General features: G+C 36.4%; 2 protein-coding genes and 1 long non-coding RNA gene across 3 annotated transcripts; all 3 read left to right on the top strand.

The window, feature by feature from the left end:
* Nucleotides 1-13,835: 13,835 nt before the first annotated feature.
* LOC113342736 lies at nt 13,836-17,730 on the top strand. The gene is made up of 4 exons (XM_026587182.1): nt 13,836-15,044; nt 15,622-16,032; nt 16,205-16,428; nt 17,166-17,730. Exons 1-4 carry the CDS (start codon nt 14,630-14,632, stop codon nt 17,409-17,411), a joined length of 1,296 nt encoding a protein of 431 aa, XP_026442967.1. The 5' UTR covers nt 13,836-14,629; the 3' UTR covers nt 17,412-17,730.
* Nucleotides 17,731-33,513: 15,783 nt separating this feature from the next.
* On the top strand, nt 33,514-60,361 carry LOC113342758 (gamma-glutamyl hydrolase 2-like). Its single transcript, XM_026587196.1, has 2 exons — nt 33,514-33,900; nt 59,330-60,361. Exons 1-2 carry the CDS (start codon nt 33,514-33,516, stop codon nt 60,359-60,361), a joined length of 1,419 nt encoding a protein of 472 aa, XP_026442981.1.
* Nucleotides 60,362-62,142: 1,781 nt separating this feature from the next.
* Nucleotides 62,143-66,622, top strand: LOC113342773. The gene is made up of 3 exons (XR_003356829.1): nt 62,143-62,207; nt 62,319-62,448; nt 66,514-66,622. It is a non-coding gene; the product is annotated as an uncharacterized LOC113342773 (long non-coding RNA).
* The last annotated feature ends 5,467 nt before the right edge of the window (nt 66,623-72,089 follow it).

The raw sequence follows: 72,089 nt of genomic DNA, 5'->3' as shown, positions 1-72,089 counted from the left end.
GTTTGTCAAGTTTAGGTGTCAACTATAAGTCTTGATTTCTAGTCTACTTATAGCTATGTCTCGAATTAGGATAGAATGTGTAGTTGAGCTTTAGACTTCACGACATTCATCGATTGAAGACAAATATCTACTAAGGGGAGCTTGGAGGAACTTCATCAACAAAAGGTATGTGGAGAATTGAACTCATCTATCACTCAGAAGTCTGTTCTATTCTATATCCTATTGAGACTAAGTCGTATATCTATATAGACTTTTACATTATACACATTTGATATTTCGAGCTGAGTTTAACTCCCTTATATCTTTCTCTAAATATGTGTAGGAAAGCTTTTTGCTTTAACTACATTCATCATTATTCTTGACGAGTTTAGTTGGAAACAATTTATTTGTTGGAAACTAAATAATGAGTCAAAAGATGATCATGTGAAAATCTCCTTGTAGCATCTTACATGATTTGTGCGAGACAGTCATTTGATGTAGACTCAGAATGTTTCGTATTGATCATTCGATCACTTGAACATTGCTTATAAGCTAATAGTTTGTGTGAGACATCTATTGTCGTCTTCTAAGAATGTTTCAACGGTTAAAATGGGAGTTTATAACAATTAATCATTGTGTGGATATAGCACAGTGTGCATACCAGTATGGAAACTGTTATAAGTATGATGAAGGTCTGGGAACCAAGTATGCATACCCGTATACAAACGGTTTTAACTGTAAATATCCGGGAACTAAGTTTGCATACTCTTTTGCAAACCGTTTCACATGAATTCAGTCTGGAACGACAATATGCGTACCCATTTGCGAACTGTCGGGAAATATCAAAGTCCGAAACTTAAGTTTGCGTACCCGTTTGCAAACTTATGTGGTAAAATCGGTTAAGTATGATTTCATACTCATGAAAAAATACATTTAAAAAATTAAGGAATGCAATCTTTGCAAACCGTGGCTAAAATGTTCATGAACTGATTCTTTTGAATCAATCCGATTTTGCTTCAATTGTGTCTTGTATACTTATTTGAGAATATAAACAATTGAAAAACTCTATGAGTAACACAATTAGATTCATTTGATTATCATTTGATCTAGAAGTGTTAAGATGAATCTGGTTAATACAAAAGTATTCATATGGCTAACTTCGGTTAACTGTTATTGAGCCAACTCAATATACACGTTTAGGTACGGTTACCCATATCTAAATGAAGGTATATTTTATTTTTGTGTAACAAGCTAAGTCCATCTAGCGTTGGAGAGATATTTCGTTGGTTTTAAGCAAACTTAGCTTGAATCTTAAATCAGGTTTTCATCCAACGGAGAATATTGATTTCTTTGTTTCAAGGTTATCAAACCCTGATTTGAGGATTATATAATGGAGAACTCTAGCAACTGGGAAACCTAATCCCCACACCTAATGTATGATATTAGTTGCGACTAGAGTCGATTCTTTAACCTAGGTTTTTTCTAAAACCATTATAGGTTAACGACTTAAAGACTTCATTGGGATTCTGAAGCCAGACCCAACTATTTTCTTTGTAGTTGCGAGTTATGATCTTACTTGTTCTATCGTATTGAGTACTATATTCTCTAAGATTTGCTCGATATTTATCTCAGATAGGTAAGATATAAAAAGTAATCACAAAGATGTCCGTCTCTTTCTTTGTGATTCCACAAGAACTTGTTCAACTACCATATAGTTAAGTTATTGTGAGGTGATTGATATTTCTAGGTTGTTCTTCGGGAATATAATACCGGGTTACCAATTGGTTCTTGTTAACCTTTATTTATCAAAAGACGGAACAAAAACTTCGTAGGTATTTCTGTGGGAGACAAATTTGTTTATCGAGTCTTCGAATTTGGGTCGTGGAAACTCTTAGTTGTGGATGAGATCAGCTAAGGGAATCAAGTGCATGGAGTCCTATTGGGATTCAGAGGCGTAAGGAACGCGACCATACCTTAATCAGTGTGAGATTGGTTAGGGCTCTACTACATTCCAGTCCGAAGTTAACTTGTAGTAGGATAAAGTCTGTAGCGGCTTAATACAGTGTGGTGTTCAAATCTGGACTAGGTCCCGGGGTTTTTCTGCATTTGCGGTTTTCCTCGTTAACAAAACTTCTGGTGTCTGTGTCATTTCTTTTCCGCATTATATTTGTTTATATAATTGAAATACCACAGGTTGTGCGTAGTTCAATCAATTGGTAAATCCAATATTTGGTTGTTGATTGAAATTGATTGACACTTGAACATTGCTTTTTGGTACCGTTCAAGTTGTTTCTCATAATAATCAGGCTCGCGGATTCCTAACTGTTTGATTTGTTGATTACATTGAGAAACAGAGATATAACTCTTGGATATATTTCCTTGATTACGTCTGACTGTCTAGTTGATTATCTTGGAATTATATTGGAGTTAGTCCATACAGATTGCCTACCGAAATATTGGGTGTGGTTGCTAGACCCCCGTTTTTTCATTTGGCATAACCGCCCAACATACTCTCCTACCCGAGCACAAACGACAAGTCCATAGTTGTATCCCAACTATCACCGGTATTGTTCTCACTTAGCCACTTTGATTATCCAGCAATGTGAGATTTTTGACGATATTGATGCAGTCATCTATCAACAGCTTCCCGAGTGGTCATTCATCCTGTGAACACTCTGTCTTAGCACGCTTAACTGAGAAGTTTTTCTCACAACTCAATTAAATATACCCATCAGGTCTTGGTGTTAGGATTCAGGAACCCTATCTGCTGAATTCCATTACCTATATTCCATTCGACGAACCCTATCTGCCGAATCAGGGTATTACAAATCGTAAGGTTAAACCCAAAAATTGCAACATATATCTTTTAATTGCGCAAAAATGAGCTGACAACCGTTGTACATCACGATTTACGGGATCTGTTGTTTCTTCTGCAAATTCCTGAAATATATTTCTCATAAGGAGTCTTGTCGTTGTGCATCACTGATAGCATCTTGTGTAGAATAAACACAATTCCTGCAAATGCATTCATCTTGGTCCCGGACTCTGTTACTTTCTCCAGATCGATGTTGATACTGAAAATCCATATTATAGAAAACTAGACAATAATGAATTGTAGTGAAGATGAGAGTAAAAATGGTGATTTTTTTTAGATTATAATAAATGTGAATGAAAAGTTGAGAAGTGTAGAAAATGTGTGAGTTGAAATGAGGTTGAAATTGAGTATTTATACGGTGATGGATTTGTAGCCGTCAGATGAAGTATCACCGGGCGATGTAGACTATACCGAGCGATCAAGTCCAGGCTCCTGGCGGCATAAACTTGACAGCACGGTGTAGTTTCTACTGAGTGGTCAAGACTCTATCGCTCGTTTGCTGGCTTGTTTGGCTTACCCAAAGAACCGACCTCAATATATCAAAAGCAAAAAGAGTTACTCAAACGTGAAGCAAAAATTTCTTATTTTACGTATGCGTATTTGGATACGATAAACAAAAACCAATCCCAAAAGTAAAAGTAAATCTTTTTTTCCTGTTTTCTAAAAGTCGTTTTGAAATTGTCTGTCCAAGTTAAATTCTTGCTTTTTGATTTCTAAAAGTCAAATAATTACTTTTATATGCGGGCCGAAACCCACTGTTATTTTAAGAAAAAAAGGTAATTTTTTTTCTATTTTTAACTTTTGAAATTGATTTTTACCATGGGAAAAGGCACAAAATTCAAGACTTTATTTGTCCAAACACACCCTTGTGCATGATGGAGTGAAGGTTCGAGCTACTTTAAGGAGAAATTAGTAAACCCACAAACAAAAGCATCAAAAGAAAAAACAATAATAATTCATGTTTTGAGTAGTTGGGCCTTGTGAATTCAATAAAAATGAATGAAAAGTTGAGAAGTGTAGAAAAGTGTTAGAACATAGCTCGCTCGACCTCGCATGCGTTGCTATATCAAGCATGTTTGTCAATGTTAATGATCAAAACTATGAGTCTTGATTTCTAGTCTATTATAGCTAAGTCTCAGACTAGGATAGAAAAGTGTAGTTGAGCTCAAGGACTTCATGGCGATTCATCATACAACGACGAAGATCTAATCAAGGAACCGTGGAACTTCATCAACAAAAAGGTATGTGGAGACTTGAACTTATCTATCACTCAAAAGCTTATCTATTCTATCTCTTACTCCTTATGAGACAAAAAGTCGTATGTTATATAGACTGGATCATACACATTTGACATTTCGAGCTGAGCATTCACTACTTATCTTTTTCTCGAAATCGTGTGTTGGTAAAGCGTTTCGCTTTGATCAAGTTTATCTTCACCTAGTGACGAAAGTCATGAAAAGTTTCAATCACTTTGAGAATTGGTCTGACGTGCTCTGTGAATAATGGTTATATAGCGTCCTCTGAGAATGTCTCAATGATTGGAATGAGAGTTTAGATTACATAACCATGTATTCCTTAATCCGAAGTTTTCGAACTTTGTCGGAAGTTCTTGTACCGAGAATTTCTACTGGGATTCCAAATTCGTTCGTGAAGTTCAAGTCCGCAAACTGGCGGAAGTCTCCTTGCCGAGATTTTCTGCTGAGTTTGGAAAACTCTGCCGGTTGCCTTAAGTCCGCGAACTTGTTTGTGAGCTTAAGTGGTTATGATCTAAAGATGTGCTCTGAACATGAAACTTAAATTACTAAGGAATGCTTTACGCAAACCGTGGCTATAAAGTTCATGAGCCGATTCATCAAATCGAATCATCTTTGTTTCAATTGTGTCTTGTGTAGTTACATAAGATCTCATAGCAATTGAACAACTCTCTAACTAGTTCATTTGAGTCAATTGAACTAGTTATGGTGAAAAAGAACTAGGTTAATATGAAATGCTCATATGGTTAACCTTTTGGGTTACTATGTTGAACCAACATACACGTACACGTTTGGGCATGGTTTTCACAAACCCAGTAAACGTATACCCAAGTGTGTGTGACAAGATAAGTTTTCGATCTAACAGTTGATAAATATTAGCTTGAATCTAAATCAGGTTTTCATCTAACGGTGAATATGGATTGCTTTGTAACTAAGGAAAAATCCTGATTTGAAGGCTATATAAAGGAGACAACTAGCATTGTGCAAAACTAATCCCCACACGTCTGTGTGATACTAGTGCGCTCACTAGAGTCGATTCTCCTTTAACCTTTGGTTTTCTTCTCTAAAACCAGGTTAACGACTTAAAGACTTCATTGGGATTGTGAAGCCAGACCGATACTACTTCTATCGTAGTTGTGTGATTAGATCTTGCATCTTCTATCGTATGAGTACAATCTATTGATTGTCTTGAGATCGTGAGAGTTCTCCGATAGGCAAGATAAAGAAGTCACAAACATCTTCGTCTCACTTTTTATGATTCCTCGACAAACCGCTTGTGTAGTCAAGAAGGATTGTTGACAGGTGATTGATTAATCTAGGCTGTTCTTCGGGAATATAAGATCGGATTATCAATTGGTTCCTGTTCACCTTGATTTTATATCTTAAGACGGAACAAAACCTAGGGTTTTTCTGTGGGAGACAAATTTATCCTTTGATACACTTTTCTATTTGAGACAAATTTGTTTATTATCAAGTTTGTGATTTTGGGTTGCAGCAACTCTTAGTTGTGGGTGAGACATCTAAGGGAATCAAGTGCGCACTATCCTGTTAGGATCAGAGGTGTAGGAGTACAACTGTACCTTGAATTAGTGGGAGACTGATTGGCTTAATACAGTGTGTATTCAATCTGGACTAGGTCCCGGGGTTTTTCTGTATTTGCGGTTTCCTCGTTAACAAAACTTCTGGTGTCTGTGTTGTTTCTTTTCCGCATTATATTTTATATAATTGAAATAATACAGGTTGTGCGTTAAGATCATCAATTGGAAATCCAAATTTTGGTTGTTGATTGATATTGATTGATCCTTGGATATTGGTCTTTGGTGTCGTCCAAGTTATTCCTTGTGTTTGATTAAAGACTCGCTATTTTTTTAGCTTGGGTAAATCAAAACAAGTGAGAGATATTGACTCCTTGAGATACTTTAATCTAGATTGAGTTTGATTGTCTAGTTGATTCTCTAGCAAAGTATTTCGGAGTTAGTCCATACAGATTTCTAAGCAAAATATTGGGTGGTGTTGTTAGACCTCCGCCTTTTCAATTGGTATCAGAGCAGGAAAACACATTAAAGACCTCAAAAGTCTGTGTTTGTAGCGATTCGACTATATGGACTATAAAGTCTCAATAGACGCTTCACCAGGTTTAAAAAACAACAGCAAGAAAAAGTCTGACAAACTGGTGTCTCTTCTAAAAGGGTTGGATGAACAAATCTGGATCAATTATGGTCTTGTTGAAGAAATTGCAATTCTTAAGGATTTGATATCTGGAAATACTCCCTTTGAGAAGTTAAAAAATCTCAGTTGTTCCTCTTTCAAGAAAAGTCATAAATCAGATAGTAATCAACGACAAAATGTTGAGAAAATTGATATGACAAGGAACCAGTCAGACAATCTTCAAAGCATAGGCTCATGTTGTGATCCATCCGATCATATACATCAAGCTTGTATGTCCTTTCAAAAGAGTCTTAACGTTGCAAGTAATCTTTGTAAGAAATCTAAACAACTGTATGATTCTCTAAAAGTTCATACAACACTACTAGGAAACTCTAAATTGAGAAGTACTAGTAGTATGGGTGCCTTTGCTTTAAGATCCACATCTCCTTTTCAATGGTTTCTTGATAGTGGATACATTCGACATATGACAGGTGATCTCACTTGGTTTGTTTCGTCTGTTGACTATGAAGGAGGTCCTAAAACATTCGGAGATGGAAGTTGTTGCTACATTAGCAAAAAGGGAACGATCAAGCTACTCAGTGTTCCAGAAATCCATGATGTGGTATACGTTAAAGGTATGACTGCTAATCTTCTTTCTATTAGTCAAATTTGCGACAAGGGCTATCGAGTTGTCTTCAATGCGGATGGATGTGACATTGTTGACAAATCTAGGAAAGTGATTTTTCAAGGAACTCGTGGTAAAAATAACTGTTATCTTCTTGATACTCAGTTAAGTAACCGTTGCAATTTTACTAAGGTGGAATCTACACATCTTTGGCATGAGCGTTTTGGTCACATAAATTATCGCCTTCTAACTAAGATCATTAACAAAGAACTCATTAGAGGCATTCCCAAAATCAATGCAATATTGAAGGTGTATGTGGTGCTTGTCAAAAGGGTAAGCAAACGAAAGTTCACCACAAATCATCTCGAGATATTCTCACTACAGCTCCACTTGATTTAATTCATATGGACCTCTTCAGACCAATTCAACATCCCACTGTTGCGGGTAAGAAGTATGCTTTAGTTATGGTAGATGATTACACCAGATTTACTTGGATTGCATTCCTATCCCATAATAATGAAACCCTCAGTGAATTCAAGATTATTGTTAAAAGGATCCAGAACGAACAAGGTCGCAAACTAAAGAAAATTAGAAGTGATCGTGGCACTGAATTCAAAGACACCAAGGTATTTGAGTTCTGTGACAAACTGGGGATCATTCAACAATACTCACCACCAATTACTCCTCAAGCTAATGGAGTTGCTGAGAGAAAGAATAGGAACATCCAGGAAATGGCCAGGGTAATGCTCCACAACAAAAACTTACCTTTAAGATTTTGGGGGAGAAGGTGTCTTTACAACATGTTACTTGATCAACCGTGTGTATTTACGGTCTAAAACCCTTAACACTCCTTATGAGTAATGATATGGAAGAAAACCCAACCTACACTATCTCAGGGTGTTTGGAAGTAAGTGCTATATTCTGAAAGATCGAGAACAGAAAGGGAAATTCGACACCAAAAATGACGAAGGTATCTTTCTTGGCTATGCTTCTGATAGTCTTGGTTTTCGAGTTTTTAATCTCAGAAAAAAGTCATGATGGAATATGCTAATGTTATCATCGACGACATTAGTAATTTTCGTCAAGATAGTTCTCCTACTGAGTTGCCTCCAACTGAGACAATTGAGAAAGTCAAAGAAATTCCAGAATCAGTTGAAGTTATCCCAACTGTTACTGATCCTGACATTTATAGTGACGAGGAGAAGAGCACCGATCAAGCCATTCCTGATGAACAAGAACGTGTCCCTCCACGACATCTTTGGGTTCAAAGGAATCATGGCCCCAATATTATAATTGGGGGAAGGGATTATACAGCCAAAACAAGGGGTCAACTTCAAAATATATGCAATTTTGGTTGTTATCTTTCACAGGTGGAACCAAGGAATATTGATGAAGCTCTGAAAGATCCCTTTTTGGTAAATGCGATGCATGAAGAGTTAAATCAATTTGAAAGACAAGATGTCTGGGAACGTGTACCTTGTCCTCCAAATGTCTATATTGTTAGTACCAAATGGATATTCAAAAAAATGTCTGACGAATTTGGCACAATTGTCAAAATAAAGCTAGACTTGTCGCTCAAGGATATTCACAGATGGAAGGAATCGATTTTGAAGAAACATTTGCACCTATGGCACGTCTTGAATCCATTTGACTTTTATTGGCCCATGCCTGCTTTCTCAAGATTAAGTTGTTTCAGATGGACATAAAATCAGCGTTCCTGAATGGAAATTTAAAAGAGGAAGTCAATGTCGCTCAACCTAAGGGGTTCGAAAACCCTGATTTCCCAGATCATGTGCTAAAGATCAAAAAGGCGTTATATGGATTGAAGCAAGCACCAAGAGCCTGGTTTGAGAAACTTACTACTCTTATTAGAAAAGGTTTTTCAAGAGGAGGAGCTGATAAAACATTGTTTACCAAATGGAGTGGGAAAGATGTGGTCATTGCTCAAATCTATGTAGATGATATCATCTATGGATCAACTTCTGAAAAATTCGCAAAAGATTTCCAAGTCTCTCTTGCTAAAGAATTTGAAATGAGCAATGTTGGTGAATTGAATTTCTTCTTAGGATTACAGATTCAACAACATAAGGAGGGTATTCTTGTGTCAAGATTTGGTCTGGATAAGTCGTCTCCTAAGTTGACTTATATGCCTACTACTGGTAAATTGCACAGGGATGAGAAAGGAGCAAAAGTGGATCGAAAATTATATGGATCCATTATAGGTAGCCTTTTGTATCTTACAGCTACTAGACCTGACATTTCTTTCAGTGTTGGTTGTTGTGCCAGGTTTCAGGCGGATCCAAAAGAATCTCACCTTGCAGCTGTAAAGAGAATCATACGATATATAAATCACACTGTTGGGTATGGTCTCTCGTACACTTTTGATACTAATGCTGACCTTTCTGCTTATTCTGATGCTGATTGGGCATGATGTGTAGAAGACAGAAAAAGTACGTCATGGGGCTTCTACTATGTAGGTCTCAATCTTGTAGCATAGCATAGCAAGAAGCAAAACTCTCAATCACTGTCCACATGTGAAGCAGAATATATTGCTGCCGTATCATGTTGTACTCAACTCCTATGGATGAAACAGATGCTTGATAATTATGGAATTGATACTGGAATAATGAAGTTCTTTTGTGATAACTCCAGTGCGATTCGAATTACTGAGAATCCTGTTGAGCACTCAAGAACAAAGCACGTTGACATAAGGTACCATTTTATTCGTGATCTTTATGAAAATGGTATCATGAGTATGGAGTTTGTTTCTTCCGAACAACAATTGGCTGATATTCTCACCAAACCCTTAGACACTGCAACGTTTCAACACTTGCGGCAGTCTATTGGTGTTGTTTTGATTCATTAAAACGTTTCATTGACTCTTGCCCCTATGCTTATCCTTATCTTTTGGGCAATTGAGTCTGAAACTCCAGTAGGTACTTTTCAGTTCAGTTTCCGTAGGATTGTCGTTATTGTCTTTTTAGTATCTCTTTAGTGCTTCAAAGTCCTTCTTTTCCTTCGAAATTAAGGTCGCTCTTGTTGTTCTTTCGGGAATGACATCAAATAGGGGAGAGCTCTTTTGAACTTGTGCTTAATGGTAATATCTTGCGGGGTGTGCGGCTGTGGAATTTTATAGGGGTTATCTTGTATCTTAAAACTCCTTGATGAATTCTTTTAGCTTCGACTTTATGATTGCATCTAAATTAAGATGGTATGTATTTTTTGCTTTTAGTCTATGAAATATCTCTTGTGGAAATTTCATTATGATCCCGTTCTTTTACCTTTGCCAATTTTATTGACAAAAAGGGGGAGAAATAATGTAGTTCATACTACAAATACATATGGTTTTCGGATCATTGTGTAAGGGGGAGTGGTTTCCATGATCGAGATGGAGTATTGACTAAGGGGGAGTGATACATATCACCATAGTATTGTTGTTAAAGTCGTGATGCAATTGGACTTTGATGTTACATAATGATACTATGACACTGTATAATAATGATCGAGAATCTCGATTTCTCTCATTGTTATAGCTACGGATCTTCAACAACGATGGTGCTAAACTTAAAACCTTTGAGATCATTGGAGTACTTGGAAGGACGAAGATTTCAAGGAACGTTGAATATTTGACTATGGAATATGAGCAACTAAAGTTTATCTTTTTTGTATTCCATATGTATTAATAGTTTTGTCACTAAAATTGACAAAGGAGGAGATTGTTAGAGCATAGCTCGGTCGACCTCGCATGCGTTTCTATATCAAGCATGTTTGTCAATGTTAGTGATAGAAACTATGAGTCTTGATTTCTAGTCTATTATATCTAAGTCTCGAACAAGGATTGAAAAATGTAGTTGAGCTCAAGGACTTTATGACGATTCATCATACAACGAAGAAGATCTACTCAAGGAACCGTGGAACTTCATCAACAAAAAGTTATGTGGATAAACTTATCTATCACTCAAAAGTCTATTTGTTCTATCTCATACTCCTTATGAGACAAAAAGTCGTATGCTATATAGACTGGATCATACACATTTGACATTTCGAGCTGAGTATTCACTACTTATCTTTTTCTCGAAATCGTGTGTTGGTAAAGCGTTTCGCTTTGATCAAGTTTATCTTCACCTAGTGACGAAAGTCATGAAAAGTTTCAATTACTTTGAGAATTGCTCTAACGTGAAACGGTCTGTGAATAACGACTATCTAACGTCCTCTGAGAATGTCTCAATGATTGGAATGAGAGTTTAAATTACATAACCATGTATTCCTTAATCCGAAGTTTTCGAACTTTATTGATTAAGAGAAACCGGAGGAATTCGCTTTGCCAAGTCCGCGAACCCAGTTTGCGAAGTCAGTCCGCGAACTGTCGGAAGTTCTTGTACCGAGAATTTCTGATGGGATTCTAAATTCGTTCGTGAAGTTCAAGTCCGCGAACTCAGTCCGCGAACCTAGTTCGCGAACTGGCGGAAGTCTCATTGCCGAGATTTTCTGCTGTGTTTGGAAAACTCTGCCGGTTGCCTTAAGTCCGCGAACTTGTTTGTGAGCTTAAGTGGTTATGATCTAAAGATGTGCTCTGAACATGAAACTTAAATTACTAAGGAATGTTTTATGCAAACCGTTGGCTATAAAGTTCATGAGCCGATTCATCGAATCGAATCATCTTTGTTTCAATTGTGTCTTGTGTAGTTACATAAGATCTCATAGCAATTGAACAACTCTCTAACTAGTTTATTTGAGTCAATTGAACTAGTTATGGTGAAGAAGAACTAGGTTAATATGAAATGCTCATATGGTTAACCTTTTGGGTTACCATGTTGAACCAACATACACGTACACGTTTGGGCATGGTTTTCACAAATCTAGTAAACGTCTACCCAAGTGTGTGTGACAAGCTAAGTTTTCGATCTAACGGTTGAGAAATATTAGCTTGAATCTATATCAGGTTTTCATCTAACGGTGAATATGGATTGCTTTGTAACTAAGGCAAAACCCTGATTTGAAGGCTATATAAAGGAGACATCTAGCATTTTGCAAAACTAATCCCCACACGTCTGTGTGATACTAGTGCGCTCGCTAGAGTCGATTCTCCTTTAACCTATAAATCCAAGTTAACGACTTAAAGACTTCATTGGGATTGTGAAGCCAGACCGATACTACTTTTATTGTAGTTGTGTGATCTGATATTGCATCTTCTATCGTACGGGTATAATCTATTGATTGGTTTGAGATCGTGAGGGTTCTCCGATAGGCAAGATAAAGAAGTCAAAAACATCCTCGTCTCACTGTTTGTGATTCCTTGACAAACCGCTTGTGTAGTCAAGAAGGATTGTTGAGAGGTGATTGATTAATCTAGGCTGTTCTTCGGGAATATAAGACCGAGTTATCATTTGGTTCCTGTTCACCTTGATTTTATATCTTAAGACGGAACAAAACCTAAGGTTTTTCTGTGGAAGATAAATTTATCCTTTGATAGACTTTTCTGTGTGAGACAAATTTGTTTATTATCAAGTCTGTGATTTTGGGTTGCAACAACTCTTAGTTGTGGGTGAGATCAGTTAAGGGAATCAAGTGCGCAGTATCCTGCTGGGATCAGAGGGGTAGGAGTACAACTGTACCTTGAATTAGTGGGAGACTGATTGGGGTTCAACTATAGTCCATTCCGAAGTTGCTTGGAGTGGGCTAGTGTCTGTAGCGGCTTAATACAATGTGTATTCAATCTGGACTAGGTCCCGGGATTTTTCTGCATTTGCGGTTTCCTCGTTAACAAAACTTCTGGTGCCTGTGTTATTTCTTTTCCGCATTATATTTTATATAATTGAAATAATACAGGTTGTGCGTTAAGATCATCAATTGAAAATCCAACCTTTGGTTGTTGGTTGATATTGATTGATCCTTGGATATTGGTCTTTGGTACAGTCCAAGTTATTCCTTGTGTTTGATTAAAGACTCGCTATTGTTTTAGCTTGAGTAAATCAAAACAAGTGAGAGATATTGACTCCTTGAGATACTTTAATCTAGATTGAGTCTGACTGTCTAGTGGATTCTCTAGCAAAGTATTTCGGAGTTAGTCCATACAGATTGCTAAGCGAAATATTGGGTGGTGTTGTTAGACCTCCGCTTTTCAAAAAGGAACTGAGCATTTATATGGTGATGGATTTGTAGCCGCTAGATGAAGTATCACTGGGCGATGTGGACCATACCGAGCTATCAAGTCCAAGCCGCTGGCGGCGTAAATAGCAAACGGGCTTGTTTGCCTTACGCATAAGAACCTGCCTCAATATATCAAAAGCAAAAAAAATTACTCAAATGTGAAGCTAAACTTTTCTGCTTTTTTACTTTTGGGTTATTGGATACGATAAACAGAAACCAATCCCAGATGTTAGTTTTTATGTTATAACGTGTTTAGTAGTGTTTTCGAGATCGAAAAAGTTAAAAACCACTCTCAAAAGTAAAAGTTAGAAAAAGTTAAGTCCAAGCCGCTGGCGGCGTTAAAATTGTCTGCCCAAATTAAATTGTTACTTTTTAACTTCTAAAAGTCAATTAATTTTTTTTTACTTGCGGCTCGAAAGGCACTGTCAAATTAAGAAATGCAGTAATTTTTTTTTGGATTTTAACTTATGAAATTGATTTTTACCATGTGCAAAAGCAGAAAAGTCATACTTTATTTGCCCAAACACACCCTTGTGATGTGGTGAACTGGTGATAAATATGTCAACTTCGAGCTACTTTAAGGAGAAATTAGAGTAAACCCACAAACAAAAGCATCAAAGGAACAAAAAAACAAAAAGAGTTCCTGTTTTGAGTAGTTGGTTGGGCCGTGTGAATTCAACTCCCTCTGACAGGATTCCTCTCTTTCTCTCTGTTTCTGATGCTGAAAAGAAAGAAGACACACATGAGTCTGTACCCTCCTGCCTATATTTTCTAGGGTTTTGCATTTTGGAATCCAAAGCTACAAACATTAAAGTTTAACATTTAACATTTAAAATAAAAATGTTTTATCAAAAAATGGAAATTAATCAAGTACTCCTAGTACTCCTCCTACTCATACTCATTTTATGGCTTGTTTTGAGTATTTTTAATTTATTATCTCTCAGATTTCTAGGGTTTTCTCTGGAATATAAACCTAGCTTATGTGTTTTCTTGTTCTTCCCATCACATTGGTTTAAGTAGGTGTGTTGGGTTTTTCTGAGGGTGTTAAAAAAATGGTGAGTTTGAGTGAAAAGAAGAGCTAATCTTATGAAAGGGTTTCGACTTTTATGAAGATTTAGAGTCTGATTTTGGTTTTAAGGGAAGGGTTGTTGTTGATTTTGGAAATGAACTTCAGATTTTGAAGAAATTTTGGGGATTTTTCATGAAACTCTGGTTTTTAGGGGTTTTCAGGGATTTAATCACTGTGTGAGTGTAGGATTTGAACTTTCGTGAAGATTTGGGGTTTCATTTTAGATTAAAGCAAAGGGTTCTTGTTATTTATCTCCAACCAGTTTCAGATTTTGAAGAAATCTTGAGATTTTATAATCCTCTGTTTTCAGGGTTTTTCAGTGATTTTACCCACTCTTTTTAGGGTTTTAGAATCCATATTTGATTCTGTAAACAAGAAGTATCATCTGATCTTTAAGTGCAGTATCTTTAACTTTTAACAATCTTCAAAAGCACTGTTTTTAAATACCGAAAGTTTTCAACTTTAAGTAGTACACAAATCTAAGGGTTCCTCTTTAAATCTGTGTTCATCATCTCTTTAGAGCATTTTCAATGGATTTCTTCAAAGTGAAAGGCTTTAGAAAAGCTCGAAAACCCGTTGCAGAGAAAGATTTAGAGGATCAACCAGTTCCAGCACCAGAGGATATGAAAATGGAGAATGGGAATGGAAATGGGAATGAGAATCCTGTGAATGAAGAGGAAGAAGATGATGATGATGATTTCATATTGAATGAAGTGAAAAAGAGAATGAAAGAATTGAGGAGGAATAGTTTTATGAATTTGATACCTGAAGAATCAGTACCTGAAGAAGAGGATGATGAGACAACAAGTTCTAGTGGTGGGTTTAGAGAAATGGGGGATATTAATCAGCAGCTGCAATTTTGTAGTTTTGATTCCAGTTATGAGAAGTATTGCGAACTCATGTTGTTCTTTGATCGAATGATTGTTCAGCGATTGAATGATTCAGGTAATAACACAATTTCAACTCAGTTTTTGCAATGCTTTTATGTGCCTCTTGCTTTCGACTTTGGTTGCTATTGTGCTCATTTTATCGATTTTGTGATTTTAGTACTTCATCAGCATATTAGATCAGTGTTTGTGGATGTTCTGTTGTTTTAGGCAGAATTTGTCAACTAAAGACTGATGCTTTCTGATGGGATATGAATAAGAATGTCGTTTGTAGAGCTTTGTATATATAAAATGTGTTTAATCAAGGGGAGTTTGTTTTCTGAGTTCAGGCCATACCATTGTATTTATGTCGCCATATTTAAGTTATGGCAGTATGATCCACCATGCTCTAGATTCATCATGTGTGGGCATTTTTATGATTGTAGTGGAACCTTTTGTGTATGTTGAGGGGACGCATGTTTCTTGCATTTGCTTGTTGCTCTTCTATGTTGGGGCCTATAGGTTTTACCTAATTCTGACCACCATGGTTTGACTGCATATGATGGTTAACACCTGTCACCTTAAGTAATGATAGGTTTGTGACTAGTTGATATTATGATTTCTCAATTCATGGAAGCGTTTTGTCTGATATGCAGGCACGCAATTGCAGTCAAAATCTCCAAGATCTGCATCTCAGAAGCTCATATCTACTTTTCGAACCCTCTCTTTCAAGAAAAAAGAGGAGCATCCTCAAGAAAATGGTGAGGAAGAGTACCTGCAGCCTCAGCAAGATGATCCATACCAGGATCTTGAAACTGCATATGTAGCGCAAATTTGCTTAACCTGGGAGGCTCTTCATTGCCAGTATACACAACTAAGCCAGAAAATATCGTCCAATCCTGAAAACCCTACCTGTTACAGCCGTGTTGCTCAGCTATTTCAGCAATTCCAGGTCTTATTGCAAAGATTTGTTGAAAATGAGCCATTTGAGCAAGGTCTCCGTCCTGAAATTTATGCTCGAACAAGAAGTTCCTTTACCAAGATGCTTCAGGTTCCAAGCATTCAAGGTAATGCGGCTACATATATTAATGAACTCAGCCTTGATGTAGAAATCTTAACTTCCTTACCTTACTCGAAATAGTAAGGGTCATGTTTAACTGGTGCAGAGAACAAACTGTTTATTGCTACAGAATCGATATGTTTGAAGTGATTTGCTAATGCTTTTGTACTTTCTTTTAGTTGCTAAGAAGATAGTGAAGGAAGGAGAACAGGTGGATGAAGAAGAAGAGTCAGATGAGCCAGTCCTTGCCTCTGACCTTATTGAAATAATCAAGACTTCGATTTTGACCTTTCATGCATTCTTGAAGTTGGATAAGAAAAAGGAAAGTAAAATTCTTAGTTTATTTGGAGGTCAGAATCATATTGCAAGTCCTCTTCAACTTGTTCAATCTGCCCTTGATAAGGTAATCCAACCACAAATATCTAGCCTGATTATATACTTTACACTTCTGAGCTGTTAAATCAATCCACTATTCATCCTACTTTTTCATCATAAACCATCTTTTGCTGTCACCTCATTTTTCAAGAAATAGTTTCCAGCACTAGATGTACCTCATACCTTAGTTACCTGGTCACTGTTCTTTTAGTAAATGTATCCTAGGGTGGTATTTTATGCTTCAGCTTTTCCATAACTATTACCTCTATATCCCTTCAAAGGTGTTTATAAATACAATTAAATTGTGTTAGCTGTGGGTTTTTTTAGGTCCATTAACAACAGTCCTCTCCACTAAGAATGAAGAAAGTTGGCCAATTGCATATCTTTCTTTAGGAGTTAGTGTCAGTCCCCTATCCACTGTAAAAGACATGATACAACAACTTTCTTTCAGTAAGTTGACCTGATTTGTATTTCCAATGTTGAAGGTTTGACAAATGGTTTGTCTTGTTGCAGTATGTGGGTTAGAGAGCACTAGTCAATTGCTTTATAAAGTCACAACCAATAGTTTATTTTTAAATTGCTTTTTGAATTACATTTTATTTTCTTCTCCAGTGATTTGTTCCAACGGCCTCAAGAAAATTGATGCACAAGCTCATTTATTTCCTCCCAATTAATTGCCATTCTTGTATTGAGTGATATGTTTGTTGTGTATACTAGTCAGTTATTACATTTTACTCAATTTAGTTCTTTTGCAACTCATCTCAGAAAATGTTAAAGATCAAGGAACTTCGTAAAAAGAAGAAAGGGTGGAAAAAGAAAACGTGGCCTGCAACAACAGAAGAAGTAGAGCTGTTATTTGGACTCATTGACATTAAAGTTATATCTAGGGCGCTGGGGATGGTTAGGATTAGCAAGGAACAGTTGCTTTGGTGTGAAGAGAAAATGAGCAAGTTAGATGTATCAGAAAGCAAGCTTAAGAGAGATGGGTCTCCAATCTTGTTCCCTTGTTAAATCCTAAGGTACCTAATTTTGCATTCCTGATTTTCGGATTTTCTTATCTAATTCGAAGTTCTGAACATACGGTATATAGAAAATATGAATGTATACAAATATAGGTAGGTAGTATGTACAAGTTAATGTCGTTTTTAGTTATTTGCTGTTTGCTACAGTAGATAACAAAGAATGAAAACATATGGTAGGAATCAGGAAAATTTTGTGGGGTGTTGTTCTTATATCCCTCGGAGAAGCAAATGTTTGTAATGTGGTTTGATTTTGGGCCACATGATATTTGCCTCAACTAATTTTATATTATAAAGGTCTGGATCTTAGAGATCATTACTTTTTGTGGTCTATTTTTTGCTTTTTAAGTCCTAAAGAAATCCTGTTGCAGTATGTATGGTAGTTTGATTAAGGGTCAAAATTTTACTTCTTAGCTCAACAGTCTGTGTAAGTTAGTGTCTTTGAAAGATGCGGAGCATGTTTGCTTATCAGCGAGGGTGTTTTACTTGTCATGTAGATCTTCCTTGTTGAAATTTAGGATTAAAATTATTTTAATCTTCTGAGGACAATCTACATGACGAAGAAAACATCACCGATTGAAAGGTTGTTCCTTTAATTCTTTTTCGAACACATTCACTGTCCATTAAGAAGGATATGATAAGTTGTACTTCAATTTCATAGATAATTATCATCTCCTAGTTTTGAGCCCTACCGGTACGTGGCATTCGTCCAAAAAGCTTAATACATAAACATGTATTAATCTTTTGGGGTGAATGTCATGTACCTGTGAAGAAGGCCAGTATTAGGAGGTGATAGTCGATCTAAATGAGGTCTGTCAAACACTGCTCAAAAGGGTGAGGAAGAACACTTGTTTGACTGAGTTTTCAGAAAACTAGGTGCAAGACATCTGTTTGAGGACATAGGTGGAAGAAAAACTTCAATTGGAGATTAAAGAACAAAAGAACAAGATGCCTGATTATATTAACTAGAAGATTAAGCATTAATCATTTGTTTTGTGGATCTCGGTTTCGTAATCATCATTTAGTAGTAATTAAGATCTCATACAGTCATGGTTTATCTTAGTCAACTTGAGGTTTTCTGTTACGCTCGAAAAAAATTGTATGAAAGAGAAGTTCTTGGACGTTACTTTAAATTTGAGCCTGAGCAAATTTTTTGGTACTTATAATCAGCTAGGTTCCAATTGATTATTTGGCAAATCTAACCTCGTGCATAATCAGTTTGGTTCCAATTGATTATCTTCACAAGTCTAACCTTGTTGTTCAGCATAAGGAAATTTTGAACTATTGTCAAGTTACTGGTTCTTACATGAATAGGAATTTTACATTTACCGTGCGTTGGCCATCATGGTTTATCACGATTAAGACTAGCCAGTGCATCCTTTCCTGTCTCCTCCCAAGATTGGTGGGTGGCTGGATTTTTGGGCCGTGAGCTTCCTGTGGTCAACCCTACGGTCATTAGTTTTGTTGCAAAGCATTTTTGCTTACATGAAACTGGTTTTGTTTTGAATTTAAGCTAATAACAGTTTGGGAAGATAGATCTTGATTAGGTTGAACTCTCAATTGTCGTTGGCAAACTTGAATTTGCCTTCTTTTATGCCGAATATCATAGGTTGTTAAAGGGTTGGAGTTAAGAAAGTGGAAGAATAGTAGGGATCTAAGTTTGATAAATAATTCCTAAGCTTTTTCTAGTATTAATAGCCAGTAACACAAACTTTTCACACGGAAGGTTAATTTAGGAGTCCAAATGATTTTACTAGTGTTTGGGAGAGGGGACTCCAAGTCGTTCAAGGATGTTGAGTAGGGTCAATTAGATAAGGATCATGCTGAGTACAACTTAGATATGGGAATGATAGATGGACCGCGGGTCTAATCCCGCTATCTGTCCAGACTCTCTCAATCTGGACAGACCGCGGGATTGAACCCACGGTCTATTTGTCATCACTCGACTAGATGAGGCTTTTTACATTTTTGATGGATCCATACTTGAGATAACCAAATTGTCATTTATGTTGGACTACATTGGGATTTTTTTTCCTTTTGGCCTACTAGAGTGTTGACTGCGTGTAATATGTGAATGAAAATGAAAAATTAACTGATTGTAGTGATTCTATATGAACCGTTGTTTTAGACCACATAGAAATTGTTCATGCACGAGTGATGGCTCCATTCTTCAGGGAAAATCAGGGGTCTCATCTATGAATTTTGGTGTGAGTTGGCGTTTTTATGGTTCAAAAATAAGTTTTATTTAAATAAGGAGGCTTGGCAATAAATTTTCCCAATAGATCATTAACCGATTTTATTTCAAACCACCTCTCTATAATTGTTTTCCTCTTTTCTTAATGTGCATATATATATGAGTATGGACCAAATAAATAAGATAATTTTCAAGCTTTATAATTATTGAGCCCTCGGATACCTTTTACATATCAGTGTAACTGTAATCTATTTTACAAGCCTGGTTATTTTGAGGCCTACCTCGTTTAGTTGAGGCTTATCACTAGAAAAAAAACGGGTCCTTTTGAAGTAAATTAAAAACCCGTATATCTTTTATTCCTTTCATCATGGGTGATAAAAATGGGAAGTCTCAAATAATTGAGGTAGGTCTCAAACTAGTCAGGCTTATAGGTGAAGCTGGAATAAAATTTAGAGATTCACTAACCCCAGTTGTCTTTGTGTAAAATACAGTGTTGTAATTCTAGAAGTATTATTTACAAATTCTAGAAGTATTATTTCTAGTGAAGTTGGAAAGTTTTTTCCAGTTTTGCCCGTGACTTTATTTAAGGAGGGCAAAATGATACTTTATACAGCTAGAAAATCTTGTATGTTTTGTCCTTGTTTGCATCTATACTGTATGTGTTAGGAAAGAACAAAATTAATTATAATGGCATGGAGGTAATTTGGAACTTAGTTATATATTTAAATTGGAACTCAGCAAAAAAACAAAAAAAAAAACAAAAAAAAGCAGAGAAGATAACTTATCTACGTTGTGTGCCACAAGAATTTATTATGCCATTTTTTTTTTGTATTCAAACAAAAAAAATTACCAGGATATACAAGTTATTTACCAAATAGCTATGATTTTTCTTATCAGTTTTTCATATTTGCAAATTAATTGGATATGAAAATAGGGTTTTATAAAATGCATCTAATTTATTGTGAGTAGTTTTTAGTCAAAGTCCTTAATTTATGAGAATTATTGTATATATGATAATGTATTTTTATTTATTTTTGGGTTCATGAATTTGTTTGGGGTTTTGTTATCTTGTGCATTCATGCACAAAATAAGAGTTCAATCATTGATATGAAAAAGTGTAAAAAATTATAAAATATAAGAGAGAATGATTCTTTGATTTGAGAATGCATTTGCATAAATAGAAGTTCGAAAATCCATGAATATTTGCATTCCCAAATGCAAAGAATCATTCTCATGCTAATGATTGACTCTTATCTTGTGCATGGATGCGCATGATAAGAAAACCCGTTTGTAAATTGTAAAATATATTTGCATGATTAGGGGTGACCCATTAGAGTGATAAAATTGTTGGATAATAATATCTATAATTTAAGTTAAAGTTTATATACATTTTAATTAATTGTTAAAATAAAAAAATAGGTAATAAAAAGTACCACCAAAAGATCAATTTTTATATATTTTTTCCTTAAATACTTAAATTAGGAAGTACATTTCGATTTCAAAATGTAAACCTCGCCTTTTAATGTACTCCCTTCGTTCTTTTTTAATAGTTCAGTTTTGTTTTTAGCCAAATTTAAGGAAATTAAGAGAACTAATCATTGAAAGTGGTCCCCATGACACTTGTCAATAAAAGAAGTGAAGTGAAATGATCCCCATGACACTTGTTAGCAAAAGAAATAAAGTGAAGTCGTCCACATGACACTTGTCATCAAAAGAAGTTAAGAAAAAGGTGGTCCCAAAAAATTGAAATAACATTTGACTTTCCCAATTAAGAAACTGGTCTATTTTTTTGAAACTTTTATTTATAGAAACTTTTATTTATAGAAAGAAGTTAAGAGTATTACCATTTTACCGAGGAAGCATCTATTCATTCATCATTATCTACCTACATAGTTGTAAATTTTTTTTGTCGAAGGTAACTACTCTGAAATTAACTTTGGGGTACATCAATAAGGTTCCTACTTTGTTTATACTATGGGCTAATTCACGAGAAAAAGCTAGTCAAGGACCGATTTATGATCCAAAAACGGATTTTAACAGGGGTGGTCCCAATCATGTCAAAATATCTTAAAAGACCCAATCTTTGTTAATTCAGTTATGATTAGGCACTTACCAACAAGATTTTTCACGTGGAAAAAACACTCTTCGATATAAAGAGTAAAAAAGCATGGGAAAACTTTCACTATGATGAAATAATGGGCTGCACAATTTCTCTTAAATCTTGGGTAATAAAACTTCAAGGTGCAATATAATACTTATAACGATTTGCTTAAATCACACTCATCACCTTAAAGTTAGGCAAATTGGACTGTTGATCCATAATTAGTGGTGAGTGTAATTTACACAAATTGTTATCCAAGTGCTCTATGCATCTTAAAGTTATCACAAAATTGGTTAAAAAGACCAAAATCAAGAATTCCTGGGTGAAAAAGACTTGTACATTTTGATACTGTTTAAATGGACAAAAATTAAAAAGATACTGTTCAAATGGATAAAAATATAAAAATAGCCAGGATGTAACCAGTTTCATCCTACCCATTTTCAAATATTTTTTTTATTTTTAACGGAAAATGGGTCATTTGTCCAAATATTTTTAAATCACGGTTCAAATGGACGAGTAAAAAATAGTTTGGGTGAAATGGCCCAAAAAAAATAGTAAGGATGAAGCTAGGATGAAACTGATTTCATCCTAGCTTAAATTTAAAAAATAGCAAGGATGGAACTGGATACATCCTGTGTAAATTAAAAATAAGAAAAAATATTTGAAAATGGGCACGATGAAACTGGTCACATCCTGCCTATTTTTACATTTTTGTCAATTTAAACAGTATCAAAATCTAACTGTCCATTTCACCCAGGAATTGTTGATTTTGGTCTTTTTAACCAATTTTGTGTATTTTTAATTTATATCATGACACATCCAGTTTCATCCTTGCTATTTTTTAAGTTTAAGCCGTGATGAATCCAATTTCATCCTTGCTATTTTTTTGTCCATTTCACCAATAATAATTTTTACTCGTCCATTTGAACCATGTTTTAATTTTTTTTGGACAAATGACCCATTATCCGTAAAGTTATATTATCCATATATTTAAGAGAAACTGTGTAACCTATTATTTCATCGTAGTGGAAGTTTCCCATGTTTTTTTTACTCTTAACATTGAAGAAAATTCTTCACGTAAATCTTGTTGTTTTGTTAGTTGTCTTTATTCCATCGTGTATAGATTATTATGTATTTGATTGCTTGTGTAGATTTCATATTATCCACAGTGATTTGGATTTATAAGTCGTCATCAAACAGATGACACTCATTTTCACAAGCATTTCAAGAATGACAACTACCTTCAAAAAATAACCAATTTGACATTTTGTTCTGTGGAATTTTTCTTCAACTTGACTAGAAGTTAGTAGACCAACTTTTCGATATAATTATGCAGCAGTACCCTTGTCATGCCGATATTCGACTACAAATACAATATCATGTTATATTTGTGGTGCAAATTCTGTGACCAGTTTCGTATTTGGACCTATGTAAACAACTGATCAGGGATGTAGAAGGTAGAAGATTTTCCCTTCTCTATTCTTAGGTTCAGTAAAAAAAAGTTTGCATATGTGTTGAAAGTGTTGGACGAAATGTCTCTGTAAGTTTTAAACTAAAGTTGGGAAAATTGTCATCTTACTATTTAATAAGGATATTTTGATATTTGACGGTCAAAGTCAGTCTTCGACCCTAACGCATTAACTGTATCTTTTACGACCCAGACCCTAATTAGGTTCAAAAGATACGATCCTTTTATAAAATATCTCTAAAATAAACTCTTATACAGGTTTATTTTAGAACGCGCAATTGGGGGATATCAAAACTAATTGGGGAATATAATTATTTTCCTCAACCAAAGGTGTCTGCTAAGGGGTGTTTTTGGGGCGAAAATACTAAAACACCCTTAGATTAATTAAAAAACATTATGAAAAGACTGTTATACCCTTTCTACTAAAACTTAAAATCTAAAAACCAAATAATTTATCCCCCATTATCCAGTTCCGGCATACTAGGGTTAGGGTTCCGAAAAAAAAAATGTCTTCATATTCTTCATCGTTCTTCATCGACGATTAATCGTCAATTAATCTACCCGAATCATAACCATGCCTCCACTAAAGAAACCAAATCCCCAATCGAAGTCAAAATCGATTGCTTAACGAAAACAACAAAAGAGGCTTGCTTTGATTGCTCAAGAGCAAGAACACGAAGAACAAGAGTTATCGGACGATCAACTACTCAGAAATATGGCTTATGTGAGAAGGTAAGTCATTTAAAACTGTTTAATTAGTGTTCAATCGATTTGTATCTATGGGTTTAGGTCAAAATCACGAAACCCTAACTGAAACAGTTGAGTTTCAGTATTTCCGGCATTCAATTTAGTAAGAATACCACACTGAAAATAGGTACCGGCATTCGATCTAGGATGAAGACCACACCGATTGTGTCTGCTGGCATTTAATTTAGGTTGAAGACCACGCCGGTACTTAGTTTCAGCATTCTATTTAGGATGAGGACCACTTCGGAACCCAGTACCGGCATTGATTTGAACTTTTACGAATACGCCGGCAGTGAGCTTCTAATAAACAGAAAACCCTAGGATTTTTTTATTTGTACCAGCATACATTTTAGGTTAGATTCCATGTTGGGGCTTGAGTTTTGGTATCTAGGAACTTCAGAAACAGTACCGGCATCTTCGACATTTTTTTGTCAATGCCGGTATTAGGTCCCGGCATTAGTTTTTATTTTACGTATCTGCCGGTACTGGTATTTTGTTATCCAGGAATTTCCTAAAGTGTAGCGGCATCCTCGAAAATTATTTTTCAATGCCGGTATTGGTTCCCGCCATGTTCAATACTTTTTTTCGGTATGCCGGTAGTGATGATTATATGCCGTAATGTGGTGTATCTATGCCAGTATTAAAAATGAACGTTAGTTGTCTTATATTTATTTCGTGCTTCTTTTGAAATAGATCTGATGGGTTTTCTTAATTGAGTTGTAGTAAGATGATTCGTTCACTCAGACTTGTTGAAATTTTTTTTAGGATTAATAAAGGAAAAACACTAAAAATATACAAATTATGTCACAAGATGAAGAGACGCTGAGACACGGGATTCCACTACTTTTCATATTGTTATGGTTCAGTCATTAACTCTAGACAATATAGCTCAAACAAAAGAAGTTGTGACTCTAGTTCTTTGCCAAAAATAGATTTCGTAAAATATTATTTGTAAGTTAAAAGCATGACGCATCTAAAGTATTTAGAACTAAGCATGCGGCATCTAACAAAATAACAAATAATTAACAGAAATCATAAAGCAATTAAATCTATGCAAAAAGTCAATAAAAGAATTAATTCATTTACCACAATCATGAAAAGTTGCTTCCTTTGTTGTCCCAGTGATGAGGTCTAGCTCATCATGTTATTGGAAACACGCTTAAAAATCATTATTATTGCTCAAAGGGTGTTTACAAATGATGAAAAGGGAGAAATAATTCAAAACCGGGTTTGTAACAATTATATTTGTTACAAACCAGAGAACTACGACCCTCGGATGTGGGTCGTTACCACTGTAGCATATAAGACTGTCCGGTGACAGTCGTATTCTCTGTAGAATAAACGACTGCTTGTGTGGGTCAATGTTCTTCGTCTTCTAGGGTTTCTGAAGCAGCAGAACCAACTCTGCAACTCGATCAAACTCCTCTCTTTTCTTCCCCTAACTCTCCATAACCTCTCTGTGGTTCCCCAGGACTCTATATATACTCGACAGGACCCCGAATTACTCCTCATAACTCCAATATATCCGGCAGTTAATCAAGAATATATCCATGCAAGATTCGGGAATATTTCTTCCCTGATTTAATTCTTCACGCGTATACAGCTACAAAACTGTCCTTGTTTATCTCTGACACGGCCTAACTGGTGGCTGGATCCTTCTAAGCACACGCAAAGAACAACAAAGCTTGGGAAAATCCGTGAAATACTTCTCTTGGATACGTGTTGCTCTGTTTCACTCCATGACACGATTGAGCCAATTCTGATTCAAACGAACAGCCATACCATCTTTCTATTGTCATATCACGTCTACCCATGAAGTTTCAGCGATTGAGTTAACCTCTAACCCCTCCAAGTTTCGATCGAAAAATCCACAGTTTGAGAATGAAAATTTCCCGCCAAAGTAAATTTAAACGAAGAAGAAAGGGTTTCCCCTTATCCAACAGCTGGGGTGTGAATAGCAAAGAAGGTGCCCCTTAGTAATTGAGGTGCCCCTTAACCAACGGTGAGAGTCCGAATAACACGTGTCCTCCAAGGGTGCCCCGAGCAACTTTTCGAGCCGAAATTTCCAAAAATATTTATTTCCAAAAAATACCTCCAAACACACAAAACACCATAATAAGGACGAAAACGAGTACTAACAATACGAAACATTGAGGACAAATTAGACACATAAATGCGTCTATCAAATACCCCCAAACTTATTATTTGCTAGTCCTCGAGCAAAACTAAAAAAAAAAAACCCGAGTTAATCTCGGGTGGGTTTACCAGAGGTGTACCCGCAAAACCATGACTTCTACTTGGTCACAAGTATCCAAAGAGCTATGAGGACATACATATTCTCAACCTATCTCCAAGTAACTATAATGCTAGAGAAATTAAAGGTGTCAGCTCTAAAGCTGACTAAAGAAAAGGAGAGACACATCCGCAACACTGCTAGATAAAAAGATATCCGCTACACAGCTAGATAAACATTGTAAGATGCGTAAGCTGATTTACAACTGGATAATATTAGGAGAGAGATAAAGATGAGAGGGACATCTGCTACACAGCTGGACTAATTACGTGTGATGAGTTAAACCAGTGCTAGAAAGATCTTGTGCCATATTGAAAGCGGACTAACAAAACAACCAAATGTATCTTTCTTCGACTCTCTCATAGTAAACAACGTCTTTTTCGGTCTTCAACTGTTGATGATAAACTATCGAACCTCATAGAACCTTGACAATTAACTCTTCTCTTCGATTTTTTGCTTGACTTATAAATTTCTACTTCCCTTTGGCCTTATTGAATAAAACGTAACGATGATTTTTTTTTTCAACACAAAAATAACAAGACAAAAATTTAATTGGCCATGATAGAAGGACTTTAGAACTTAGATCTTCACAACTTGTGATGTCTTGGTATCATGAACTTCAACAACTTATATCATTTTCTCTTATAACTTTTTTTTTGAATTATTCTTTTCTATTGTTGCTTCTAAACCTTAAACGTCTTCAACTTTCTTCATAAATTTTGATGTCGCTCTGCTTGTTGATGATGATAAGTTTCTACTGAGAGAGAGTCGTAATCCAGTAACTAAGACTACATTGTGAGGTTGCTTTGTCTTTCTGGCATTTCCTGACCTACTTTCCTTTCTATCATGGATGGTTAGGTCCATCACGGTTACCCTCTAAAAGGAACAAGTTCTCTCCTGAATTTCAAGGATCTCAATGTCTTTTTCTCTAATGTCTCAATAGATTGTTATCTCTAGCATTCCAATTTCTATCTTTTCGGTGAGAATTAGTATGTAAACTTAGCTAACCGGATACCATGTGACGCTAGAAGTTTCAAAAATGCGACTAAAATACCCCCAAACTTAAATCTAACATTATCCTCAATGTTCTAAAGATAAAATTAAAAGCATGAACAAGGAGAAACTGTTACCACTTGAAGCAAAAGAGATAAGGAAACATATTACCGTGTCGCAAGAATATTGGGTTACCTCCCAAGAAGTGCTAAGTTTAAAGTCTTCAGCCAGACATTGGAAGAATTAGTCACCTCATAAAATCATATAGAAGTATCCGGAATAACTGTAGGTCATCTGGATAAAAAAGTATTACCCACAAGAAGAGGAAACTGCAACAGACCAAAAAGATACCGAACATACCCTTGTTTAAGACAACTACATCTAGTTGTGGCTCAGGTTCAGGTTCTATAACTGGGTCTAGATAACAGGTTTTCATCGGTTGGATTTCCTCAAAGCTAAGATCCGGTTCAGGTATTAGAGTCTGGAAAAACTCAACTAAGAACTTAGAAGCACATAAAAACAACCTGAATAATTGGGGATCCTCTAAGTCAATTAGATTTGACTCACAAAGTTGACCATAATAATGGTCATTCTTAAGAAAATGTGTCGACCCTAATATCCTAAAGTAATTAGGTTTAGTCTCAAAACTTAATAACCGACACATCTGAAAATCATATGTTCCCACAATGGAAGAAAAGTTTTTGGTGGGAAAACAAAGTCAATTTTGGTATCATAGCCTGGGTTAACCACATCAACCAGAGGATGGGTTTCTAACGACTGAGCTTCTTTCTGGACATCATTAGGTTCGGGAAAACATGTATGAAGATAATCTTGTAATATGGTTGAGGCATATATGTCAAGTCCTATACGAGGGAACTTTCTAAGAGTTAAAGCACATGGAGAATGATAATCACCCCCAAACTTAGAGTTTTCTGTGTCTCTAGAAAGACTAGTCACAACTTCCCTAATTTCTAGGTCATCAGATTCCTGGAAATGGTCAATTGATTCTTCTAAGTTGGGTTCATCCTCACTCATTTCTACGAGTTTATCATCTTCTAAGACTAGTGTTTCTAAATCGCTAGATTCTAAAACAGTATTCTCAGGGTAAACTCTTTCCTCTAAACCATCATCACAATCATATAAAGGATTATCAGCGGAATTTTCTAGTAAAGGCTCATTAACTAAGGTGTTAATCATAATAACTTCCTCTGATTCACTGATAGGCACATCAAATAATGGATTATCCAACACACAGCAGGCTAAAGGATCATGAACTGCATCGTCTAAAACGGTGGTATCTCTAGTCAAATCCTCATCCTTTTGAATAGGTGAATAATTATTAAAATTATTTGGATTTGAACTAGAAACAACACTATCATTATAAAGCTCAATTGGAGTAACAAATTCCTGATCACTATGCCTACATATTTCATGTTCTTCATCAATACTATCCTCATCATAGTCATCATTATTATAACATGAAAATGATCGAACCTCATCTAAACAAGTTGTGTCACCATTCTAACCTCTTCATCTTCATTATTATAAAAATTATCCTCATTTTCACGGGTGAGATAGGAAAAAATATTGGCAATCACGAGTAATTCGAGCAGTTCTTTCTTCCGTCTCTAATTTATGCATACGTGTTACTCAACTCAGCAAACTCACGTGTTGACTCAGTTAACTTACATGTTGACTCAGCTAACTTCCTGAGGTTATCTTCTAAAGAAGGTTCACTCACCGTTAAAGTTCTTTCGTCCATAACTAAGTCATCTGTGTCCGCTAACTTATGTGTCGACTCAAGTAACTTACGCGTTGACTCAAGTATCTTACGTGCTTCATCTAGAGGAGAGGAATTATAAGAATCTTGCTCGCATGACTGGTATGCATGTGGATAGTAATTTGGCTCACCATGGTATGACCCATATCCTTTAAAAGGATGGCGTTCCCAACCACTATTCACACTCTGGTCATAATAGGAATAATGTTCATACTGCTCAGTCGGATACCCACTGTATTGGCTATTATAATACCAGTTCGACATCCTAACTGCAAGGGAATTCTAAACAAACACAAAGAAAGGATGACTCGACCACAACAAGCCTAATTTATCTAGCAAACAAAAATCATGATGGCTCCACTTAGATTGTTTCTAGACCAGCTTCTAATCCTTTGAAAGGGAATTCGTTATAATTTAAGCAAACCCCTCTGGAATCAGTCCGATTCAAAGTAAGTTGAATAGAAGCGAGGGAAGCTGCGTGGAGCTTTGATACCCAAGGCCTCACCGCATTACAAGGCGGCATCGTCACGCATTCAACTCACAGAAACCATCATGAACTTTGAAGTATGCTTAAAAGAGTAACCAATATTTTTCGAATGACTTTCCTATTAAGCTCGTTACCCTATCGGTCTCGTTCTAGTCAGTATTTTAAGTTTAGGTTCGCGTAGGTTACGTTTTCCTAAGACGGGCAAGAAGGAAACGGTTATGAAATCCGAGTCCTTATCTTGATTTGGCCAGGCCTTGCCCTTTACTAGAAAATTAAATCCGATTTCAGGTCCTCAACATATATGCATACAAAATCATCTAGTAAACCCGCTGACAGGGGATTCGCGGGTGTTTAGAATTCTTACCTCCCGTTCCAGACGGGGGATGAACCGTTGAAGTAGACTCGGGCCACGACTCCTATGTCATGTACGAACCCGAGGGGCCGAGACGATATCGAAATCGTCTTCCTTCTCTGCACACAGTTTATATTTAAAACTACCCTTCCGTAGGGTTTAAAAATAAAGTCCCAAAGTTCAATGTCCGAAAATTAAAAAAAAATTACAAAATTACAAAAATAAAAACCTTAATTACAGTTTCTAAAAAAAATAAAATAAAATAAAATAGAATATCTTATATACAAAATTTTTCTTCTTCTCTCCTTTTGGATTCCTCCTTTATTTTCTTCTTTGGCTTCGCTTTTGTTTTCAGCACTTTCTCCCCTTTTCTTTAGCTCAGTTCCAAATCTGAAAGCAAACAAGAAATACCAAAAGGCGTAAAAAGGAACAAATAAAAAAAAACCTAAAAACAAATTTATAAACAAATCCGCGTCGGCGACGCCAAAAATTGATGGGTTTTTTTAATTGAGTCGTAGTAAGATGATTCGTTCACTCAGACTTGTTGAAATTGTTTTTCGCATTAATAAATGGAAAACACTAAAAATATACAAATTATGTCACAAGATGAAGAGACGCTGAGACGCGGGATTCCACTACTTTTCATATTGTAATGGTTCAGTCATTAACTCTAGACAATATAGCTCAAACAAAAGAAATTGTGACTCTAGTTCTTTGCCAAAAATAGATTTCGTAAAATATAATTTGTAAGTTAAAAGCATGACGCATCTAAAGTATTTAGAACTAAGCATGCGACATCTAACAAAATAACAAATAATTAACAGAAATCATAAAGCAATTAAATCTATGCAAAGTCAATAAAAGAATTAATTCATTTACCACAATCATGAAAAGTTGCTTCCTCCGTTGTCCCAGTGATGAGGTCTAGCTCATCATGTTATTGGAAACACGCTCAAAAATCATTATTATTGCTCAAAGGGTGTTTACAAATGATGAAAAGGGAGAAATAATTCAAAACCGGGTTTGTAACAATTATATTTGTTACAAACCAGAGAACTACGACCCTCGGCTGTGGGTCGTTACCACTGTAGCATATAAGACTGTCTTGCGACTGTCGTATTCACTGTAGCATAAACGACTGCTTGTGTGGGTCAATGTTCTTCGTCTTCTAGGGTTTCTGCAGCAGCAGAACCAACTCTGCAACTCGATCAAACTCTTCTCTTTTCTTCCCCTAACTCTTCATAACCTCTTTGTGGTTCCCCATGATTCTATATATACTCGACAGGACCCCGGATTACTCCTCATAACTTTAATATATCTGACAGTTAATCAAGAATATATCCATGCAAGATTCGAGAATATTTCTTCCCTGATTTAATTCTTCACGCGGATACAGCTACAAAACTCTCCTTGTTTATCTCAGACACGTCCTAACTGGTGGCTGGATCCTTCTAAGCACACGCAAAGAACAACAAAGCTTGGGAAAATCCGTGAAATACTTCTCTCGGATATGTGTTGCTTTGTTTCACTCCATGACACGATTGAGCCAATTCTGATTCACACGAACAGCCATACCAGCTTTCTATTGTCATATCACGTCTACCCATGAAGTTTCAGCAATTGAGTTAACCTCTAACCCCTCCAAGTTTCGATCGAAAAATCCACAGTTTGAGAATGAAAATTTCCCGCCAAAATAAATTTAAACGAAGAAGAAAGGTTTTCCCTTATCCAACAGCTGGGGTGTGAATAGAAAAGAAGGTCCCCCTTAGTAATTGAGGTGCCCCTTAACCAACGGTGAGATTCCGAATAACACGTGTCCTCCAAGGGTGCCCCGGGCAACTTTTCGAGCTGAAATTTCCAAAAATATTTATTTCCAAAAAATACCTACAAACACACAAAACACCATAGTAAGGACGAAAACGAGTACTAACAATACGAAACATTGAGGACAAATTAGACACATAAATGCGTCTATCAAGATCTAAAGCAAAGAATGCTAACAAAGGAAAAGCTATAGATGCTGTCACTAAGAAAATAAGGATGGTCTTGATACTCCTCAGTCTCTGCCTCCTCGAGGGAACAACAAAAAGTGGTTGGGTGCTGATACAAGAGGGGAAATTTGGGAGAGTGGTCGTGATCGTAGTAAAATCGTAATCCGTGAATCTATTGGAGTTGTTGGGGAGGAAGATGAGCAAGATGAGCAAGTTGAAGAGGAAAGTGAGGAGGAAGATAATAAGATTGATCCAACTCAATTAGCAAACCAAAGCCAAGGAGTAGTGGAACAAGGTGGGCCAAGTCAACAACCCACACAAGGCAAGGGGAAAGGCAAAGGCAAAGTAAAAGTTACAGGTTCGCACCTTCCTCATGTTGATGACATGATACCCGACCTTGATCCTGGTAGAATTTAAGGCGCATCTTCTTATGATCCGGGGTATCTATTTGGTTACAAGGACTCGTGGGATCGTACTATATATCATACTTATGTAAGAATTTCTACCTCGTGCATATGTATTGTTTTGTATTTATGAAAAATCTCTTAATCGTATTATCTCCTAATTGTAGGATCATACGAAGGTTGTGCGTGTTTGCCGAAACCAAGCCGCGGCTCATTGGGATTTGTCTAAGGAGTATGAAGAGGTCCAAGCAATAGTAAAGGATTCTGGTCTATATCCTTTGGTTGAAAATTATGTGAAGCCGGATATTGTCACAGTCAATTGCTTCGTCGAAAGGTATCATGGTGAAACTGATACCATGCACTTCCCGTTTGGAGAGATGACATTGATCCTGATGATGCTCAGAACATTCTAGTCTTGGATGTTATCGGCAAATCAATTGCAGAACGAGATAACCATTCGTTTGAGATAGAATGGACGAAGTTGCACGAGATTACTAACAAGTTGTTTGGTTAGGACTACAAAACTTCTGTGGAAAGTTTCTATGTATCTAAGGTTAGTAGGACAAAGACCATCAAGCTGACCCTGCTGAAGGAGAAGTTTGAAAATAAAAAGGAAAGAAGTTTGAAGATGGATGGGACCCCGCACAGATTCGTTATACATCCGCTGCGTACCTGTTATTCATCTTGGGCACTAGGGTATTCCCTGACACTAATAGAAATAGGGTTAGTGCAAACTACCTTCAGTACTTGGAACCGTTGGAAGAGGTATTTACCTATTCATGGGGCACCGTGGAAATGACACATTTGATGACGGAGATGAGAAGGGCCTCTAAGGCGGTTGCAAACCAATTTTTTGGGAATTTCAATCTACTCCAAGCATTTTTGTTTTTGAACTTATGTTCTTATTTATATTGTTCACATGTACCCTTATCATGAATTTAGAAAAACAATTTACTGATTTTTATATGTATCATTTCACATTTGTATAGGTGTGGGCTTATGAACATTTCCCAACATTGTTCAAGGACAACCCCTTCTTGAAGTTCATTCCCGTTGATGACCCCGAGGAGTCTATATCCAAGAGATACAAGTTCAACAACCATCCGAATCCCGGTAACAATCATCGATTGACACAAATGAGATTGGCTCTGGAAGCGATGACTACCAAAGATGTTGTGTTCGACCCTTACAACTTACAGGGAGGCTAGAGAGAATCGCTAATACAAGAGGTTTTATAACGTTGCATTTTACCAAGGGCATTTGTTCCACCCAAAGGGATACATTATGGCTGATCCTCGATGTGTGATGTGGCAACTTGGATACAAGCAATTACCTAGATGCATGACAGCCTCTCATGAAAGGTGCATTCTTGAGTTTTCTCAGTGCATGACAAGTTTCACAAAGTTGAGGGTAGAGTATGATCCAACTCCAGAACCTACACATTGGAGGGATAGGGAACCACGTCGTTTGGTAGATGCTACTACTTGGGAGCTCATGAACAACGGTGATGAAGCCGACCCAACCTACATTGATGATTACTTGGGATGGTTACATACTTTTGTCGTGCGCTCGGAAGACGTCGAAGTTCCACCTCAGAAAAACCCTCCCGTTCCAACTCCTATAGAGGCACCACCTACGATGACCCAACTTAATAAGAACGTTGGATTGATAGTAAGTATTGTTAATTGCTTACTCGTTTAATGTACACATAAATTTATATTAGCATATATATACTAATTATGTGTTGTATGTATGAAACTAACGGCGTCGGCTTGGAAAGTTGAAGAAGATGTTAGGTTGCAAGTACGAGGAAGGAGAGGTGCTATCCCTTAAAGAAATGAAGGAAGTCGTGGAAAAACTTGATAAAATTGAAGACCCAAGTGAAAGAGCTTTTTTTGGGGAAACAAGGAAGGCGCACGTTTCCAAGAAGCAAAAGACTAAGTGATGAACTCTATAGTTGTGTTTCGTTATTTGGTTGGTGGTTGTTATGTTTTAAACAATTTCTAACTTGTTTTTGGTTGAACTCTTTAGTTGTTTGGTTTACTTTTGGTTTATGATACTTTGATGAAGAACATTTAAGCATGATTAAGTGGTTTGGTTTATGTTGAACATGCTTAGATGTCTAGTAAAATGTTGTCTCTGTAAGTTTTCTTTACACGAGAAGCGCCGGCATTCAAATGTTTAAGTTCCACAACACCGGTATTGGTTCCGGCATTAAAATCAATTTAAATTCTATGCCGGCATTGATAACGGCATGAAAAAATTTCTCTAAATCCATGCCGGGCACAGTGGATGAAAGTGAACAAGTTTCTGTGTAGATTAGTGATTAATATTTTTGAATGATGTTGTAGTAATGAGGTTCAAACTCTCGGACTTGTGAAGATTAAATTTAAAGATTTAATAAAATTATATACAAAAATATTAAAAAAGTGGGCGAGAGGTATGCGAAAACAACCAAGACACTGATTCCACTATTACACATGAATTAATGATGGTAAATAATCCAAAACTCTAATTATCTTTTAAGTCCTTTATATCTTAACTCACTAATAATCAAGCAAATTCTCAAACATCAATTGTATCCCTTAAGCATAGATTATCTAAATAAAGAATAACCTATCTAATTGAATCACAACTGATTAGGAAAATTATGCAAACAATTTAAAACTCTGCAAAAGCAGTGATTGAGTGAATTATAATTAAATATTAGAGAAAATAAAATATTTACCAATTATTCATGTGTAAATAACTTCCTCATTGCCTTGGTTGTGGGAGAATTAGCAGCTCATCATGTTGGAAACACGCTCAAAAATCATTATTATTGCTCAAAGGGTGTTTACAAATGATGAAAAGGGAGAAATAATTCAAAACCGGGTTTGTAACAATTATATTTGTTACAAACCAGAGAACTACGACCCTCGGCAAAGAAGACTGTCCTGCGACAGTAACAAATAAGATTGTCGGTCCACAGTCGCTGAAACTGTAACAAAATAAGACTGCTATGTGTGGGTCTTATGTTCTTCGTGTTCTTGGTGCAGCAGCAGCAACAGCAGAAATCGAGTTTGGGAAAACTCGAATTTCTTCTTCTCTGCCTCTCCTCAGCCCCCCAAACTCTCGACACCCTCTCTAGGACTCCCAGGGAATCTATTTAAAGAAAAAACACACGTTGAATCTCCTCCATTAATCCCAAATAATCTTCTTTTACTCGAGATATTTTTGTTTCTTTTTTTTATCAATGATTTTGATTTTTACGCATCTGCAGCTGGATTAAATTCCTTATAAATCTTCTTCACGTTCCAAAGTGTTGATTAAGGCTTCCAAACACGTGCAGTACACGTTTAGATTCACCAAAACTCATGTAAGCTCATGTTTTTCCTCCAACTCCCTGTTTGGATTAAACCAAGTATCCAGACAAATTTGATCGAAACAAACACCCATACTAGCTTTGTTAGGACATATCACAACTACCCATTAAGTTTCAGCCCTTTAGTCTACCCAGAACTCCTTCAAGAATCGATCGAAAGTTACACAGTTGAGAATAAAATTTTCCCGCCAAAACGAAATTTTGAAATGTTGAAGATGGTGTCCCCCTAACCAAACTGGGGGTGCGAATATAAGGTGCCAAACTGAGGTGCCCCTTATCCAAATTGAGGGTGCCTTTAGTACTTTTCTCCGGGAGTCCAAATAGCACTTTTTGAGCAACTTTTTCCACACAAGTGTATTTCTCCAAAAACACCTACAAACACACAAAGCATCAAAATTAGTACAAAAATCGAGTATTAACAATAGAGACATTGAGTACAATTTAGACACAAAAATGTGTCTTTCAAATACCCCCAAACTTATTATTTTCTAGTCCTCGAGCAAAACTAACAAAAAATAAAACCGAGTTAATCTCGGGAGGGTTTACCAGAGGTGTACCCACAAAACCATGACTTCTAATTGGTCACAAGTATTCAAAGAGCTATGAGGACATACATATTCTCAACCTATCTCCAAGTAACTAGAATGCCAGAGAAATTAAAGGTGTCAGCTCTAAAGATGACTGAAGAAAAGGGGAGACACATCCGGAACACTGCTAGATAAAGAGATATCCGCTATACAGCTAGATAAACATTGTAAGATGCGTCCGCTGCTTTACAGCTGGGTAATATTATGAGAGAGATAAAGATGAGAGGGACACCTGCTACACAGCTGGACTAATTACGTATGATGAGTTAAACCAGTGCTAGAAAGATCTTGCGCCAGATTGAAAGCGGACTAACAAAGCAACCAAATGTATCTTTCTTCGACTCTCTCATAGTGCTCAGTAGAAACGTCTTCTTCGGTCTTCAACTGTTGATGATAAACTATCGAACCTCATAGAACCTTGACAATTAACTCTTCTCTTCGATTTCTTGCTTGACTTATAAATTTCTACTTCCCTTTGGCCTTATTGAACAAAACGTAACGATGATTTTTTTCATTTTTCATTTTTTTTTTGTTGGAAACAAAAATTACAAGACAACAATTTACATGGCCATGAGAGAAGGACTTTCAAAACCTGGATCTTTACAACTTGTGATGTCTTGGTATCAGTGATTCTAACAACTTATATCGTTTTCTCTTATAACTTCAACTTTGATTTTTGAATTATCCTTTTCTATTGTTGCTTCTAAACCTAAAACTTCTTCAACTTTCTTCATAGATTTTGATGTCGCTCCGCTTGTTGATGATGATAAGTTTCTACTGAGAGAGAGTCGCAATCCAGTAACTAAGACTACATTGTGAGGTTGCTTTGTCTTTCTGGCATTTCCTGACCTACTTGCCTTTCCGTCATGTATGGTTAGGTCCATCACGGTTACCCTCTAAAAAGGAACAAGTTCTCTCCTGAATTTCAAGGATCTCAATGTCTTTTTCTCTAATGTCTCAAAAGGTTGTTATCCCTAGCATTCCAATTTCTATCTTTTCGGTGAGAAACAGTATGTAAACTTAGCTAACCGGGTACCATGTGATGCTAGAAGTTTCAAAAAAGTGCAACTAAAAAGTTCTTCCCCACCCCCAAACTTAAATCTAACATTGTCCTCGATGTTCTAAAGATAAAATTAAAAGCATGAACAAGGAGAAATTGTTACCACTTGAAGAAAAAGAGCTAAGGAAAGATATTACCATGTTGCATGAGCATGGGTTACCTCCCAAGAAGTTCTAAGTTTAAAGTCTTCAGCCATACTTAGGAAAGGATTAGTCAACTCGAACCATATAACAGTAGCCGGAATAACTGTGGGCCTTCAAAATCAAATAGAACTGACCAAAGGAAACTGCAGTAAACCAAGAAAATGAACAAGACTAGCATGCCCTGACCTAGTTTCCTGATTAAGACAACTACATCTAATTGTGGTTCAGGTTCAGGTTCTATAAAAGGGTCTAAATATATTTCTTTAGGCTGCAACTCCTCAAAAGTGAGATCCGAATTATTAGGTCCTAGAGTCTGTAAAAACTCAAATAAAAATTTATAAGCACATAATAATAACCTAAATAATTGAGGATCCTCTAAGTCAATCAGGTTTGACTTACAAAATTGACCACATTGAGGGTAGTAGTCATTCTTAAGAAAATGTGTTGATTCTAATTTCCTAAAGCATTTAGGTTTAGTCTCACAACTAAATATTCGACACATTTGAAATATAAACGTTCCCACATTTAGAAGAAAACTATTTGGTGGGAAAACAAAGTCAATAAGGGTATCATAGCCTGGGAAAACCACATCAACCAGAGGATGGGTTTCTAATGACTGAACTTCTTTCTGGACATTATTAGGTTCGGGAAAACGTGTATGGAGATAATCTTGTACGATGGTTGAGGCACAAATGTCAAGCCCTACACGAGGGAACTTTCTAAGAGTTAAAGGTAAAGCACAGGGAGAATGATAATCACCCCCAAACTTAGAGTTTTGGGTGTCTCTAGGTAGACTAACTACAATTTCCCTAATTTCTAGATCATCGGAATTCTGAAAATGGTCAATTTCTTTTGTTAGGTTATACTCAGGTGATGCATCCTCACTCATATTTAAAAGCTCTACGAGTTCATCTTCTTCGTCTAAGACTTTTCTAAATCGCTAGACTCTAAAACATTATTCTCAGAATAAACTCGTTCCTCTAAATCATTATCGGCTTTGTAAACAGGAAACACTACATCGTCTAAAACGAGGGTATCTCTAGTCAAATCCTCGTCCTTTTGAATAGGTGAATAATTATTAAAATTATTTGGATTTGAAATAGAAATAATATTATCATTGTAAAGCTCAATTGGAGTATCCATTTCCTGATCACTATTCCTACATAAGTATGATTCTCCATCAACACTATCCTCATCATAATAACATGAAAAAGATCGAACCTCATCAAAACAAGTAGTGCTTCTAACCTTGTTATCTTGATTATGTAAATAACTATCATCATTCTCAAGGGTATTATTGGATACACTATATTGGCAATTCAAGTAATTTCGATCAATTCTTTCGTTCGTCTCATCTATCCGCTTGAGGTGGTCTTCTAAAGAAGGTTCACTCATTATTGTAGTTCTTTCGTCTATAAGTATACTATTCATCTCAGCTAACTTACGCGTCGACTCAGCTAACTTCCTGAGGGACTCTTCTAAAGGAGGAATAGGAACAAAGGGATCATAAAAAGGACTACTTTTCAATAGTTTGATTGTATCCTCTAGAGACGAAGAACTAGTACTATAATCTTCTTGCTCGTAAGACTGATGCATGTGTGGATAGTAATTGGGCTCACCAGGGTATGACCCATATCCTTCCAAAGGATGTCGTTCCCAACCACTATTCCCAACATGGTCATAAAAAGGATGATGTCCATATTCAAATTCAGGTCGATAATCATTGTATTGGCTTCTATCATACCAGTTCGACATTCTTAATTGCAAGGGAATTCTACACAATCACAAACAAGGATGACTCGACCAAATCAAACCTATAAAATCTAGCAAACAACAAGCATGATAGCTCCACTTAGATTGTTTCTAGACCGGCTTCTAATCTTTTGAAAAGGAATTCGTTACAATCTGAGCAAACCTCTCTGGAATCAATCCGAGTTCAAGAGTTGAATTGAGACAAGGGAAGCTGCGAGGAGCTTTGATACCCAAGGTCTCACCGGTATTATAAGGCGGCGCAGTCACGCATTCAACTCGCAGAAACCATCATGAACTTCAAAGTATTCTCAAAAGAGTAACCAATATTTTTCGAACGACTTTCCTATTAAGCTCGTTACCCTATAGGTCTCGTTTTAGTCAAAATTTTAAGCTTACGTTCGCGTTTGGTTTCGTTTTCCTAAAGCGGGCAGGAAGGAAACGGTGATGAAATCCGAGTTCTTAACTTAATTTGGCCAGACCGTGCCCTTTACTAGGAAATTAAAACAACTGTATTCAAATCCTCAGCATATATTAACCTGAAGGCATACAATAAACCCGCTGACAGGGGATTCGCGGGTGTTTCGAAAGCTTACCTCCCGTACCAGACGGGCGCAGAACCGCTGAAGCCGACTCGGGCCACGACTCCTATGTCATGTGCGACCCGAGGGGCCGAGACGATATTGTAATCGTCGCCAATCCCTGCAAACAGTTCTATATTTAATGTACCCTTCCTTAGGGTTTAAAAAAAATTGTCCAAGTCCAAAGTCCAAATAAAGTGCAAAAGAAAAGAAATAAAAAAAAAATAATTACAAAAAATGGAAGGTCTCTAAAAAAATAAAAATAAATAAATTCTCTCTTTTTTTTTTTTAATTTTTCTTTCGCTCTTTTTTTTTGCTTTGTCTTTTTCCTTCTCTTTTGGCTTTAAGCTTTGATTCCAAGTCTTTAATATCCAACTTCAAACCTGTAATACAAAGACATACCCAAAGAAACGTAAAAAGAACATATGAAATAAAAAAAAAAACCTAAAAATTCTACCTAAGCACAAATCCGCGTCGGCGGCGCCAAAATGATTAATATTTTTGAATGACGTTGTAATAATGAGGTTCGAACTCTCAGACTTGTGAAGATTAAAGTTAAAGATTTAATAAAATTATATACAAAAATATTAACAAAGTGGGCGAGAGGTATGAGAAAACAACCAAGACACTGATTCCGCTATTACACATGAATTAATGATGGTAAATAATCCAAAACTCTAATTATCTTCTAAGTCCTTTATATCTTAACTCACTAATAATCAAGCAAATTCTCAAACATCAATTGTATCCCTTAAGCATAGATTATCTAAGCAAAGCATAACCTATCTAATTGAATCACAACTGATTAGGAAAATTACGCAAACAATTTAAAACTCTGCAAAAGCAGTGATTGAGTGAATTATAATTAAATATTAGAGAAAATAAAATAGTTACCAATTATTCATGCATAAATAGCTTCCTCATTGCCTTGGTTGTGGGAGAATTAGCCGCTCATCATGTTGGAAACACGCTCAAAAATCATTATTATTGCTCAAAGGGTGTTTACAAAGGGCGAAAAGGGAGAAATAATTCAAAACCGGGTTTGTAACAATTATATTTGTTACAAACCAGAGAACTACGACCCTCGGCAAATAAGACTATCCTGCGACAATAACAAATAAGACTGTCACTGTAACAAATAAGACTGTCGATCGACAGTTGCTGAAACTGTAGCAAAATCGGACTGCTATGTGTGGGTCTTATGTTCTTCGTGTTCTTGGTGCAGCAGCAGCAACAACAGAAACCGAGTTTGGGAAAACTCGAATTTCTTCTTCTCTAGCTCTCCTCATCCCCCCAGACTCTCGACACCCTCTCTAGGACTCCTAGGGAATCTATTTAAAGAAAAAACACGCGTTGAATCTCCTCCATTAATCCCAAATAATCTTATTTTACTCGGGATATTTTATTTCTTTTTTTATAAATGATTTTGATTTTTACGCATCTGCAGCTGGATTAAATTCCTTATAAATCTTCTTCACGTTCCAAAGTGTTGATTAAGGCTTCCAAACACGTCCAGTACACGTTTAGATTCACCACAACTCGTGTAAGCTCATGTTTTTCCTCCAACTACCTGTTTGGATTAAACCAAGTTATCCAGACAAATTTGATCGAAACAAACACCCATACTAGCTTTGTTAGGACATATCACAACTACCCATTAAGTTTCAGCCCTTTAGTCTACCCAGAACTCCTTCAAGAATCGATCGAAAGTTACACAGTTGAGAATAAAATTTTCCCGCCAAAACGAAATTTTGAAATGTTGAAGATGGTGTCCCCCTAACCAAACTGGGGGTGCGAATAGAAGGTGCCCAACTGAGGTGCCCCTTATCCAAATTGAGGGTGCCTTTAGTACTTTTCTCCGGGAGTCCAAATAGCACTTTTTGAGCAACTTTTTCCACACAAGTGTATTTCTCCAAAAACACCTACAAACACAGAAAGCATCAAAATTAGTAAAAAAATCGAGCACTAACAATAGAGACATTGTGTACAATTTAGACACAAAATTTTTCTATCAATTAGGGGTAATGCCGGCATTAAAGAAATTATTGAATCTATGCCGGAATTATGATTTTCTTACTCGTCCATAGTTTTGCATAATTCCGGCATTGGATCTTGATAAATATACTATGCCGGTATTGTTTATAAATAGGTTACGAATGCTCTATTTATTTCATTCCTAAATAATCTATTACATTAGATTTCAAACTTTAAATTAAAACATACTAAAACATGGTAATGGAGCACTTTTGGTTTAAGATGATCTCCTATTCAGTAAGCCATCCCTTTTCAACAATTGCGGAACCTTTGAGCCTTTCACGAATATCTTGATCGATTATGATGACCCTCGGAAATTGATTTTCCGGGAACAATAATTTCAATTGTCGTAATGCTCAATGATAATTGTGATCCCTCTCGTTTTTCCATTAAATACCAAACCAATGTGAATGATACCTTGTCCGACGTTTGCCCTACGATGTTGAACAACAACATGTTGTATTTGTTTGTCTTGTAGGTGCTGTTAGAGCATAGCTCGACGAACATCTTCGTCTCACTGTTTGTGATTCCTCGACGAACCGCCTGTGTAGTCAGGAAGTATTGTAAACAGGTGATTGATTAATCTAGGCTGTTCTTCGGGAATATAAGACCGGATTATCAATTGGTTCATGTTCACCTTGATTTCATATCTTAAGACGGAACAAAACCTAGGGTTTATCTGTGGGAGACAGATTTATCCTTTGATAGACTTTTTTGTGTGAGACAAATTTGTTTATTATCAAGTCTGCGATTTGGGTTGCAGCAACTCTTGGTTGTGGGTGAGATCAGCTAAGGGAATCAAGTGCGCAGTATCCTGCTGGGATCAGAGGCGTAGGAGTACAACTGTACCTTGGATCGGTGGGAGACTGATTGGGGTTCAACTATAGTCCAGTCTGAAGTTAGCTTGGAGTAGGCTAGTGTTTGTAACGGCTTAATACAGTGTGTACTCAATCTGGACTAGGTCCCGGGGTTTTTCTGCATTTGCGGTTTCCTCGTTAACAAAATTTTTGGTGTCTGTGTTATTTCTTTTCCGCATTATATTTTATATAATTGAAATAATACAGGTTGTGCGTTCGTGATCATAAATTGGAAATCCAACCTTTGGTTGTTGATTGATATTGATTGATCCTTGGACGTTGGTCTTTGGTACCGTCCAAGTATTCCTTGTATTTGATTAGGACTCGCTGATTTCTATTAGCTTGAGTAATATCAAAAACTGAATTCTCTAGCAAAGTATTTCGGAGTTAGTCCATAAAAATTGCTAATAGAATTATTGGGTGGTGTTGTTAGACCCCCGCTTTTTCAATTGGTATCAGAGCAGGCAAACACGGTAAACCTAATAAGTTTGTGTTTGTTCGTTCCATATAAATTTCCCTATGGGAAATTTGTTTGGAAAACTTGCTCCTGACATCTGTAACGCATGCCAGAATTCCTTAAAGATTGTTCTGGTTAAAACCTCTGGGTTCTCATGATAACCTTACTTCATCTGAAAGGGGAGATTTAGATGTTAAGAAGCAATCTAAAGGAAAAAATAAAAAGAAGGAAAAATTGGGAAAACGTTCAATTGCTTCGTCGAAAGGGGAGATTTAGATGTTAAGAAGCAATCTGAAGCCGGATATTGTCACAGTCAATTGCTTCTTCGAAAGGTATCATGGTGAAACTGATACCATGCACTTCCCATTTGGAAAGATGGCATTGATCCTGATGATGCTCAGAACATTCTAGTCTTGGATGTTATCGGAAAATCAATTGCAGAACGAGATAACCATTCGTTTGAGCTAGAATGGACGAAGTTGCACGAGATTACTAACAAGTTGTTTGGTTAGGACTACAAAACTTCTGTGGAAAGTTTCTATGTATCTAAGGTTAGTAGGACAAAGACCATCAAGCTGACCCTGCTTAAGGAGAAGTTTGAAAATACAAAGGAAAGAAGTTTGAAAGATGGATGGGACCCCGCATAGATTCGTTATACAGCCGCTGCGTACCTGTTATTCATCTTGGGCACTAGGGTATTCCCTGACACTAGTAGCAATAGGGTTAGTGCAAACTACCTTCAGTACTTAGAACCGTTGCAAGAGGTATTTACCTATTCATGGGGCACCGTGGCAATGGCACATTTGATGACGGAGATGAGAAGGGCCTCTAAGGCGGTTGCAAACCAATTTTTTGGGAATTTCAATCTACTCCAGGCATTTTTGTTTTTAAACTTATGTTCTTATTTATATTGTTCACATGTACCTTTATCATGAATTTAGAAAAAAAATTTACTGATTTTTATATGTATCATTTCACATTTGTATAGGTGTGGGCTTATGAACATTTACCAACATTGTTCAAGGACAACCCCTTATTGAAGTTTATTCCCGTTGATGACCCCGAGGAGTCTAGAGCCAAGAGATACGAGTTCAACAGCCATCCGAAGCCCGGTAACAATCATCGATTGACACAAATGAGATTGGCTCTGGACGCGATGACTACCAAATATGTTGTGTTCGACCCTTACAGCTTACAGGGAGGCTAGAGAGAATCGCCAATACAAGAGGTTTTATAACGTTGCATTTTACCAAGGGCCTTTGTTCCACCCAAAGGGATACGTTATGGCTGATCCTCGATGTGTGATGCGGAAACTTGGATACAAGCAATTAACTAGATGCATGACAACCTCTCATGAAAGGTACATTCTTGATTTTTCTCAGTGCATGAAAAGTTCCACAAAGTTGAGGGTAGAGTATGATCCAACTCCAGAACCAACACATTGGAGGGATAGGGAACCACGTCGTTTGGTAGATGCTACTACTTGGGAGCTCATGAACAACGGTGATGAAGCCGACCCAACCTACATTGATGATTACTTGGGATGGTTACATACTTTTGTCGTGCGCTCGCAAGACGTCGAAGTTCCACCTCAGAAAAACCCTCCCGTTCCAACACCTATAGAGGCACCACCTACGATGACCCAACTTAATAAGACCGTTGGATTGCTAGTAAGTATTGTTATTTGCTTACTCGTTTAATGTACACATAATTGTATATTAGCATATATATACTAATTATGTGTTGTATGTATGAAACTAGCGGCGTCGGCTTGGCAAGTTGAAGAAGATGTTAGGTTGCAAGTACGAGGAATGAGAGGTGCTATCCCTTGAAGAAATGAAGGAAGTCGTGGAAAAGCTTGATAAAATTGAAGACCCAAGTGAAAGAGCTTTGTTTGGGGAAACAAGGAAGGCGCACGTTTCCAAGAAGCAAAAGACTAAGTGATGAACTCTATAGTTGTGTTTCGTTATTTGGATGGTGGTTATTATGTTTTGAACAATTTCTAACTTGTTTTTGGTTGAACTCTTTAGTTGTTTGGTTTACTTTTGGTTTATGATACTTTGATGAAGAACATTTAAGCACGATTCAGTGGTTTGGTTTATGTTGAACATGCTTAGATGTCTAGTAAAATGTTGTCTCTATAAGTTTTCCTTACACGAGAAGCGCCGGCATTCAAATGTTTAAGTTCCACAACACCGTTATTGGTTCCGGCATTAAAATCAATTTAAATTCTATGCCGGCATTGATATCGGCATGAAAATTTTTCTCTAAATCCATGCCGGCAGTGGATGAAAATGAACAAGTTTCTGTGTAGATTAGGGGTACTGCCGGCATTAAATAAATTATTGAATCTATGTCAGAATTCTGATTTTCTTACTCGTCTATAGTTTTGCATAATTCCGGCATTGGATCTTGATAAATATACTATGCCGGTATTGTTTATAAATAGGTTACGAATGCTCTATTTATTTCATTCCTAAATAATCTATTACATTAGATTTCAAACTTTAAATTAAAACATACTAAAACATGGTAATGGAGCACTTTTGGTTTAAGATGATCTCCTATTTAGTAAGCCATCCCTTTTCAACAATTGCGGAACCTTTGAGCCTTTCACGAATATCTTGATCGATTATGATGACCCTCGGAAATTGATTTTCCGGGAACAATAATTTCAATTGTCTTAATGCCCAATGATAATTGTGATCCCTCTCGTTTTTCCATTAAACACCAATCCACTGTGAATGATACCTTGTCCGACGTTTTCCCTACGATGTTGAACAACGGCATGTTGTATTTGTTTGTCTTGTAGGTGTTGTTAGATCATAGCTAGGTCGACCTCGCATGCGTTGCTATCTCAAGCATGTTTGTCAATGTTAGTGATCAAAACTATGAGTCTTGATTTCTATCCTACATAGCTAAGTCTCAGACTAGGATAGAAAGTATAGTTGAGCTCAAGGACTTCATGGCGATTCATCATACAACGACGAAGATCTACTCAAGGAACCGTGGAACTTCATCAATAAAAATATATGTGGAGACTTAAACTTATCTATCACTCAAAAAATCTATCTCTTCTATCTCCTACTTCTTATGAGATAAAACTCGTATGCTATATAGACTAGATCATACACATTTGATATTTTGATCCGAGTATATCTCGCCTATCTATATCTCGAAATCATGTGTTGGTAAAGTGTTTCGCTTTGATCAAGTTTATCTTTACCTAGTGACGAAAGTCATGAAAAGTTTCAATTACTTTGAGAATTTCTCTGACGCGAAACGGTCTGTGAATAACAGCTATATAACGTCCTCTGAGAATGTCTCAATGATTGGAATGAGAGTTTAGATTACATAACCATGTATTCCTTAATCCGAAGTTTTCGAACTTTGTTGATTGAGAGAAACCGGAGGAATTGGCTTTGCCAAGTCCGCGAACCCAGTCCGCGAACTGACGGAAGTTCTCGTACCGAGAATTTCTGCTGAGATTTTCCAAAAACTCGTTTGCGTGTTAGTCCGCTAACTGGCGAAAGTCTCTTTGCTGAGATTTTCTGCTGAGTTTGGAAAACTCCACCGGTTGTCTTAAGTCCGCGAACTTGTTTGTGAGTTTAAGTGGTTATGATCTAAAGATGTGCTCTGAACATGAAACTTAAATTACTAAGGAATGATTTATGCAAACCGTGGCTATAAAGTTCATGAGACGATTCAATCGAATCGAATCATCTTTGTTTCAATTGTGTCTTGTGTAGTTACATAAAATCTCATAGCAATTGAACAACTCTTTAACTAGTTAATTTGAGTCAATTGAACTAGTTATGGTAAAGAAGAACAAGGTTAATATGAAATGCTCATATGGTTAACCTTTTGGGTTACTATGTTGAACCAACATACATGTACACGTTTGGGCATGGTTTTCACAAACCCAGTAAACGTCTACCCAAGTGTGTGTGACAAGCTAAGTTTTCGATCTAAAGGTTGAGAAATATTAGCTTGAATCTAAATCAGGTTTTCATTTAACGGTGAATATGGATTGCTTTGTAACTAAGGAAAAACCCTGATTTGAAGGATATATAATTGATACATCTAGCATTGGGCAAAACTAATCCCCACACGTCTGTGTGATACTAGTGCGCTTGCTAGAGTCGATTCTCCTTTAACCTTTGGTTTTCTTCTCTAAAACCAGGTTAACGACTTAAAGACTTCATTGGGATTGTGAAGCCAGACCGATACTACTTTTATAGTAGTTTTGTGATATGATCTTGCATCTTCTATCGTATGAGTACAATCGATTGATAGGCTTGAGATCGTGAGAGTTCTCCGATAGACAAGATAAAGAAGTCACAAACATCTTCGTCTCACTGTTTGTGATTCCTCGACGAACCGCCTATGTAGTCAGGAAGGATTGTAGAGAGGTGATTGATTAATCTAGGCTGTGCTTCGGGAATATAAGACCGGATTATCAATTGGTTCCTGTTCACCTTGATTTCATATCTTAAGACGGAACAAAACATAGGGTTTATCTGTGGGAGACAAATTTATCCTTTGATAGACTTTTCTGTGTGAGACACATTTGTTTATTATCAAGTCTGCAATTTTGGGTTGCAACAACTTTTGGTTGTGGGTGAGATCAGCTAAGGGAATCAAGTGCGCAGTATCCTGCTGGGATCAGAGGCATAGGAGTACAACTGTACCTTGGATCGGTGGGAGACTGATTGGGGTTCAACTATAGTCCAGTCCGAAGTTAGCTTGGAGTAGGCTAGTGTCTGTAACGGCTTAATACAGTGTGTATTCAATCTGGACTAGGTCCCGGGGTTTTTCTGCATTTGCACTTTCCTCGTTAACAAAATTTCTGGTGTCTGTGTTATTTCTTTTCCGCGTTATATTTTATATAATTGAAATAATACAGGTTGTGTGTTCGTGATCATCAATTGGAAATTCAACCTTTGGTTGTTGATTGATATTGATTGATCCTTGGACATTGGTCTTTGGTACCGTCCAAGTATTCCTTGTGTTTGATTGGACTCGCTGATTTCTATTAGTTTGCGTAATATCAAAAACAAGAGTGAGATATTAACTCCTTGAGATACTTTTATCTGGATTGAGTCTGACTGTCTAGTTGATTCTCTAGCAAAGTATTTCGGAGTTAGTCCATACAAATTGCTAATCGAATTATTATGTGGTGTTGTTAGACCCCCGCTTTTTCAATTGGTATCAGAGCAGGCAAACACGGTAAACCTAATAAGTTTGTGTTTCTTCATTCCATATAAATTTCCCCCTGGGAAATTTGTTTGGAAAACTTGCTCCTGACATCTGTAACGCATGCCAGAATTCCTTAAAGATTGTTCAGAGATTGTTATGGTTAAAACCTCTGGGTTCTCATGATAATCTTACTTCATCTAAAAGGGGAGATTTAGATGTTAAGAAGCAATCTAAAGGAAAAAATAAAAAGAAGGAAAAATTGGGAAAACGTTCAATACGCTCAAGGATATGGAACCTCACTAGATTAACTCTTGATCTCTATGAGGAATACTATCGTGATGGATCAATTGATAAAGATCAGTTTAAAGCGTTCGAAGGCGTTTTTAAATTCTTAGAAAAACTTAATTATGTTAAGTCTAAGAATTTTTCCGGAAAGGGTGTTGGTCGTGTTAAAACTGTTAATACTGAGGAACCCAGAAATCGGAAATATCCTTCTTCTAGCCCGAACCAACGAAGGATAGAAAGCTCCAGCTGCCCTGACTATCATCATTATTTTGATTATACTACATGGACTGTTCACACTTAACAACCAGACGTGTCGCATGAGAACTCCTATGCGCATTATGCCTCTTGGTAACAAGACTGGCTTTTCCCCATTTGTACATATCTTGAAGTGGGGCAAGAAATGGCTTGAGTTGTGTACAGTTGTGTTGTTGATTAGTTAACTTTCTATTGCTTCTGTTATCTTCCACACATATGTTGGTTGTTTACCTCTAATGTGGAAAGGGCTAAGATTTTTCCTTAAGTCTTGTGGGTCATGGTTCGTGTACATCCCAAGCCCATGAATGAGGGATATATATATGTTGGTGGTCCGCGAACCTTCTCATCTTCCGTCCGCATACGCGAACTAGGGTTTTTGCTTCTCCACCATTAAAGCTTCTTTGAAGAAATCAAAAGGAAGGGTGTTTGAGGTTCTCTTCAAGTAAGTAATATCCTCTTGGATATCTCTTTATGATGATTTCTAGAAGCATGAAAATGAGTTCTAAAAGCTCAAAATCCTCTAGCTTGAATCCTCCTTGTGATCAAAATTCTCTTAGAATTAGGTTTGTGAATGATTCTTGTGCTATAACTTTTGATAGGATTGCTTCCAAAGGTTTTATTCTAGAAAAGAAATTGAAAACCTTTAGTGGACATGAAGAGGATTTAGCTTGCTTCAAAAATTTCAATCTTGGGATTATCTTTAATGGCCTTGGTGAAGGTTTTGATTCTCTAACAAGTATTTTCTATGCCAACATTCATGATGTTGATTTTAAGAAGATGGAATTCAAATCCATGATAAATAGAAAAAGGTTTCTTGTTAATAGAGAGATAATTTCAAGGGTCACCGAAATACCGTTGGGCAACGTACAGTTTCATATGATGATATCTCTATTGAACTTTGTGGAAAGAATGTTGTTTGGAGTCAAGGAAAGTTTCCTACTAATGATCTTATTATTGCTTTAATGGCGTTTGGAAAACTCTGTATCTCTAACCTTTGTCCCTCCACAATTGAGAATTCTTGGTGGAGTTATGAGTCTTCGGAATTGGTCTTCTTCCTTGCATCCGGAAATACAAATCTTGATATTTGCGGTTTTATCATCTTTCAAATGATGACGATGACTTCTCACATCAAGATGTTAGGCTATCCTTGTTTGATTAGCCAACTTTATCGTGATCGTGGACTTGATTTTATTGGAAATTCTCTTGGGTTTCCCACACTTGTTCGTCCATGTACCTTTCGGCGTATAAGGGAAAATGTTCGCAATCGAGAAAGAGGTACTCCTCTTGATGTTGAAGACCCTACCACCTTGAGGCTTATTCAAAAAGTTTACAAGGGTGTATGCAAGGTAAATTCAAGAGTAAAGTGCTTAAAAGATCAAGTGTCGTTAATTGGAACCAAGTGTCCCGAGCTCAAGGAAGAGTTGGATTCAATTCAAGCTACTTGGAAACTGTCGATGATGAAGGTGATGAGTAATGCATCTTCTTATATGCCTAGTACGTCTTCTTTTTGGATTAGTTGGAAGAATAACTTGTGCTTTCAATAGCGATGATTGTGACTACACATAGCTATTTTTGTTTTCATTTTCTTATGTTTATCTTTTAGGTTTATTGGTATTAAATTCTAAAAATATTTGGAGGATGATGTTATTGCAGTATTGATCTTTATGATTCTGTGATATTGAAATTTGATTATGGGATATGTATTTTTTGCGTCCGTGAACTTGAAGGTCCCATATACTGTCAAAAGTAAAGTCGTTCATAAATTGATATTCGTATTGATGAAAGGACGAATGGACTTTTGACAGTTACAAAAGTTATGCCTATGCAGTCATGTATTTGATGGAAAATAGGATAAAATCTTTTGTTTGACAAGGATAAAGTCTATTATGTCGTTATGATGGAAAATAGAATAGATCCTTGTATATTATCCACGGTATTGATCTTTATTGATCCATTTTTTCATGTATTACCGTGAAGGCTCCATTGTGTGTCGTATGTTTAGCACGATATAACTAAGTCGATTATTCTTATTGGCTTTGTTGGTTGTTCCATAAGATGTTATATGTTGAGCATTATGAACTAAATTAATCATCTTGGTTGGTTATTTAGTTATTTGCTCCGAAAGTCTTCTTTTGTCGAGCAAAATATTTTGACAATTAAATTGATTACTTTTGTGATTAGTTTGGTTGTTTATTTTCCAATTAGATTAATTATAAGTTCTCTTGTAATTAGTCTAGTTGAGTTTTCATATATTCCACAAATCCTTGTGTTGGGTATATGAACGGCTATACTAATCATGTTCTATTGGTTGATGTAGTCTTATATTCCGTAAGGTTTTTCCTTATGTTGAGTATGTGAACGATTAAGTTAGTCATCTCCGTATGATTACCTTAGTCGTAGCTCCGTAAGTTTACTTATGTTGAGCACTTTCAATTAAATTGATCACTTTTGTGGTTTGATTTAGTTGCGTATTTCAATTAAATTAATCATGGGTTTACTTGTGATTTATTTGGTTGAGTTTTGGATATAGAAAATCATCTCTATGGTTTTTGGTGTCCAATTAAAAAATCCTTCTTTTCTTTCGAAATTTAGGTCGTTCTTTTTGTTCTTTCGGGAATGACATCAAATGGGAGGAGTTCTTTTGAACTTGTGCTTAATGGTAATATCTTGCGGGGTGTGCGGCTGTGGAATTTTATAGGGGTTATCTTGTATCTTAAAACTCCTTGATGAATGCATTTAGCTTCGGCTTTATGATTGCATCTAAATTAAGTTGGTACGTATTTTTCTTTTAGTCTATGAAATATCTCTTGTGGAAATTTCATTATGATCCCGTTCTTTTACTTGTGCCATTTTTATTGACAAAAAGGGGGAGAAATAATGTAGTTCACACTACGAATACATATGGTTTTTGGATCATTGTGTAAGGGGGAGTGGTTTCCATAATCGAGATGGAGTATTGACTAAGGGGGAGTGATACATATCACCGTACTATTATTGTTAAAGTCGTGATGCAATTGGACTTTGATGTTACATAATAATACTATGTCACTGTATAATGATGATCGAGAATCTTGATTTCTCTCATTGTTATAGCTACGGATCTTCAACAACGGTGATGCTAAACTTATAACCTTTAGGATCATTGGAGTATTTGTAAGGACGAAAATTTCAGGGAACGTTGAAGATTAGACTATGGAATAGGAGCCACTAAAGTTTATCTTTTTTGTATTCCATATGTATTAATAGTTTTGTCACTAAAATTGACAAAGGGGGAGATTGTTAGAGCATAGCTTGGTCGACCTCGCATGCGTTGCTATCTCAAGCATGTTTATCAATGTTAGTGATCAAAACTATGAGTCTTGATTTCTAGCCTACATAGCTAAGTCTCGGACTAGGATAGAATGTGTAGTTGAGATCAAGGAATTCATGGCGATTCATCATACAACGACGAAGATCTACTCAAGGAACCGTGGAACTTCATCAACAAAAATGTATGTGGAGACTTGAACTTATCTATCACTCAAAACTCTATCTCTTCTATCTCCTACTTCTTATGAGATAAAAGTCGTATGCTATATAGACTGGATCATACACATTTGATATTTCGATCCGAGTATATATCGCTTATCTATATCTCGAAATCATGTGTTGGTAAAGCGTTTCGCTTTGATCAAGTTTATCTTTACCTAGTGACGAAAGTCATGAAAAGTTTCAATTACTTTGAGAATTTCTCTGACGCGAAACATTCTGTGAATAACGGCTATATAACGTCCTCTGAGAATGTCTCAATGATTGGAATGAGAGTACATAACCATGTATTCCTTAATCCAAAGTTTTCTAACTTTTTTGATTGAGAGAAACCGGAGGAATTGGCTCTGCCAAGTCCGCGAACCCAGTCCGCGAACTGACGGAAGTTCTCGTACAAAGAATTTCTGCTGGGATTTTCCAAAAACTCATTTGCGTGTTAGTCCGTGAACTCAGTCCGCGAACTGGCGAAAGTCTCTTTGCCGAGATTTTCTGCTGAGTTTGGAAAACTCCACCGGTTGTCTTAAGTCCGCGAACTTGTTTGTGAGCTTAAGTGGTTATGATCTAAAGATGTGCTATGAACATGAAACTTACATTACTAAGGAATGCTTTATGCAAACCGTGGCTATAAAGTTTATGAGACGATTCAATCGAATCGAATCATATTTGTTTCAATTGTGTCTTGTGTAGTTACATAAAATCTCATAGAAATTGAACAACTCTTTAACTAGTTCATTTGAGTCAATTGAACTAGTTATGGTGAAGAAGAACAAGGTTAATATGAAATGCTCATATGGTTAACCTTTTGGGTTACTGTGTTGAACCAACATACACGTACACGTTTGGGCATGGTTTTTACAAACCCAGTAAACGTCTACCCAAGTGTGTGTGACAAGCTAAGCTTTAGATCTAACGGTTGAGAAATATTAGCTTGAATCTAAATCAGGTTTTCATCTAACGGTGAATATGGATTGCTTTGTAACTAAGGCAAAACCCTGATTTGAAGGATATATAAAGGAGACATATAGCATTGGGTAAAACTAATCCCCACACGTCTGTGTGATACTAGTGGGATCGCTAGAGTCGATTCTCCTTTAACCTTTGGTTTTCTTCACTAAAACCAGGTTAACGACTTAAAGACGTCATTGGGATTGTGAAGCCAGACCGGTACTACTTTTATCGTAGTTGTGTGATCTGATCTTGCATCTTCTATCGTACGAGTACAATCGATTGATTGGCTTTAGATCGTGAGAGTTCTCCGATAGGAAATATAAAGAAGTCACAAACATCTTCGTCTCACTGTTTGTGATTCCTCGACGAACCGCCTGTGTAGTCAGGAAGGATTGTGGAGAGGTGATTGATTAATCTAGGTTGTTCTTCGGGAATATAAGACTGAATTATCAATTGGTTCTTGTTCACCTTGATGTCGTATCTTAAGACGGAACAAAACCTAGGGTTTATCTGTGGGAGACAGATTTATCATTTGATAAACTTTTCTGTGTGAGACAGATTTGTTTATTATCAAGTCTGCGATTTTGGGTTGCAGCAACTCTTGGTTGTGGGTGAGATCATCTAAGGGAATCAAGTACGCAGTATCCTGACGGGATCAGAGGAGTAGGAGTACAACTGTACCTTGGATCGTGGGAGACTGATTGTGGTGCAACTATAGTCCAGTCCGAAGTTAGCTTGGAATAGGCTAGTGTCTGTAGCGGCTTAATACAGTGTGTATTCAATCTGGACTAGGTCCCGGGGTTTTTCTGCATTTTCGGTTTCCTCGTTAACAAAATTTCTGGTGTCTGTGTTATTTCTTTTCCGCATTATATTTTATATAATTGAAATAATACAGGTTGTGCGTTCGTGATCATCAATTGGAAATCCAACCTTTGGTTGTTGATTGATATTGATTGATCCTTGGACATTGGTCTTTGGTACCGTCCAAGTATTCCTTGTGTTTGATTAGGACTCACTGATTTCTATTAACTTGAGTAATATCAAAAACAAGAGAGAGATATTAACTCCTTGAGATACTTTTATCTAGGTTGAGTCTGACTATCTAGTTGATTCTCTAGAAAAGTATTTCGGAGTTAGTCCATACAGATTGCTAATCGAATTATTGGATGGTGTTGTTAGACCCCCGCTTTTTCAGGTGCAATCCATCATAAGAACACCACAACATGTATGAGCCAGTTGTGAAAGCAAAGGATGCACAATGAATATTTGAAGGGGTTTGTTGTCCGATTCTCTTTTAATGATACGCGTGTAGTTGTGATCCCAAACTATCTTCTCAAATTCTTGCATAACTGTCCTCCCTTCCCATTCCAGCCTTCTAATGGTTGCTTGTGCGCTATAAACTTTACTTAGGGAAGAAACGTTCTGACCATCCTTTTCCTTGAAGCCTTTGAGAATCACTCTTGGTATGATACATGCTTTGGTCATTATCTTTACATCCTCGAATTCATGAGGTTTTAGCTTCGCAACTAGGGAGTGACTAACAAAATGTTTCGGATCCCGGTGGTTATGACGGCCAAACCACACCGTACAATCACATTCCTTTTCTTTGTCTCTTAGATAGAATACAAGCTTAAAGGGGAGATTATCCTTCCTCGTATGAGTCTTGTATACTCTATTAGTCTTCTTTGGATATACATAACCCTTTCTCTTATGGATATCCTTCTTCTTGCCCACTTCTCTCACAAACCATCTCAAAACGATTATCTGAGCGTTGGTATTCCTCACCAACACACATATGTTCTTAAGAGCCGTCTCTTTTACCCAAGCAATTGCTTCCTCTGAAGATTTTATTCCCTACATAAGGACAATAATGGGAGATTATAAGGTTAATTACAAGAAATCCCCACATAAAGTTCTAAAAACTAGGTGAAAGTATTGTTTGGTAACATACCTGAGGCATTTTATAATATTCAGACGTATCCGGAACAAGCGGTTTGGAATTTGTTGGATCAATGTATGTCACAATCTAAGGAATGAATGAAAAGAAAATTGAATTAGTCCAAATAAAATTAAATTACTATGCCGGGTACTAGTTCCGGCATGCTCGACGACAGTACCGCCAAAACAACCAAAGCCGGAAACATGTGCCGACATTCTCGAATAATGTTCCGGCATTCCGGAATTGCACTTCAAAAAGAGGACCTAATTTTAAACAGTACCGGCATTGTATTTTCTTGAACATTAATGCCGGGATTTGTAATACCGGCATGCAGCATGCTCGATATATAAGGTTCCAAGCCGGTATTTTGTGCCGGCTTTGTACGTAATTTATAAACAACGCCGGTAATAGGTGTCGGTGTGCTCGATAATTTATATACCACGCCGGTATTTAAGTTAAAAAATCTATAACTTCTTGATGTTTTTCTTGTGGTACCGGCATGGTAAAGTTAGGAGTGAACCATGCCGGTTTGGATATTTCATGGAATATTCGGTGGTAGGTAAAAAGTTAACTGCGTGCCGGCATGGATTTTTTGGTTGACGACCACGCCGGAAATTATCTCAAAATGGGGGATATTTTACGCCGGCATGAAAGTAGTATGAATACCGTGCCGGTTCTTGTGGTGCCGGCGTGGTATTCATACTACGAGTATGCCGGCACCAAGCTTTTTCAGAGAAAAAATGGCGGTTTCAAAAAAAAAAATCAAATTTTCGACCTCTTAGCAGCATTACATGTGTGTTGGGGATGATTGTATCTTGAACTTGTTTACTTTCTTGGGTTGGTTCTTCAAAATACACTTCATGCTCACGAAAATCATATTCCAAGGGTGTTAGTTCATCATATAAGTCCAATTGTGAGTTGTCATCATTAACCGAAGATTGAATATATGCTTCTTGTTGTAGTTGAGCTAAAGATTCAGCAGCTGCAATTCTCTCCTTACAATCATCTTCCATTTTCACAAAAAGATTTCCACTCAAAAATATTTTTCCCTCCTTCTACTCTCACCTCACTCACACAAATTCAAATAAAAATACACACTAATCTATCCCCCAAATACTTAAGATTATACTAATAATTATTAACCACTAAACCTGATTAGTGAGGCTAGATTAGGAATTAAAAAAATAATTACATAAGGGGTGACCCATATTTGATATTTGGATCCAGTTTTTGTCATGTAGCTATTTCCCCCAATTAGTTTCCATATTCTTCAATCACGCATTCTTATTTTACAAAATGAACTATTATGCAAGCTTATTATTCTACAAAATAAAATGCGAGAATGGACGGCCATTACTAATCCCGCGAAGATTAAAGCTTTAAAATATACCATGGGTACTGGTTGTATAAATCTTGTCAAGAGCTTTTGAAGAAAAAAAGCGGAATTTTCGACTTATATTTTAAGAGACATTTTTTTTTTAATGTTTTTCATTTTCTTCGTTTTTTTCATTAAAAAAACGGGCACCTAGCTCAGCTGGTCATCTCCGTTTCCAAAGTTTCATGCTCTCCAGGAGGTCCCAGGTTCGAGCCCCCAATGGCGTAATATTGCAGGAATTAACATGGAAGGTAGAGCTAGCTTTCCCCTCTTGTGACACAATCTCAGCCCCCCATCCGCTTCGGCTCTGTTGGCTAGGTTACCCATGAAGCTCGCTGGTAGGCTTGCACACCAACTTTTTTAATTAATATAGTAGTATGTTGTTGGAGCTTAGGTTGTTAGGCTTCCAACTAGGTAATGTAATACTCTTTATCCAATAATATAATAGATTATTATTTTAAAAATAAAAACAAAAATAAAAATAGAAAGGATTAAATACAGAAGAATATAGTGATGTGAGAAAGTGGGAGAAAATAAGAGAGAAATTGGATTGTTTTGTATAATAAATTAAGGGACCAGATAAATTCCCTGAAATATAAATGAACCAAACTGATTTGAGACCACTTAAAATAGGACGAAACAACAATTAATTAATTTGTGTACTTTTATTTTCGATTCAAATTTCAATTCATTTAAATCAAAATAGTAATTACATGCTCAATTATATGAAATGAATAAAAAAAACCTCAAATATAAGATAATTATATTAGAACCTTAATATAATTATAAGTAAACCGCAAAGAAATAGAACAACGAACGGCAAAAATATCCTAACTTTTATTTATAAGAGAGTAATGATGATTGATATTTCGGAGTCAACTCTAAATATTTAATCTAATTGTATTCTTTTTTCTATAAGAAATGTTTCTAAAAAAAATATGCCAACCAGCCAACAAGCTTTAAGAACTCGATCTATAACGGCCAAGAAAATTCCCTGTAACAACCGAGTTTTTGATATAAATGCTTCTTATTCAATTAACTATTGCCCAAAATTTACGAAGAACAAAATCTTTGAGACAAAAGTTGTTTTGTTTCTTGGATTCTCAACTAGATAATATAAAATACTAGATTACAATAATAGTGTAATAAAAAATGGATAGTTCTACACGAACCGTGAGAGGTGATTTTCATGTGGTTTGGTTTTGGGGGTTCATGATATAGAAGTTTTGATAAAAAGTACCCAGTGGAAATCTTCTTCACCTTGACAAGAAGTAAAGTGGACCTTTCAATCAAGAATTAACTATTATCCAAAACGTACAAAAAATGAAAAACCTTGCCAGAAGGATTTTATTTTTTTCTTAGATACTCAAATAGATAATAAACCTGATCATTAGGGGCTACCCTGAAAGAATTAGGAGCGATACAAAAAGACAACAAAGGTCATCCAAACCTAAAATTAAGTCATTCCTTATCGGTGATTTTTCGAAATGGCAATTATACCCTTCATAATCGGTAGATAAATCTATAATCGGTAGTTTCTCTCCATAATCGGTAGATGTTAGGATAATCGGAGGGTAATATGTACATATATAGTTTTAAAGTTTTGTTATTTTGAAATAACCCGCAATCGGAGGGTATTTATTTACCGTGTCTCCCGATTATGAAGTTGCCCCAAAATTGAAATTTGAAAAAATCTCAAATTTTTCGAATTTGGGAGCTACCATAATCGGTAGACAATACTACCATCGGTAGTGTATATCGATGTATGTTGGTTTGTGTTACGAAAATTATAATTGGTAGTTAAAATAGTAATTTTGTGATGTTAATTTTCTACCGATTATGGTAGTTGCCTCAAATTCAGATTTTTCAAAAACCAATGGAATTTTGAATTTCTCTATTTTCACAATTGGTAGTTTCGTGATGTTTATTATCTACTGATTGTACAATCGGTAGTCTCGTGATGTTCATTATCTACCGATTGTGGCAGTACTCCCAAATTCAAATTTTTTAAATACCAATTGAATTTTGAGAATCTCTATTTTCACAATCGGTAGACTCATCATATTTTTTATCTACCGATTGTTCTAGTAGCCCCAAATTCAAAATTTTCAAAAACCAATTGAATTTTGAATTTCTCTATTTGCACAATCAGTAGTTTTGTGATGTTTATTATCTATCGTGATGTTATTTATTTACCGATTGTGGTAGTATCCCTAAATTCAAATTTTTCAAAACCAATGGAATTTTGGAGTTCTCAAATAAGAGAAAAACATAATCACAATCGGTAGATAAAAAAAAACTAAACTACCGATTATGAAGGGACATATAATTATTTTCAACTTATTTTGTCTTATTGTGTCGTCCCTAATTTTTTCGGGATAGCCCTAATGACGTCAGGATAATAAAATATACTAGGCTATAATAATGTAATGAGAAATACTCAGCTTCGGGTGGAATTCTTCTGCAGGGAGTAAAGTGGACCGACCTTTCGATAATAATTATATTATCCACGGATGACCTTTCCCCAGTTTTCAATCAAAACAATTCCTTACGTTGTTTTTTTTCTCCAACTCTAATTTATATTCAAGACTCAAAAAGCAACTCTTTAGCTGGCGATCTTTACTCAGAAAAACCAAGCCAAACAGAATCTTCAGTAGCTTCTTCTTTCTCCGTGTTCTTCTTGTCTATCGAGAAGTAGTTATGAATTATTTACGGGTACCTCTGCTGGTTTCATTAAAGAATTGTTTGAATTCATTAAAAGCTAATCATAATAAGATTATTGATTTACCAGGAGAAGATGAGAAATATAGAGTTGATGTTCAATATACAGGAAATAGTATTGCTCCTGACCCTAGTTTATATTACAGACCAGTTATCGGGATATTAACACATCCTGGTGATGGTGCTTCAGGAAGGTTAAATAAGGATAAAAACGCTTCCTACATAGCAGCTTCTTACGTTAAGTTTATCGAATATGCTGGTGCTCGTGTGATTCCTCTCATTTATAATGAACCCCGAGAGATTCTGTATGAAAAACTCAACTTAGTTAATGGAGTGCTTTTAACTGGGGGCTGGAAAAAAAGTGGTTTGTACTATGAGGTTGTTGAAGGTATTTTTAAGAGAGTTCTTGAGAGGAATGACACTGGTGATCCTTTTCCTTTATTTGCCATCTGCTTAGGCTTCGAGTTATTATGTAAGGTTATAAGCAAAGATGCTAACATTCTTGAAAAGTTCAGCGCACATAACCATGTATCTACCCTGCAATTCAGCAAGCCTATCGATATCCAAGGCAGTGTTTTCCAACGGTTCTCTCCTGATCTGCTACAGAAGTTAACTAGAGATTGTCTTGTCATGCAATTGCACAAGTGGGGTGTATCGCCGGAGAGGTTTCGGCAGAATTCTGCATTGTGCAGTTTTTTCAGGGTCTTGACTACATGCATCGATGAAGACGACAAGGAATACATCTCAACTGTACAAGCACGCGATTACCCTATCACTGCTGTCCAGTGGCACCCAGAGAAAAATGCTTTTGAATGGGGATATTCGGCCATTCCCCACTCGGAGGATGCCGTTCAAGTTACTCAACATGTTGCAAACTATTTTATCAGCGAGGCAAGAAAGTCCTTAAACAGGCCAAGAACTAGAGATGTCCTTGACAACCTTATTTACAATTACAATCCCACTTATTGTGGAAAGGCTGGGAGGGGGTATGACGAAGTTTATATATTCTCTCAACCGGAATCGAAAAGTTCTAACTTACCTCTTACGTAGTAACAACAATATGCATGTCTGGTTATGTACATACTAAGCATTCCGTGTTAACTATATATGGATAATGAAATGTAAAGATACTGCATTGATGAAATAAAAAAAGAAAACCAAAAAAGTGTAAAGGTTTGGAATAACTTCTAGATGTACGTAAAAGGTTTTGAATATGATCCTTAAGAGCAACTGTAGTGGACGACTAAACCCATCGATTAAAATTTGATCAAAGAGTAAAACTCGGACCAAATTTGGTCGGCGATTAAGACCAAATCCAAATATAGTCGGCGTTTATATAATGTCCGCCTACCCGACGGGCGTTGGTATAATATCCGCCTGTAGCCGCGCGTTCGTAAAGTTAACGCCTGATGCAGGGCGTTCGTATAATGTCCGCCTGGATGGGGCGTTGGTATAATGTCCGCCTGGATGGGGCGTACGTAAAGTTAACGCCTGACACCCAGGCGTTGATATAATCATGATCCCACCTTCACAAAGTTTTGAAAACTTTGCTTGGGGCGTTGTCTTTATCAACGCCCCATTTTTTTTTTTTTTTTTTTTTTTTGAATCCGGGCGAACGTATAATCTCCGTCCCACACACCAGGCGTTGTTATAGTTCACGCCCCATACAGGCGTTATCTTTATCAACGCCCCATACCAGGCGTTATCTTTATCAACGCCCCATGCCAGACGTAATCTTTATCTACGCTGGACGATGAAGCGGACTTTATATCAACGCGCGACCAAATTTACTCGTCACCCGCTACGCCACAGGACGGACTAAACCCAAATTTGATTTTTTTTTTAGTCTTTGATCTTTAGTTATGCTCGCACCACTGTGGACGCTCTAAGGGCTCTTCACATCCAAAGAAAATATCCTCGAAGGGGCGAGTTCACACTTCACAGGTTCCTTCCTCAAACTCGTAGATAAACTGTGACTCCCAGATACATCGCTAGACTGAAAATTTTGGATTATCGCTAAACCGTTTGGTGCTGAGAATTCACATCTGTTGATTGGTTAAGTCGTTGTTCCCCCATTGGAGATCCAACAGCTAAAAAAGGAGCCCAATATGGTTTTGCACTCAGAGGGCTGTACCTATAGGGATAGCATATACTTTCACGCTTTGACCTTCACAGCTTTGCATCCACTAGACATAGGAAGGTGCGCCAATTCAAATTTCAATATACAGAAACAGAAATTAGGTGTTTGCACTTTTCATATCGTCTGTACGTCACAACATCGGATTATCGTGACATTGAATATGTGTCTGCCAGAAGGAAACAGAAATCCGTTTGGTTTTGTTTTCTTTTACCAACTTTTTTCTTCTTGGTTCACGTGTTGGACAGGATTTGGGGTTTCCAATGTTTGAAACTTTGACCAAATAATTTGTCTTGTTGCACCACTATGTTGGCTTATAAGAGGGCACTCGTTAGTTACTTTATAAACCAGACCTCAGAGGTTGAAATTTTTTGAATCAATGCAGAAAGATATATGGTCCCACATTAGGAGGAGTAGCGCTGTTGATTGTACTCATCGACCTTGAAGTTATATCTACAGATGTTGCTTAAGAGAGACGGGTCTCCAATCTTGTTCCTTTATTAAATCCATAAGGTAACTAATGTTTACATTCCTGGTTCGATTTTTTTATTGAAATCGAAGTTCTGAACACACGGTATATAGAATTATACACAAATATAGGTAGGTTGATGCATGTATAAGTTAATGTCATTTATGGGTATGTGGTGCTTGCTGCAGTAAATAACAAAGAATAACAATGTATGGCAGGGAACGGGGAAAATATTGGGAGATGCTTCTTGAATAATTAGTTTCAATGGCATCCAGAAAAATGATGCACAGGTTCATTTATTTCCTCCCAAATAATTGCCATTCTTGTATTGTTTTTCGTGCATATTGTTGGTAACTTGGTGTGTCATTTAACTTGTTCATTTCTTTTCCAACTCATCTCAGGGAATGCTAAAAACCAAGGAACTTCGTAAAAATAAAAAAAGGTTGGAAAAGAAAATGTAGCTTACAACAAGAAAAGAAAGAGAGCTGTTATTTGGACGCATTGAAAGTTATCTCTTGGGCGTTGAGGATGGTAAGGTTTAACAACGAACAGTTGCTTTTGTCCCCTAATTTTGCATTCCTAATTTTCAGATTTTGTTATCTAATCCGAAGTTACATTGAACATATACCGTCTCCGGACCAGAATACAAAAAGTTAGAATGATATATATATATAGATGGTATGTACAACTTGATGTCAGTTTTAGTTGTTTGCTGGTTCCTAAAGTCGACTAAGTGATCGAATATGGAACATAACAAAAAATAAAATAAAAATAAAGATTTTTTATTTTCTACTCCATTTAGCTAACTAATCTCCCTCGCTATTGGGTCTCCATTACAGTATTTAATATGGAAACTTTGTTGTTTGGTCCTTAACCCACAAAGTTAGTTATAGTAGGGTCCAACCGGATTTATTTTTTTAATTTAGAGGTCCAAAATTAATTAAAACACGGAAATGACCATAATACCATTGTTACCAAACGTGTGTGTTTACACGTTCATTATATCGAGTACATATCTGTTACACTGATTATAAATTCGAGTACATATCTGCTACATTGCTTATAAATTCGAGTACATATCTGCTACACTACTTACAAATCTGAGTACATATCTGTCGCGTTGTTTACAAATAGAACACGTATCCGCTAAATTGCTTACAAATTCGAGTATATATCTGCTTCTTATGAATTCGAGTATGTATCTGCTGCACTGCTTACATGAAAAGTACATGTTTGTTAGAATCAATGATAAGTGAACTAGAAAACGTTTTACATCACATATACTGTAGGATCATACCAATTAATCTCTAATATTTCTTTAATACAGTATTAAATCATAGGAAAAATAAAGGAAAACCTTTATATGCACTGTAAACACAGAAAAACTATACAAAATTAGCACATATTTCAGTATTTCACATACGTACTCATGGATCAAACAAATAAAAATGTGACAACACTCTGAATAAAACAGAATCAAAAGAAGTTTCTATCAGTACACCATATACGTACTGCGTATTCATGAATTAAAAATCAACTGCATGTAAATAAGAATTGATGCATTCACGAATATAACATAATCAATGCACATATTTCAGTATTACAAATACGTACTCATAGATCGAACCCAAAAAAAATGGCAAAACTATGAATAAAACAAAATCATAAGAGGTTTCTATCAGTACACCATATACGAACTGCGTATTCATGAACTAAAAAAATCAACCGCATGTAAAGAAGAAATGATGAATCCTTGAATATAACCGAATCAAAATCAAATGAACTTTCTATCAGTACGCCATATACGTACTGCGTATTCATGAACTAAAAAATCAATTGCATGTAAAGAAAAAGTGACGAATTTATGAATATAGACGAATTAAAGCACATATTCAGTACTACACATACGTACTAATGGATCAACCCAAAAAAAAAAACAGTTTGTATCAGTATTCCACATATGTACTGCTGATTCATGAACTAAAAAACAATTGTATGTAAAGAATCTATCAAAATAACATAATCGAGAGAGTCTTATTTCAGTATCGAAGATATGTACTTATGAATCAAACAACAACAAGTGATAAAACTAAGAACAAAATAGAATCAAAAGCAATTTGTATCAGTATTCAACATATGTACTGTTGGATAATACCCCTGAAACAACAAACAAGCACAATTTTGATAAAATGAAGAAGCGAAAACAACAAGAGAATCAAATCGAAAGTTCAAATATGTTAAAAACATCATAATCTAGCCAAAAAATTGAATAATTACGATCAAGATTCATAAAAAACAAACCAAAACAAAAATAAATGCAAAAAACAAACAAAAAACGAAACAAAAGTGAAAACGTAATCAAAACGATCCGATCTTCACAGATTCAGTTGAAAAAAAAAACAACATCAGAAAGAGATATTACATAACATACCTGTAAATCTTCAAAGAGATCTTCATAAAAACTCTAGCTCGTAATCCAAAAGCAGAAGCAAAATTTGAGAAGATGAAGAAAGAGAGGAGGAGAACGGAACTCAGATCTGTAAAAAATGGTGATTTTTTTAAGAGATATATATGTATTATCAGGGAATGGGTAGTTTAGGTATTTTTAAAAGTGGATTATGACATCCCGCACGTGTATCGGACCAGGGGATAAAAATTTTAGTCCAATTTTCTCTTTTTCTTTTTATTATGGACCTCTAGTTACTGGGCTTTAGTGGGTGAACCTACTACTAACTAAGACTACCATAATAGTACCTATTGGTAATTCCTACATTTAATATCCCATTTAGCTAACTAATCTCCCTCGCTATTGGGTCTCCATTACACTATATGATATCCACAACGAATAGGGAATAAAGTGAATGATTGGAGTGGATTCACGTGGTGATGGAATATAATGATATCCACTGTTTTCCATCTTAGTATAATTCACAATAAATTGTAAACAAATAGAGAGTCTTGCTGTGACGGAGTTATTCTCGTGACAACATCCATAAGTGTGCACTTTCTCACCATTAGATATTACATCTTGAGATGCACGTATTCCAATGCCAAAAATATATAATAAATTATTTTAACTTTTTCTATTATCTTTCTAAATCCCTAAATTTAATTTTATTTGTTACTTAATCCCTTGAATATCATAAGTGAGAGATTGTATTTATCTCGAATTTAATTTAAGCTTTACGTATTCTAAATTTCTTACTTAGAAGAACCAGTAGGAAATTTAATTTAATATTAAAGTGATCTTTGATTATGTAGGTTTTTAGGCTATAAGTAAAGAAGAAAGTAGGTTTTTTCCCTCGGGCTCATGAGCTAATAATTAAATCACTGATTTTTTAAAGAGATTAAGAAATAAATAAAGAAAATTAGATTTGAATATATAAAAGTGAAAAAATATTAAAAATAAGTTAATTACCTGATTTGAATCTGGAGATATGTGCATATCTAAGATGTCACATACAATGGCCATGAGGTAAGCCCTTATGGGAGCTATCACAAGGGTGACCTCGTCACAGCATGACTCAACAAATAGATTTATACATCTTCAGGTACCTTACATATGTGGGAATGAGAATATCAACACACATAATAAGTTCCTAAAACTGATCCATTTCAAGCCCTAGATTTCTCAACCATCCTGTGAATAATTGGTTCTTCTAACTTCTTCAATTATAAGGGATGAATTTTGAGGAATTACATTGGACGTACCTACTGAATCTTTTCCTAATTGCAAATCATGAAACTGAATTGCAATCCGGAACCGATTCAGTTGGTGCTTGTATGGATGGATTATTTCAAGTTTAACAATTAGAATAATCTTATTATTTGTTATCATCCAATATTCTGTTGGATGGGTTTTGATGATTTTTTTTTTTTTTGATTCTTCAACTACCATTTTTTAACTTCTTCAACTATAAAGGATGGGTTTTGATGAATTATTTCAACATTTTATTATAAGAGATTACATTAGAGATATTAACTCGGGTATCTATTATATCAGTTCTTGATTCTAAATCAGTTTAACGACTAATTCACAATCAAGAATTGATTCGGTCGGTACTCGACTTAATATATCTAATGTAATCTCTTACAGTAGATTTCAGTCGGTACTCCGATAAAAGGATTATAATAAATTCTATAAATATTGGAATAATCTTTTAGTTTTTTATCATCCAACATTCCGTCAGATACACTTACATCATTTTAATATACTCGGAATAATCTTCTTATTTACGCACTTACCTAATTTTGCATTCCTTGGTTTTCAGATTTTGTTATCTAATCAGAAGTTCTGAACATACAGTATATAGAATGTATAGAAATATAGGTAGATAGTATGTACAGGTTAATGTCATTTATAGTTGTTTTCTTCTTGCTATAGTAGATAACAAAGAATTAAAACATATTGTGGGGGAATCAGGAAAATTTTATAGGATGCTTCTTGAATAATTAGTTTCCATGGCGTCTAGAGAAATGTTGCACAAATTCATTTATTTCCTCCCGGTTTGTTTCCATTTTTATATTGAGTGATATGTTTGTAATGGCGGGAATGTATTGTATTCATGTCATTTTATTCATTCATTTCTTTTTCAGCTTATCTCAGAAAATGCAAAAAATCAAGGAACTTCGTAAAAAGAAGATCGAAGGGGTGCAACAAGAGAAGAAGTAAGTATGTTGCTTGGACTCATTGATATCTAAGGGCGTGAGGATGGTGAGGATTATCAAGGAAAAGTTGCTTTGTTAGATGTCTCAGAAATCAAGCTTAAGAGAGATGGGTCTCCAATCTTGTTTCTTTGTTAAGGTACCTAATTTTGCATCCGGATTTTTGGATTTTGTTATCTAATCCAACGTTATCGTGAACATATACAGTATCCAGAGTACAAAAAATATGAATGTATACAAAGGTAGGTAGTATGTACAAGTTAATGTCCATTTTTGGTTGGTTGGTGGTTGCTATGGTCGTCTAAGAGCAACGGCAATGGACGAGTAAACCCAAATTTTCAGTCGAGTGGGCTGGCGTAGTGGGACGGACCATCGATCAAAATTTGATCAAAGAGTAAAATCCAGACCAAATTTGGTCTGCGATCAAGACCAAATCCAAATATAGTCGGGCGTTGATATAATCTCCGCTACACATCGGGCGTTGATATAATCTCCGCCATTCATGGGGCGTTGATATAATGTCCGCTACACAAGGGGCGTTGATATAATGTACGCCTGAAACGGCGCGTTGGTTAAATGTACGCCCGATGGGGCGTTCATAAACTTAACGCGCGAAATGGGGCGTTCATATACTTAACGCCCCACTCCATTTTCAACTTCTGAAACTTGCATGGGACGGGCTTTATACCTCCGCCCCATTTTTTTTTTTTTTTTTTTCTGAAGCTATACTATACCAACGCCCCACTCGGGCGTTATCTTTACCAACGCCCCATTCGGGCGTTATCTTTACCAATGCCTGATCCCAGGCGTAATGTTTATCAACGCGCGACCAAATATACTCTTTTCCCACTACGCCACATGACGGACTAAACCCAAATTTGATCTTTTTTTTTTAGTCTTTGGTCTTTGGTTATACTCGCACCACTGTGGACGCTCTAAGTGTTTATTATCATTTTTGGTTATTTGTTGGTTTCTACGGTGGTCTAAGTAATGAACAGGGAATAAGCAATACACTAGGAGCTAAAATTCGTACAACTTAGTGTTATACATGGCTCATGACAGTAATATTCATACTCTAGGAATAGCATAGGTCCCGCATTTTAGGTGATGCAGGACTGATCGTGGGACCCAACCATAGTGAACATAGGATAATGGTCCTGTATTTGGGTGATACAGGACAGCTTACGGGACCCAATCATAGAATGTAGGTTAATCGTAAAGGTGAATCGATACGTTGCATGCCCTATATTTATGGGCCATCTTGTGAATAATCGTTTCTTGACTTCTTCTAACTTTTTCAACTAAAAGGATGAATTTTGATAGGTTATTTCAACATTTTATAATAAGATTACATTACATTAGATAAGTTAAGTCGAGTATCAAATGAATTTGTTCTTGATAGTAAATCACCCGGTAAACTGATTTTCTATCAAGAACATATTCAGTTGGTAAACGACTTAATATGTCTATTTTAACCTCTAATGGTATAATCCATCCTGCGCTCTGATGGACGGATTATAAAAAGTTTCGTAATTAGAAAAATGCCAAATGTACTTGCATCGTCTTATTGACCACCATCTTGTTGATGGTTAGGACAAGTTGATAGTATTCCAACCAGTATCTCATATAGCGATTAATCCGTTGCAAGTTGCATTAACGGTTGTTCTGCATGGTTCGGGACAATAGCACTCATACTTTAGGAACACTAAAAAAGACCGACCAAAGGCTTATTCCCATCCTTAGTTGCCAATAACTTTCTTCAATTAATGTTAGTTGCCAATCCTTTGTGGTGAAAGGGGGTGTGTTTTTATGTTTAAAGCAACAAGTGTGCAATAGCTGGTGGTGACGTCTTAAGCTACTATGCTAGACAGTTGTCACCTAGTAGATAAAGCTATTATTAATCTATGTAGTTGACAAGTTACTAGCCAAAAAGTTAACACAACTATATTTTTCTGGTGGTATAATAGAGTCCGCGTCAGGAGGTTTATCGAGTGGCCAACAACATATAACCGCTGGGCTTTATAGTAGTTGCTTTACATGCCTAATCGTTCAAGCCACTAATTTTTTGTCTAGTTGTTTCGACAAAATATATGGACAGAGAACTACCAGCGGTGGTAGTAGATAACGTCAGCTCCACATATATATATATATGCAACTAATCTAGTAGCAAAATTTTTAGAGCCACTAGTGTCTCTAATAGCCAAGTAGTTCAAATAACCAACATCAATTTTTTAATTGCCCGAATACGGTTGTTATCATTTAGTTAATTGCCATATTTCCTTATTTTTTTAATCAAATTTTGTCATATTTTCTGCCGTAACCTTTGCGGTTAATCATATCCTTTTTTATTGCTTCTCGTTTTTGGTAACAAAAATCTTTCATCGCATGCTTCTCGTGTTTAATTAGGTAGAATATCTTGTTTGTTATAATATTTCCTCATTTGTAACATGGTCTGATTTTGAACTCTACAGAAGCAAGTACAATATATATTTTCTTAAGTGAAAAAGAAGAGAAAAAAAATGAGAAGAGATAAATAACTTGTGTATTTCTTCTTTGCATGCTTCTCATCTTTTTAAAAGAATATTTTCTTGTTTCCAGCTATGTCATCTCGTGTGTAGTGTTGTCTCGCTTGTATCATTGACTGATTTTTGGTACTCTACAAAAGAAAGTCATAAAGCCATTTTCAAAGTAGAAGAAAAAGATAAGAGAAAAACAAAAAGAGAAAAATAAGTCTTAAATCTATTTTCTTCTTCAAATTTTCTCTGTGTGTTTTGTGTGAAACAATGTTCTTTCACTACTTTGATTTCAACTGCCAAGCTCTTAGGGTATCTTCTTTGTGTGCTTGTAAAGACCCTCAAGCTCGTCAACACTATTAGACCATTCAAGTGATGAATTAGCCGATAATAACTCGATTAGTGTAATTCGAACGTTACTTATTAGAACTTAATCTAACAACGATCTAGATACGAAACTAGTATCTTAGATAGAACTCGAGAAGTTATGCAACTCAGTCGGATATCGAACAAAGAAGATATCATCAGATTTGTTCGTATGGCAAAATAGTCATTTTGCAACTCGGCCGATCTGGGCTCCCCATATCATCTGGGTGAGTACCTGTATCATTTGTCCTTAGCCTTATCAGGACCGATTGAGAAGATAAGCTCAATCAAAATTCTCATTTCTCTTTCTTCCTACTCTTCTTCTTTCTTATGTTTTTATTCTTTTCTTCTGTCGATCTCAAGTCAAGAAGATTAAGCGATATTTGTGTGTTTGATTCATGAAAGTTTTGTAACCTGATGAATCGACGAAGCTTGTGATTATACTGAAGATGATTTAGTTTCGGGAGAAGAAGAAGATGATGTTACTGTAGTGGATTTTGGGTTTCTGAGATAGGGAATCGATTGAAGATTTAAATAATTGAGGATGGAATTAAGTGATTAAAGGGGTTCTGTGTATTGGAAGCAAAGAAGATAAATTAGAGTTTGATTCTAAAATTTCATAGAAGCATCAAGAATTGAGGATGGAATTAAGTGACTACTACACCCAAGTAAGATTAAAGACTAAAAACTACTTAAACATACAAGATTCGTCATGAACAAGATGTAAATAACATGAAATGTAAAGATTGACACAAGCATATAACGTGGTTCGGCCATGAAGACCTACGTCCACAGAGAAGAAGATGTTTTCTTATTGATTATAAGGTCTTACCCTTGAAAGTGTTACAGATCTCTTCTAGATTTCTCACTTTCTCTCTATCTAAATCTCTCTCAGGAATTCTCTGTAGAAATACCATCTAAGATTACATAAGGTCCATCTCCTGATATATGGACTGGTATTTATAGATAGAATAAACTCGTGGTCGCTTGATTGTCCGAGTTGGGTGAGTTGTCATCCTTCGTCCTGGATCCCTCAGACTCGCTCTATACCATCGCTCGTGATGGCATACTTAGTTCTCCCTTCGAGTTATCTCGCTCTCCCTTGGATCGTGCTTCCCTTCTGTGGAGAACCTCGTGCTTCATCACCCCTGGGTCGTGGTATAAATCGTTCGAGTCTTCTGTCACGACGCCCAACTACCCAAGTCCTGTTCTTATCCTTCATTAAATGCGGTATTGTTTTTTAGACTTGACCGTATGAGCAGGTTAGACCTTTATACACACGCGTCATTCATGTGGCGTTTGTGCAGTTGCCTCGACTGAGACAAATCCTTCTCTCAACGAATAATTCGGTGCTTCAACTTCATCATCTCATCATATATTCACCCCTTGGGATGTCGACACGTGGCCGTCGGGTATTTTACCCCCACATTTTGCTCCTTTTCTTTGCAACTTGCCGAGGGCATGAAAGGAAGAAAACTATGTAACCGTCGCAACTTTTCCGCCATGTCCCTGGTTTACGCCACGTCTGTATTTTTAATGCGCTTTTACCCGTTTTACTTGAGGCGCCGATTGGTGGTCCTTTGGTTTCTTATAAAATCTATTGGGAGGAGAGAATGTCGCTTTTAATATCTCTTTTCAGAGTTCAGAGATTTTTCATCTTTCTCTCCTTTGTCTCTTGATGTTTCTTCTTAACTGCTTGTCTCCTATAAAGAGATTTATAATGTATGGGAGGAACTCCCCATCTCGCTCTTCAAGACGGTATGGTCCCTTCTCTTTTTTTTTTTACTTTGTTTTCTCCGATGATTATCGTCGATCTCTTTTTGTCTGTAATCATCCGGTTTTGTTGGTATCAATGATTCTTGTCATTGCTTTCTTCCCTTTTTTGGGTTATGTGGTTATTACAGTCATTTTGACTGGTAATCTCCCTCTTTTGCTCCGGCTGTGATGCTTTTGCCGCCACTGTTTATGGCAGTTCTTGCTGATGTATGTTTGTTTTAATTTGATTTTTCTTTGCCATGTTAGCCATTGTTCTCACTTCTTTGTTTCCATTTGCTTTCTTATCAGTCATGGAAAAGCTCCGATGAGGGACCCCAGTTCTGAGCGTTTCTCCGGCCTGTCTGATGAAGCGTTTTTGGAATCGCCGAGGGTTAGGCATCGTCTCCAGCGGTTGAGTATTTCTTTTGCCACTCCTGAGGGGCAGTTTGGTGTTCTTTCCAAGGATCTCTTCGAGAAGAACCCTTGTGGTCCTAATGAGATCATAGTCTCAATGGGTCAACTTGACGCCGGCCTTCGTCTTCCTCTGTACTGTCCGTTGAATCCCTTCCAGTACGAGGTGATATGTAAGCTTGAACCCCAACGAGTCGTTTATTAGCCCAATGGTAACTTCTATCGGATTTCCCGAGAGTGTAATCGCCGAAGCCAAGGAAAAGTTACTCAGCACGAGTTGAATCGGTTTACTCCCGATCAGAAGGATCTGTATAATTCTGATACTTTTGTGGAGAACTACTGGTTTCACCAATCCGATACTTATGATGACTTTGGGGTTGGGATTTCTAGGTCTCGGAAGAGCGCTCGAGATTCTCAGTATCTCCCCGATTTGGATCCTCCTGTTGCTACTCAGTGTACTAT

Source organism: Papaver somniferum, unplaced genomic scaffold (assembly GCF_003573695.1).
Source record: "Papaver somniferum cultivar HN1 unplaced genomic scaffold, ASM357369v1 unplaced-scaffold_47, whole genome shotgun sequence".
Taxonomy (NCBI): domain Eukaryota; kingdom Viridiplantae; phylum Streptophyta; class Magnoliopsida; order Ranunculales; family Papaveraceae; genus Papaver; species Papaver somniferum.
The sequence above is the reverse complement of the archived record's forward strand: the minus strand, read 5'-3'. Positions and strand labels throughout refer to the sequence as shown.

What these genes read in the sequence shown, in the direction of transcription:
- LOC113342736 (XM_026587182.1), top strand. Translation starts at nt 14,630, where the DNA reads ATGGATTTCTTCAAAGTGAAAGGCTTTAGAAAAGCTCGAAAACCCGTT. An exon ending in TCAGGTTCCAAGCATTCAAG is followed by an intron (nt 16,033 to 16,204) that starts GTAATGCGGCTA and finishes ACTTTCTTTTAG; the next exon opens with TTGCTAAGAAGATAGTGAAG. An exon ending in TTCAATCTGCCCTTGATAAG is followed by an intron (nt 16,429 to 17,165) that starts GTAATCCAACCA and finishes AACTCATCTCAG; the next exon opens with AAAATGTTAAAGATCAAGGA.
- LOC113342758 (XM_026587196.1), top strand. Translation starts at nt 33,514, where the DNA reads ATGGCTGATCCTCGATGTGTGATGTGGCAACTTGGATACAAGCAATTA. An exon ending in ATAAGAACGTTGGATTGATA is followed by an intron (nt 33,901 to 59,329) that starts GTAAGTATTGTT and finishes GTTTCATTAAAG; the next exon opens with AATTGTTTGAATTCATTAAA.